At 55.2% G+C, this 60,948-nt stretch overlaps 4 protein-coding genes and 1 long non-coding RNA gene across 9 annotated transcripts; all 5 read right to left on the bottom strand.

Moving 5' to 3' along the window:
• Window positions 1-15,137: 15,137 nt before the first annotated feature.
• On the bottom strand, window positions 15,138-21,407 carry LOC311200336. Of its 2 annotated transcripts, XR_014617820.1 has the most exons (5): window positions 21,207-21,407; window positions 20,422-20,751; window positions 17,763-17,813; window positions 16,219-16,478; window positions 15,138-16,044 (listed from the first exon to the last, which is right to left on the bottom strand). It is a non-coding gene; the product is annotated as an uncharacterized lncRNA (long non-coding RNA). The 2 variants fall into 2 exon arrangements; XR_014617821.1 differs by having other exon boundaries at window positions 15,138-16,478.
• A 3,947-nt stretch (window positions 21,408-25,354) lies between these two features.
• On the bottom strand, window positions 25,355-28,687 carry FBLIM1 (filamin binding LIM protein 1). Its single transcript, XM_084274790.1, has 8 exons — window positions 28,556-28,687; window positions 27,576-27,787; window positions 27,107-27,240; window positions 26,899-27,010; window positions 26,643-26,812; window positions 26,335-26,513; window positions 26,103-26,220; window positions 25,355-25,865 (listed from the first exon to the last, which is right to left on the bottom strand). The coding sequence occupies exons 1-8, from the start codon at window positions 28,579-28,581 to the stop codon at window positions 25,752-25,754; spliced, it is 1,065 nt and encodes a 354-aa protein (XP_084130916.1). The 5' UTR covers window positions 28,582-28,687; the 3' UTR covers window positions 25,355-25,751.
• Window positions 28,688-30,716: 2,029 nt separating this feature from the next.
• TMEM82 (transmembrane protein 82) lies at window positions 30,717-33,009 on the bottom strand (the record flags this gene model as incomplete). Its single annotated transcript, XM_084274522.1, has 6 exons — window positions 30,717-31,116; window positions 31,223-31,410; window positions 31,652-32,060; window positions 32,227-32,401; window positions 32,673-32,745; window positions 32,832-33,009. The coding sequence occupies 6 exons, from the start codon at window positions 33,007-33,009 to the stop codon at window positions 31,054-31,056; spliced, it is 1,086 nt and encodes a 361-aa protein (XP_084130648.1). The 3' UTR covers window positions 30,717-31,053.
• A 274-nt stretch (window positions 33,010-33,283) lies between these two features.
• On the bottom strand, window positions 33,284-35,499 carry SLC25A34 (solute carrier family 25 member 34). Of its 2 annotated transcripts, XM_084274666.1 has the most exons (5): window positions 35,005-35,499; window positions 34,353-34,418; window positions 33,855-34,007; window positions 33,612-33,746; window positions 33,284-33,516 (listed from the first exon to the last, which is right to left on the bottom strand). In XM_084274666.1, exons 1-5 carry the CDS (start codon window positions 35,491-35,493, stop codon window positions 33,334-33,336), a joined length of 1,026 nt encoding a protein of 341 aa, XP_084130792.1. In that variant the 5' UTR covers window positions 35,494-35,499; the 3' UTR covers window positions 33,284-33,333. The 2 variants fall into 2 exon arrangements, with proteins under 2 accessions (XP_084130792.1, XP_084130793.1); XM_084274667.1 differs by lacking the exon at window positions 33,612-33,746.
• A 1,083-nt stretch (window positions 35,500-36,582) lies between these two features.
• PLEKHM2 (pleckstrin homology and RUN domain containing M2) lies at window positions 36,583-60,651 on the bottom strand. Of its 3 annotated transcripts, XM_084274625.1 has the most exons (20): window positions 60,588-60,651; window positions 50,048-50,154; window positions 49,811-49,920; window positions 49,249-49,348; window positions 48,691-48,778; window positions 48,071-48,257; window positions 46,292-46,351; window positions 43,427-43,664; window positions 41,516-42,298; window positions 41,211-41,280; window positions 41,032-41,122; window positions 40,657-40,721; window positions 40,248-40,336; window positions 39,662-39,794; window positions 39,384-39,574; window positions 39,063-39,128; window positions 38,593-38,752; window positions 38,193-38,372; window positions 37,992-38,108; window positions 36,583-37,647 (listed from the first exon to the last, which is right to left on the bottom strand). In XM_084274625.1, the coding sequence occupies exons 1-20, from the start codon at window positions 60,645-60,647 to the stop codon at window positions 37,510-37,512; spliced, it is 3,033 nt and encodes a 1,010-aa protein (XP_084130751.1). In that variant the 5' UTR covers window positions 60,648-60,651; the 3' UTR covers window positions 36,583-37,509. The 3 variants fall into 3 exon arrangements, 2 of the variants coding, with proteins under 2 accessions (XP_084130751.1, XP_084130752.1); XM_084274626.1 differs by lacking the exon at window positions 46,292-46,351; XR_014617822.1 differs by lacking the exons at window positions 36,583-37,647; window positions 37,992-38,108 and having other exon boundaries at window positions 38,333-38,372; window positions 38,593-38,691.
• Window positions 60,652-60,948: the final 297 nt, after the last annotated feature.

The following is a 60,948-nucleotide window of genomic DNA, read 5'->3' on the forward strand; positions in this document are numbered from 1 at the left end:
GTTATTAAGGAACTTTTCCCCAGTCGTCACCTCCGTACAATTAAGGAGAAGCACGCAAGCATCCGTTGCAGGGCTTATTGGCACAGAAGTGATTTCAAAAAATAAATAATAAAATCCAAGCAGCTTTGTGAGCAGAAATAATGAAGACTCATTCCTTATGGATGCACGTCTTGAGGTTGAATTCTCTGGCGTCCAATAACTGCTGGTTCCCACTGCAGCTTTTCCCACGGTCAGGAACACCTCTCTCCCATGTGGATTCTTTAATGTCTAATAAGGGTTGTACTCTCGCTGCAGCTTTTCTCTCCATGGGGCCGCTAATCAGGTCTCTCTCCTCTATTAAAACCGCTTGTTTTCACAAAACTCAAAGGAGCGTCGCATCTCTGAGGCTGCAAGTACCCCCCTTCGCCCTGAAGTATCGCTGAAACTGGCTAAAGGGTTCACAATTGATTAGGGAAGATACGTGGCAAGACCCCATTCCTCTGGCTCTGCAGGCAGATGAAAATAAACATGGGTCTTTGGAGCAGCCTGAAGAGGTCACAAAAATGGGTAGAAACTCTGCATGTTCAGCTGTGTCGTATCAAGTATGATGTGCTGTGATTCCTTCTCCTCCAACCCACGCAGATGCACAGGATCACGTTACTACACGCTAGACACAAGGCTGCTGAATTCCCTCTCCAGGGCAGTTGTTTGGGGTGGGTTTTTTTTTTTCTTCCAGCTTGAAGAATAATCTGCAGATTTGCTTCAGAAATACCAGGGGTGATAGGCTATGTTTAAATGCTTTCTGCAGAGGAACTGCTCAAGCTTTTGTGTGACTGACTTGAGGATTTGTTTGGATTTTAAGAGCGCGACGCTTCGCAACTCAGGGGGAATCTTGTGATTAATCAAGTTTTTCGTTCTTACACAAAAGGGTAATTCCCCCCCTCTCAGTTCTGCTTCTCCAAGCCCTGCTTTGCATGTATTCGGTAGCAGATGGAGGAAAATGCAGAGTCATAACATTATGGTCTCCCTGCCATGCTGCAGAGTACTTTAAATATTTATCATCTGAAGGCTTTTTAAGTCTTGGTGCTCACTGGTTCACGCTTCTCCAGTCAAACACAAACTTTATAACCTCCAAGGTTTTAAATGTTTTTCAGAAAACGGTATTTAAGAAGGAAATAAGGTCTATCTGTCTCCTAGACCACCCCAAGTGACCTCACCGCTTTTCCTCTTGGAACCACAACTCGTGTGGAGGAGCGACCGACCGGCTTCAATTCAGCCAACAGGTTTGACAACTTGAAATTCACTCTGTATCCGAGGACTCCCAGCCATACTCAAGTTCACAACCCCAAAAGCTTACCTACTCCTAACAAGGGTACGAACTTGAAACCAGGCAGGTTAAAAAAACCTCTCCCATCGCCCTGAAAACAAAAGTCAAGTTCCCAGCCAATCCAGCCTCCTCCAGAAACCCTCTGTGTAAACCGGAGCCGCACCAGCCACTCACCCAAACACAGGCATCCAAATGCTTTTTAAGCATTTGTGACTCACCATCACCTTGGAGAAAGTGCTTGTTCCCTGCGACTAAACCAACTGGGTGCGAGCCCGGCGTCAGCACAGGGCAACTCGTATCCCCTGCTGACAGCACAGGTCAGAGCCAGCACACACCGAGGTGCCCCGTCTGCACCCGCTCCAGGCGCTTTCTCTGTAGCTGAGATGCATGAAACTTCTCACAGCTCAACTCCTTAGCCAGCCAGATTTTAACAGCTTGGCTTCTGACACAACTCAAAGCCAAGGTTTTGCAAAGCTGAGCTGAGAGAGGCTGGCTTGAATTTCATCGCAACCACGGATGAGGTTTCTTTGCCTTAGGAGCTGACTTAAAGGCCTCACCATACCCAAGAACTCAGCAGACCTTCATCTCAAGGTGTATGGGTGCTACCAGATAGATCTACAGGGTTTGAGGGTCAGCCAGATACACCTTCCTATCAGCCACAGAACTGAGCACATCACCATAGCCACCAGAAGAGCTCCTCCTTAGTTTTAGGCTATTTCAGTCACCAGCATCACCTTTAAACACTTGCTCTCAAAAAATCACTCCGACACGAGGTAAGCAAGAACGTGAGCTGCCGGCACAACCAAAGGGCTGTAACCTCTGAATGGATACAGAGGAAAAGCTGCTTCCTGAGCTCAGCTGCTGCCAAAACCCAGCGTATCTCATCGCACCCACAAGCAGCGTATCATCCACAACATCAGCATTGAAACCGGTTTTGTTTTTCAGCTGTCGCAAAGCTCCTCTGCTGCTGCTACTTCAGAGTTAAGAACAAGACCAAAGGTTTATTTAGACATTGATTACAACGAGGTTACTGTGCAGACCGGAGCATTTAGCTGGCTGGGCAAGAGCAGCGTCTCACAGGGAACAAGCAGATCCCCTGAAATTAAATCAGATGTTGATTACATATACAAGGGAGATACTTATCCATCCTGAGCTTTTATTCTCCTCACAGTTGGGATGCTAATGAGGCCGGAAGACTTCTTCCACCCACCCCCCCTTCCAAAGATGACTTACTTGAAACATACAACTTGGCAATTTATTTCTTCTTATTTTGCCCTATTAACTATTACAGGTCAGCCACAGCTGCCACAGAGAGCCTAAAGAGGGAACGTTTAAATAAGCCTCTATGTGCTTTTTGGCAGCCGTCGCTATTAATGAGGACAGGAGGTATTCACACCAGCGGCAGGAGCAGATGGACCACAGCTCGGTGCTTTGTGCCGTGCGGAAGCAGCGAGCATCTCACCAAAGACACATACATGGCAGTTGGGGAAAGCTGTGACAGGGACATTCAGTTACTCTCAGTGAATCCCACAGGCAGAAACACAACCAGCTCAGTTTTGTACCTAGAGGAGAACTGAAGGTGATTCACCACTTGATAAAATACTAAATTAAAACCACTATTACAAGCTGGCAGTATTTTTTTTAATTGATCTCAAAGACCATTTCAAACCCAGCCTTGACCATGACAAGAACTTGGTTTGAACCAGCTCTGATTTCCCACTCAAAGACCTACAAGCTCTTCCGTGAGCATAAAGGGATATCACAGAATCATAGGGGTTGGAAGGGACCTCCAGAGATTGAGTCCAACCCAAATATCCCAGAGGAACACACACAAGCACATCCTGTCTTTCTGTAGAAGCCACCAGTATCCAGCAGACGGTGGGACAGGTGACCTACTCACATTCCTTCCAGAGATGGTTGGATTTATCCAGCTTTTCAGGGTTGAGGTGACAGCACATTCGGGGCATTCTGATGGGAGGTGGAAGCTCATGTTCAGACCTAAGCACACTTTCAATTTTAAGTTGAGAAGCTTAGTTAAAAAGGGGAAGTGAAAGGAAGCCAAAAAAGCTGCTTTTTGTTCTTAAAAGATGTCTTTAAACAGAAACTGGCCACTGAGACAGACTGCTGCTCTTCTCCCATGATTAGTTTCAGTGGAAAACCAATGTTCCTTTCACATCCAGATCCTGCTGGATTCTCACCCAAGTCCTCATGAACGTTGAGACCAGCCACAAATACAGAGCCAGCTCCACGCAACGCTCCAGGAGACCCTTCCAAAGAAATCCATCCTGAGAAAAGATGCTGTTTCAACCCAACTCACAGCCTTCAGTCTGTCCCGTTAACAGCTCAGGTTGCAGCAGTCCCTGGAATACATCCTGGTGTATTTATGAAAAGTCTCAACAATGTTTATTCTTTCAGGAATGGACGTTGCCTTCACACTGTGGGATTGTAGGATCGCACGGGACGATTACACAGCGTTGGGAGGTTAAACACCAACTGGGGAAATGCAAAAACCAAAGCAGCTACTGTGTTTTATTCACTGTATGGGAGTTGTCACCACATCTTCATATCTCAGAGCAGAACAGCGTTGGAGATGTTCTTCCAGACTCGAGGAGACTGTAGCTGCCGTTACTCACCAGCAGGCAGAAGGATGAAGCCTCCTGCATTACCCCAGCGTGTGCAATCACCAGGTGGGAACCACAACCGACTTCTTAGCTCAAGCAAAGAAAGATAAAGCAGCTTTTGTCTGATTTCCATTAACCATTCCAGTAGTCTTCAGAACACCACAGAGACTCCTGCGAAGGGAAGGCGTGAGGCTGCTCGTACACTGTGAATTTTCATCTTCAGGCTCATATTCCTCCCACGAGGTTTCTAAATCGGCAAGCCGAAGATGCAGCTCAACTCAAAATCTTATTATGGAGAGTAATCATATTTTCCAGTTTATTCCTCAGTTCATTGTTTAGGAATGCTTGCCCTTGCAGTCTTTGGTCTCAGGGCGTTCTCAGACCTCAGCAAGTTCACTGAACTTAATGAAAAACACAAGGAAAACATCTCACAGGCGCTTGGTTTTGGTAGCTACCAAAGCTACGGTGTACCCACCCCGCTGGCAGCTTAACAGCTTCAACCCTTGTTGCCAGCAGTTCTCCAAAAAAAGCCATCTAAAACCAGCCAAGAGGGCTGACCCTTGGTTTTACCCCTTCCCAAGTATCTTCAGAGGTCCTTGTTTTGGTATCTGTTATTTGTTGGGTGTATCTTGACACGCAGAAGGTGGCATGTCTTCCTCTTCACAAGCTGACAACACCGTGAAACCACCGCAACAGCAAGACAGCCAGAGTTGCAACACACCAGCTCATGAAAACAAATCTCCTGAGGAGCCCCAGGTTCATCCTGACTCACTGACTCATCCAAAATCTGCAACCTGCCCTCTCCTCACTCGGGTATTTACTTCCCTTTTTATGAAAAGCCAGCTAGTGCCTTCTTGGCGAAGGCAAGGGCCTAATTTTGGACACACCTTAAGACAGCAATAAGGTCATTTGCCAAAGACCTTGGCCTGACTTTCTGTCCCATGAAAAGCACGAAGAAAAAAAAAATCCAAAACCAGTCAAACAAAGCTGTCCCAAGAATAACCCCAAGTCTTTCCTTGCCCATGTTCTAATATCATGAATGGATCAATTACCTGCACAAGCCTTGCAAGGACTGGGAAGTTCTCCACACTCCAGTCTGCTTTCTTGCAATCTGTGATAAAGGGCACTAGGATTACTCTAAATTCCTTGGGTACAATGACAAAGGGCAAGAAATATCAAAAGGCAGTGCCACTGTGGAGCGGCTCAGCGATAACAGAAGCTGCTCTCATCAAACCACAAATAAACACGGCTCAGGACCTCTGAAGAAACAATGCCAGCAAGGCTCAGCAGACGACAGAAGTTTGTAACCAAGTGACATCAACTTATCTAACGCGACTCAGCGTATAAAAACACTTAACAGAAGCTCAGCCCACATCGACAAGACTCTTTGCAGCTTTTCATTAAGTTTCTTTGAAATAATTACATAGGCATCTCCTCAGCCAGTGTGGCGTCACCGAGCTGCCACCTCAAGTGCATGCAAAGAGCAGAGCGGGGAGCAGCCAGAGGACTCCAGCCTCTCAACGTGCTGAGAAGCCGTCTCCAGCCTGACTCAGTCTTGGGGGAAGAAGCCAGACACCGCCGGGCAACACCCCCGGCACACGGCAGAGGTGATGCCTGTGCCGCTCTATGGTGCTCGGTGAATCTACGCCAGGATCAGAAGTATTAAAGGAGCTTCTCTAGCGGAAAATAAAGATGGGAATCACTGCCAGAACCAGCCCCACCATCTCCCCAATTAGCCACCCAACTGATGAACACACACCCAAGTGCAAGGCTGACTTTCGCTGGGAACAGACGGAGACTCGAGGAGGCAGGACCTGCCTTGTGTCTTCCACACCTCTCCTTCCCTTCTGATTCTGGGCAATTAATTTAATCCCCTTGCCCTAATCCCCCAACCAAATGTCCTCTCATGATCTTCCTGGGGTTTATATTCTGCAAAACCCAAGATTACCTCACTGGAGATACTTGTAAAACACGACACAAACAAGTCCCAAGACATTGCTTCAGCAAAGCACAGGCATAAATTTTCCCTTCCCCCTCCCTTCCACAGCTCTGAACCAAAGCTGGTACCTCATCAGGAAAGAAAACACAACTAATTTATTCTCTAGCCTTATTTTCCAAAACCAAAATTACACCTGGCTGGAGATCTCCACACACACAAAGCTGACTTAGTGTAGGCATCCACGTGCCTGCACTCGAAGTGGTACCCAAGAAACATTACTCCATCCCAAGCAATAAAACCCTGGGAACATATTTGAGAGTTTTACTAGAAAAACGGGAGCACCATTCCTTCCGACTCCAGCCTGTTCCCAGGGATAGGCACTGCAAGGCCTGCCGGCATCAGACGTGGGAAAAAGGCACCAGAGAAGGGTGCTGCCCCAGCAGCCATCACCCTAAATAGGTACAACAGATTTTCTTCTCCATGTTCCAAGCCAACACACCAGCAGCAACCTTAACCACTCCACCTCGCACACCATCTGTAGAAGAACTGACCAAACTCCTTCAACTCCACTTTCACAGCGCTGTCTGAACCAGAAAGCAGGGAGATTTCAAGCTCTGGGGTTGAATTCACACTCCCAGCCACCAAGAGAAAACCATTTCTTGCAAGCTGACCAAATGTTTTCCTGAAGTTCTTGAAAACCAACATGAAGCTGAGGGGTTTTTCTGCTGAGCAGCTCCTGGGAGCAGTTGTGTTTAACATGCAAACTGCTTCTCCAGAAGGGATCCTACACATCTCCTCAGAAATCAGGAACAAGGTGAGACCAGAAAAGCCTATTTCCCAAGAGAAACATCAGGAGTTGTTTCTCTTCTCTGAGACTGCTCTCATGTGCAATTTATCTAATCTAAAAGAGCGTATTTGTGTCCTGAAACCCAGGGCTTCTCCCAGCCTTGGCTGCCTCTCCCACTATCTCAATTCCCCCACAGAATAGGAGAAGGCACAGCAAAGTCACACAGCTGGTAATTAAGCAGCTTTTCCACCTCTTGCCCTTTAAAAGACCAATAAATGGACAGAGTCGTGTTCTTTCAGGTAACTGGAAGAAAACACAGGGTTTTAAAAAGAAGAGAGAAAGGCCAGAACTTGTGCTGGGGACGACTGTTACTATATTTAGTCGCCCTGTTCTGCAAGCTGCCGAGCATCTGTTTCAATGATGGTGAATGACTTTTTTCCCTGCTAGTTAAGACAGCATTAATTAGGTGAACCCAACTGATTGCTACCACCACTTCCCTGAGCGCCCAGCTCTCATCTCCTGTATCCTAACACAGATTCACTGCTTATTCCATCCTAACAGGGAACCTCCAACCCAGACATGGAATGTTGTAGGATTTGGGAATGCCTGAATGACTGACTTGAAAGAAAACAAACCAGAAAGCCTGTAATAATTACAACTTGTTAAAACACACAGGGGGAAAATATTCTTTTGCTATCACCTTTGATATCAAGATAATAGATTTTTAAAAGGGTTTTTAAGGAGATAACACACACACAAAAAAATCACACTGCTCACATAAGCCAGTCCTTCTTCAGGCCAGCATCAATATTCTCTCATTTGAGAATTCACAAGCAGAGAGTGTTACTTCAATTCACCCTAAACAACATGTATTAAGAGGGTTTGGGGGGGGAAAAAATCACAGTATCCACAAAAAAAAGACCCCTCTTTTCCTCTTAATTCCTCCCTGAAAATAACTGAGGGACTGCAAACCCAAGCTCGGTTCCCACAGTAACTGATTAACTGAAGGGGAAGGCGGGGAAGCAGGAAACCCCTCACATGGAACAGGGCTGCTGGGGGTTGAGTTTTAGGAGCCTTCCTTGAATATTTTTGCTTCTGTCGAAATAAAATGGTTGTGTTTCTCAAACTTGCCCCCCCTGCCCCCCTCCCCAGCATCAACCGTGCAACAGTAGGACTGCTCATCTATAGGCTTTAATATGGAAATGGCAGTATTTCCTAAGCAAAGTGGGAAAACAAACGCTCCCGTGGGATGAGGAGAGGCTTTAGGGGTAACTATATTCCCCAGCACTCGGAGCTGGGATTTTTTAAGCCTTTTTTCTTCCAAATTCTTCCTCCCACCCGCCGCGGCTCAGGCTCTCCACATGCTCTTCACCCTATTCTCAGGCTGGGGGGATGGGTGGGAACTGGGTTTCGCCCAGCCCAGCTCCATCCGAGAGAAGGGAAAATAAAAGATAAAAACCCCAAACCCCAAGACTTTCTCTCCAAACTCAACCCTCCTTTGAGATTTCCAGCCTCCCACATCCCAGCTCCTGGCTCAGGCAGCCACGTTCCCTATGGATATACCCACTACCACCACCCACCCCCCCCCCCCTTCGTGCAATCCTTGTGTAACGTGTCCCTTCCCCCAGGCGAGGACCAGCATACAAAGGAAGCCTTGCTCCATTGTCCACCTACAACACCTATACACCGAGCCCAAAACCCAGCTCCCGGACAGAAAAACCCCCTTCGCTCCTTTCAAAGCCACAAATATTGAGGTTTTTACACCCCCAAAAAAAGGGCTGGGGGGGGGGGGGGGGTGGGGGTGGGATGGGGGGGCGGGCAGCGTGTCCCTCTTTAGGACCTGCACCCACAGCCAAATGTTTTGAGGCGGATTTTAAACCGTGTTTACTCGTGCGAGATCAGCCTCACCCAAACACACCGATTCCGGTTAAAAACCAGGTCTGAAAATCATCGAGAAATTACAGAAATGAAAGGGGAAAGGGGGAGGAAAGGGGGGGGGGAAGGGGGAGGAAAGGCAGGGGGGGTGCGTTGCCTGGCTGCAAATCTCCTTCCCAAACCTCCGACTGCAACTCGCCAAGGTAAAAACCAACCCAAAAAAGGTTAATTAACGATTCAGCGCCTGCCATTTTTTCCCATCCATCTCCAAGCAACAGTACCATAGCAACTTTTTCCCTGCTTTAATACATCTTACAGGAGGAGGAGGAGGAGGACTGGACAAAATCAAACCCAGGAATGTCAGATTTCCACTCCTGAGTGCCCATTCCTTCAGCTAGCTATGCCTGGAATTAAACAACCGACCCCGGAGTGGGGGGTCTCTCCCCCTCCCCCCCAAAAAATCCCTGCTGTTGTACAACGACAAACCGCCTCCCAACCGAGAGCCAGCAGCCCGGGCACGGCGGCTCTTGGCTCCGAGGGAGAAAATAAAGGGTAAAGTTCAATTAAAATCAAGCCGAGCTGTGAGTGCTGGGGGTACTGTGACACTGGGGGGGGGGGGGGGGGGGGGGTTCTGCGGTTGCCTCCGCAACCCAGGCAGGGAGGATGGAGGAGAACCTCCCACACACACACACACACACCCCGGGGGTGTTCCTCCCAGCACCCCCGGGGTGACCCCCACCACAACCGGGGCCACGCCGCCATTTTAGACACCGGTTGGTACCACCCGCGCTCGCCGGGGCTGTTCTGCCGCCGGGGCCGGGGGGGCTGCGAGTCCTGTGTGTCGTCCCCCCCCCCCCCCAGACCATCTCTGCAGCGGGCGGCGAGCAGGAGCCGGGGCAGAGGCGGCGGGGCCCTTCCTCCCCTCCCCACACACACACCCCGTGTCACCGCATCTATTTTTCCCATGGTGACTCATTATTAAGGACGCTCCGTCATTTTTCCAACGCGAGAAGATTAAAGGAAGCTTTAAAATCCTTTTTCTTTTCCTTGTTTTCTTCTTTTTTTGGGAGGGGGGAGGAGGATGAAATCCATCTGAGCATACACCTCGTGCTCCTTATCTTCTTTTCCCCCCCCACTTAAAAATAAACCCTTCCAGCGTGGGGTGCGCAGGGTATCAACTTCATTTCCCGAGGAAAGAGGCGGTGGGGAACCAGCAGCCGCCTCCTCTCCTCCCCCGAGCACGAAAAGACGAAGGGAGGAGGGAAGGGAAAAAAAAAATACAACCATGCAAACAGCTACTACTTCCTCATGAGCAGCATCAGTCTGTGCAAGCCCCAAAAAACCAAAAATTAATTAGAGGAGGGGAGGGAAAAATACCCCAAGCAAAGCCACGGTGTAAGGAGGAGTCCAGAGCGCTTCCCGCGTGGAGGGATCCGGTGTTTTCTTGGCGGATTCGGGAGATTCTTTCTTTTTTTTCCCCCCCCCCGAGAGTCACGTTTCTGCAGCGGCGGGAGCTTCGGTTCCCACCGTGCGCTGCACTGAGCGGCGCGGGCACGGCCGCAGCATCCTGCGGGCCCGGGGGAAGCTCCAGGCGGAGAAAAGACGGTGTTTAAAGAAAAAGGGAAAAAAATTAAAAAGGAGGGGAAAATAATAATAGCAACAAACACCTCCAAACGTTGAATAATTAAAAAAAAAAGCCGTGGAGAAGCAAGATAGCCAGGGTTAAGGCTGCCTCCGGACACACCGCGCAGCCCCTCGGCGTGAAATCCACTCGGGTGCGTGTGAGAAGCCGGGAGCCGCTCCGAACGTCCGCCGTGCCGGTCGTTATTACCGTTGCGCGCTGCCCTCCGCCCGGGCCGGCCTCCCCGCAGGTCCGTGCACGCCGCCTGCTCTCCGCGGACGGTCCTCGCCATGGCGCGGGGGTTCTTCGCAGCCGTTGTGTTGTTTTCCTCCTCCTCCTCCTCCTCCTCCTCCTGCCGTGCGCAGGCCGCGGGAGCCGCCGTCCCGCCGCGGTCCTTCCCTCCTTGATTTTATTTATTTTAGTCGGCTGGGCTTGTTTTTCTTCTCCTCATTCTCCTCAAACACAGGGAAAAGGGAAGGGGGGAGCCGTTGGAAGGGCCTCCCCGGGGGAAGGGTGGGGAGACGGACACCCGAAGGCGCGGGAAGAACCGGCGGAGACCACCCCCCCCTACACACACACACACCCGTCCCTGTCCCTCTCCCCCACTCACCGCTTGAAGTGCTCGATGATCTTCTCCTCACGCACGTTCTCCGGCAAGTTGCCCACCCAGAGGTGCCTGGTTTCCCGGACCATGCTGCGCGGCGCGGGGCGAACCCGCCGCCCCTGCTCCGGCTCCCGGCCGCCGCCGCCGCCTCCCCCCGCGCAGCGCTGCCGGCCGCCGCTCGCCGCCCGCCGCCTCCTCCTCCGCCTCCTCCTCCTCGCCGCCCTCCGCCTCTTCCGCCGCGGGGCCCTGCCGCCCTCAGCGCCGCCGGCTGCCTCCCCCCGCGGCGGCGGCGGCGGACGACACCATCCCCTCCGGGGGGGCCCCCTGACTGGCGGGCCGGCAGGCGGGCGGCGGGCTCCCTCTCCGCCGCGGGTTTTCTTCCTCCGTGTCTCCCCCCGCCGCGGCCCTCGCTCGCTCGCTCCCGCTTCCTCCTCCTCCTCCTCCGTCAGCGGCAGCGCGGCGTTCCCCCCCCCCACCCCCCCGCCCGCCGCCGCCGCCGCCTCCTCCTCCTCCTCCTCCTTCCCCCCCTCCGCGCTCCCGCTCCTCTGGCGGCTCCGCTCGCTCTTTCCCCCCCCCCTCCCCTCCCCTCCCTCCCCTTCCCCGCGCCTCTCGCAGCGCCACACGGGGGCCCCCGCGCAAGCGTACTGCGCCCCGGGGCGCGCGCCGCGGACCCGCCGGCGGAGGCGGAGCGTGGGCGCGCGCCGCCCCGCTCCCGTGCGGGGGAACGGCGGGAACTGCGCCTGCGCGGCGGCGCGCGGGGCGCCACACGCGAGGGGAGCAGCGGTGCGGGAACACGGGGGGAGCGGTGCCGAAATGGGGAGGGGGGGCAGTACTCAAAACAGGGGGCAGCGCCGAAATACAGGGGAGTACTGCTCAAATACGGGGGGGGGCAGCGCTCAAATACAAGGGGGGGTTAGAGCAACAATAGGCAGAACAAAAATACACGGGGGGCACCGCAAAGACCCTTCCCCCGTGGGGCTTTTCCAGAGCTCCTTAATTAAAACGGGGCGATGAAAACATTCCTTGCGACTATCGAGACGCTACAAGTCGCACCCCGGCCCTGCGATAAGGAGTGAAACCGTTTCCCAACGCAGAGGGGTCCGGTTCTCCACCCAAACCTGCCTCTGCACGGCTACACACAGCGCCCTCGACACCCCACAAGGGAAACACCCGATCGATGACCACCGCGAGACACAGTCTCGGGACCAAACCACACACGCACCCAGGGCCACCAGTACTTTTTATTTTCAAGCCCTTCGCTGCTGGCACAGAGACCGGCATCCTCAGCCGACACCTCCCGGCCGCACTGCCCTATTGATTACAGCCAGTTGGTTTGTCAGAGCGAGCGGCGCTCGACGTCGCTGCCTTCGCCACCCAACTCCACCTCGAACAACTGGTCAAAGTCATCCAGCTATCGGTGGCTTAACAAACATGCAAATCTCTTGAGTCAATCAGACCTGTGACGCACATCGACCGGCGCGGACCCGGCTCTTATCCCCAACTCCCTATCGCTGGCCGGGTGGTGGAAGCCCAGCCCTTGGCAGCCACGTGCCTCAGCTTCCCTCAGTGACGACGCTGCTCCGCCAAACGGAGATCTAGTGATTAATAGAAGCCAAACACTGCCACAGATCTCCACAGGCAAAACATCTACTATTAAACAGGTGTGATGGAGCCACGTGCAGACGAGGGAACGCAATGCCAGCACACCCCACCAGTGTTTTGCTTTTCACGTGCTTTTTCACAATGAAAATAGGTTCAGCTTTCTGCTTCACCCAGTCAGAAACCCAAAGAGCAGTCGCTACATGCCCGTACCTCAGCGGGCTCGACAGACAACTATCTCAGAAAGGAAGAAACCCAAACTTCACTTTTTGATGCCAAAATCTCCCCTCTCTGATCAAGTGTGCCCACCGTGACAGCATCTCACCCCCTTCTCCCCCCTCCCAGGGACATGAGACAACCACAGCAGCGCCCAAGTCCTGCAAAGAAACCCCTGCACCGGTAAGGGCTGGGCCAGGAGGGACATCCACAGATCGGGGGCTGCCACAGACAAAGCCAGGGACTGGTGACAGAAAGGAGGGTTGAAAGGAAAGCTTGAAGGGCTCCGCTGACACAAAAACCAGCTGGAAAAGGAGGACAAAGCCCGGTGACGCACAACAAAACTCCGCATCATCCTGATATTTTTAATACGCTTGGGGAGGGGGGGGGGGAGAAAACTGTTCCCAGTTGCAACACACAACTGCACTCGGGCAATGCCGCTGTAACCGGATCCCTCCAACTCAAAGATTTTAAAGAACACAGAGCCAGGCTAGAGAGCAGAGCGAGAATAACCTTCCTCTGAGCAGGCCAAAGAGGCCTCAAAGGACCCTGCTCACACAGCCACAGGCATCCCTGTCACCACCAGCCCACTGTCCTGCTGCCAGCAACACCACCGTGAGCACCCAGGGGTGAAACACAGAGACACATCCCTGCGGGCTACATCCATCCCAGAGGAGGGAGTGAACAGCAGAGGAAGAGGAGGCTTCAGCTGCTCCCCATCGCCCCACGGCCCTCAGCTTTAAGGACAGGCAAGGGCAGGGTCCGGTGCACCGCAAGGCGCAGCTGGAATTACTCATGTCGGCACAGTGGGTGTATCCCAGAATCCAGCTATCTCCGGGCATCTCGGCCAACCCCACAGTTAAAACATTTGGATGTTTCTTATCGGCACTCAGAGAGGCTTAAAATGCCAGGTCATGTATTAATGAGGGAGCAGGTTATAAACCCATCTCAGCTTGAACACCAAGTTCAGGTCAAGAAAAGCAAAGCAAGAACAGGACAGATCAAAAGAGAGCCATTAAAGGCGTGAGAAAACGGTGCTGCCATATAAGGAGCTAATAAAATTAGTGGCTCGTGAGTTCAGAGGGAAAAAAAAACACCCAAAAAAAAGGCAGGAGAATCAGAAAACATCCTCGGGGTCCTCACAAAGAGCCAGAGATGGCCTTGCTTGGAGGAAGAAATGTCAATAACTAGAAGTGAGCAGACACGGCTCAAAGAGGCACGCTGGTGCGTTTTTAACGCGGCAGAGTGGAGGAGCTCGCTGCCACGTGTCGCCGGGACCGCTCGCCAAGCACTGAAAAACAAAGATAAGATACCGAACAAGGGCAGTACCAGAGTTGTGTTTGTTGAGACTGTGGTTTCCTATACGGGGTTCTGGCTCTGCAATAGCTCCGTGTTTTCCCCTGGCAGCAGCACAGCTGCCGGTGGGAAGGGAGGCAGGACACCTCTCCCCATTGCTGGGGACATCAGCCTTACCCAGACGAGCGCCCTCTGACATCACCAGTAACACTCAGAGCGGTTCTTTGTTCCAGCCACCATCTTGCCATCAGAAAACATTTACGGGCTTTCCCTGCTCATTGATGATATTTATTAAAACGACAGCATGGCAGCTGAGTATCAAATTGCCAGCCAGGCTTTTATCTCATTTTTAAGCCAGCCTGAATTACTGGTCTAATTTTATTGCTTACCCATTACGTTTTATGCAATGGGTAATTTCCCCCAAGAAGGAATCGGTGCTGTTTGATATTTGGGCTCGTTTGTTGCCTGGACAGAGGATATTGGCTTAGAGGCTTGATAACGCTTTGAACACGAAGCCCGGTTCTGGATCCTAAGGAACACAAAGCATGGGATTTGTATTAATTTGATTTCAGTTCTTTCTGAGGGTCAGCACTCCAAATCTTCATGATGGCATGACTCTTATCTGGAATGTTTCCATTCTGGTTTTCAAACTGGGTGTTTAAGGATGTCTTTCCAAATGTTTTTCTTCACTAAACTCGGGGGTGTTCTTAACCATGCAGTACCAGGGGTGGGAGGTGCTGCAAAAATACCACCCCTGTAGCTGATGGGTGAGCACCAGTTACCTTTTGCAGCACAGTAAACAGAGCTGGGAGCTCCTGGAATCTGGCTGACACTGAACCCATTTGTATGTATCTAAAAGAAGGCTTCTGTTTTCAAAATACTTTGCTACATAAAAACCAGGCATTTCTTCTGAGCCATTACCAGCCACACAACCTAAACACCATGTGCCATCACAGGATGGCCAAGGAGATTACTCTCGGTCACAGTGCAGTTGATGTGTTACAATTAATATCTGTTTTGGGGAAGAATTTAAAGTTTCACAGTGCCAGCTTTCTGCTGTGCTTCCCCTTGCTCCCCAACTTGTGTGTGACCACGTTCCAAAGGGCTGTACCTGCTCACCTCATCAGGGTCCTTCCCAAACATGGGGCGGTTCATCAGCTAAACAAAGAGGACTTTGGTCTCCCACGCTGCAACATATTACATTTTAGGGGAAAAAAAAAAACCAAGACAACAAAACCAAAGAGAGCCAGGCCCACACAATTCGATACCCAAACATGACAACTGTGAGGGATATACATCCCTGTATCCTGTAATTGCCATTTAAAACATCCACTTGCTCCACAACCTCTACCTAAAGGCCATGTGTGATGATGCCCAGGAAATAAAAATTAGATTAAAAATAAATAAATAATAATTAAAAAAAAATCACAGAAATGACACTGGAAATGTTACAGGACAAAGGCTCAATGCAAACCCTGCAGTCCAAACCTGTGATTTAAAGGCTGCTCTTCCCCACATCAAAGAGATCTGCACACCCAGCACAAAATAAATACCGAGCCAGCTGCCATCAGGGCTTTTGTTTCACCAAAGGCCATTTTGATACCAAAGCAACTCGACAGTGTTTTAACCAGAGCAGACTGAACACACATTTGCAACTTTATCACTCTTTCACTTCGGAGAGAGGCACCAAAGAAAAACAGTTGTGCATCAAGACATGCCACACTCAAACTCTCCAGCAATACAGCACAGGGGAAGAGTCTCTGGGTGAGTATTGGCCTTCATTTTACTTCCACAGATCTCACAATGCAGCTTTTTAACTCTTCAGGGTAACAGGGAAGCTTGAAAGGCTGTGGTTTTCCCTCAGATGGAGGAGGAGCAAAAGTTTCTATCACTCGCTTGCTTTTTGGCACTGGAAATTCAGGTTTTGTTTAGCTTGGAAACCCCAGGGATGTAGTTCTAGTAACTCTTCAGTCCAAAGCAGAGGGTGGTAAAAGTTCAGCGCCCACATGGTAATTCTCACTCGTGTGCCCTAAAGTGCCAAAGGGAAGTAACTCCGAGTTCCACGGGGCGTGCCAACCTGAAGAACATGGAAACATCCCAAGCAGGCCTTGGTCTGCTGCTCCTCCACACCAACCACGGCCTCTGATGAGCGTGAGGCGCATCTCCAAACCAAGGCATCCCTGATGAGAGTGCAAAATTAACATCCCTGTCCACACTGGTTTATTTCAGGTACAGAGAATGCTTTAGGCACAGGAGCCACTGACAGATTTCACATACACCACACACCAACTTTTGCCCAGCTCTCCACCGCAGGGAGCACGGAATGAAACCTGGCCCGGACAACTCCTACTTACCTTCCGCTAAATTTTGGCCAGAAAAGCATGAAATCATAGCTGTGCTACAAATCAGCAGCCAGACTGCCTCACTGGAATTTCTCATAAGGTGTTGCTCCAGCTTAGCAGGGTAGGGCCTCTCCGCTGGTCAGCCAGAGGGAAATCATGTAACACCGATGCCAATATTCTCGTTAAGAGAGGCTAACGAGAAGGCGCCGACACCTAGTGCTCCTTGCACACTCCTGATCAGCGGTACTCTGCGCCTTGAAGTCACGTGTGACCTAGGAGAGAGCAGCACCAGGTGCTTTTTATTGCCTTTGCAACACAACAAAAGGAATTGCACCCAATAAGGAAGCGTTTTCCTCCTTCCCGGTAAGCGAGCGTGACTTTGAGGGATCAAGTCATAAACCAGCAGCATCTCGTGGGAGCAAGTTCAAAGGGAAAAAAAAAAAATATATATATAGTTCAAGGGGACCCTGATCTTCACCGACACAATTTAGGCCATTGTAACACTCCTTGCAACGTTAGCCCTTCACCTGAGTAAAGGAAGGAGTAATATCCTACCAGGCATAGGTCTGTTTGCTTGTAGGGAAAGGGGCCCCACAGTTGTACTCCCTGGAGGCAACCGTCCTCCCCACCCCTTCTGGGTGTTTTTTGTTTGGTTTTTGTTTTCAACGTGCCACACATCAGCACAATGCTGACGACTGCATTGTATGTTTTCTGCCTGTGCAGCACTTCAGGAGCACACAACTCTGGAAGGTTTTTTGAAAAGGGAAAGGGGGAGGGAGTTATCCTCTGCTGTATCGTTTTAATTGAGCGTTCCGCTCTTCTACACGACCACAGGGAAGGGGGGGGGGGGGGGGGAAATAAGTCACAAAGGTTTAAAAACTACCATTTTTAGCACCCAAAAGGGTCAAACTGTGTGTTCTCACAAGATACAGCCAGGATAAAAGCTACCCCAGGCAAGAGAAAAATAGAAATCACAGGGGTGACCCCAAAAGACAGCTCATCCGTCCTTGCTCGGGGTTGTTACAGCCTCACACCTGCCGATGCAGAGACACCAGCACTGAGAAAGGGAAACGGAGGGAAGGGTATGAAAAGCCAGCCCATCAGTTTCCTCCACCTGCCAGCAACAGCTTGAGGGAGCCTCACTGGCACCAGCGACCTGAGCCCATTACCAGCCTTTGCAAATAAAGCTCCTGGTACCTCACATGCACATGCATTGTGCAGACAGCACTGGCAGACAGAGCTTCCTTTAAAAATAAGGATGACTAATCCCAGCAGTTTTTTCTTTATGGGTTTGTTTTGGGTTTGGGTAAAAAAGGCCACAAGGCAGAGCTTTTTCCAGCCTTAGCTTTTGTGAAATTCTAAGCAGTGGGAAGGGGAAACCCTGGGACCTACTCGTGCTATCCAGACAGGAGTAACCACAGCAACGTTGTGGGTTTCTGCGGCCCGTGTACAACACACATTTACACCACCAGAGCACTGCGCCTTACACTGCTCAGCAAGGCTGGATCTGACTGCCCAGGCAGCTTCCAGAGCCCTGGGTGTTTTACAATACTTACACAGAAGGCATCTGCTGCGGAGAGGGGTTACACAAACAATCCTGCATTTCCCTGGGAAGGAAGAAAAAAATAAAAGGGAAAAATAAACAGGTGGAAGACAGCTTTCACCCACATAGCAACATCCCCCTGGTGAGACGTGGGGTAGGGCAGGGATGAGCTGGGAAAAAGGGGTTCTGTAATCAAAGCTGAGCGTCTGCATGAGCTCAGTGGGCCCAGGTCCCCAAGCAAGGTCACTCTGGCTTGCAGCAGACACAGCAGCCTGCTTTAATGCAAAGCTGCAGTCAAAGCCACAGCGCAGCCGGCACTAAAGGAGGTCACCTGGGGACTAGGGAAAGGTAAATGAATTTAAAACAACACAAAAAAAAAACCACCCCAAAATCGAACAAAAAGATAACCTATAAGCAGATCTCTACTGACAAGCTTACTCTGGCAAGCTGCGGGGTCGTCTGCACCGAGCAGGCAGAGAACCAGCAGCCCAGTTCCCAGGACGCAGCAAAACACTCTGCATCCACAGAGAGCACTGAACAGATCTAGGTTACCGCTTCTAGGCAGCCCCACTTACCAGCCTCCCGCCGCTCCACACACCATCCCCCCCCCCCGCCAGCTTTGCATCCCTAAACCCCACAAAATCGGCCATTTATTTATTTTTAAGCACTCAGCAACGGAGATTTGCCACCAACCTGATTTTTGGTGGTGGCACCGTTAAAATACTTACCCACCTCACAGCCAAGGGCTGTGAAATCTTAAAATTTGTGAGTGTTTGCAAATGATTTTGAAAGCCTTCCAAGGAAGGTGCTGTAGAATTGTAAATCCTTCCCATTATTAATAAAATGAAGCTATTGTTCCAGCTCTAATCAAGACTTGTCTCCAGCTGGGCAATTTTAAAACGCAATTCAAAACACACACAGACACACACACAAAAGGAAAATCATGAGGAAGCTTCAACCCACAGGCTACCAAGGGAAAAAAAAAAGTAGATAAAAAAAATCACTGAAAGACCAAGCTGTTCTTTAAGGGGAAGGGGGAAAGAAAATCATTAAAAAAAACCCCACCAACCCTGCTATTTAAAATTAATTCCAAGCAGGAGCATGTCGGGGCAGGGGGGGGGGGATGCCTCCTTCCCACCGCCTGGGAAAGGTCACTTCTGCCATCGGTACCCTCGCTACGCCAGATCAAGGCTGCGGCGGTGCGTGAGAGCGAGCAACCCCATCGCTGCGAGCCCAGCCTCATCCATCTCCATCAGGAGACATCTCTGCTTTTAATTTATTTAGCAAAGGGGAAGGGAAAAAAAATATTAATAATAATAAAAAAAAGAAACACAACCCCAAAAACCCAAACAACAAACCATAAAAAAACAAAACAAAACAAAACACCCCCTTGCAACAACCTCCCAGCACCCTTTTCAAGGATGGGGAAATCTAGCAAGTGGGAGAGGCTGCCAGCCAGCGAGGGAGGGCAGGGAGAGGTGGTGCATCCTCCTCCTCCTCCTCCTCCCCACCCCGGGCGATAGCGGCCACGCCTGCCCGGCGCTGCGGCAAACGCTCCGCAGTGGGTGCTCCCTCCCCCGTAGAAACTTCTGGAATAAGCAGCCAAGCTGGGGAGAGGAGTGAAACCTTTATAACCCGCAGAGGATGGGGGAAAAAAAAAAATCTCTAAATTAAAAAAAAAAAATCAAGCGGCAGCAAGCAGGAGAGCAGATAATAAAAAGAAGAGGATGGAACAAGAATGTGGGGTGCGAGGTGGGAGTATGAAAAGCCAAGCCAGCCCAGGAGCGGCTCTGGCAGCCCCGGCTCGGCGGGGTTTTGCAGCCTGCTTGGCTTGAAACAAAACGCCCCAGCACAAAAGCACCAAAATTTAGAAAAAAAAATTAAAAATATGGTGGTGTTCGGAGCGCTAGATGGTGGGATAAAGGAGCTGATCCCTCCCTCCGGATCTGCAGCAGAGCTGTGCCATCTCAGCTGAACTCATACGTCCTTTTTGTTGCAATGAATTAATTGTCTGATCCGGACTATTCGATTGCTTTTGCATCTTCAGTTACCGGGGTTTAGCTTTGTGTGCTCCTCTCCTTTTTGTTTCTCTTCTACTGTTGTTTTTCTAGGTGTATTTCCCCCCCCCCCCCTTTGAATTTAAAAAAAGACATCCTCCCCAAATCTCCCAAGGAAAATCTACATCTCTGTGGAGCAAATAAAACATTCAGGCACAAACTTCCACCGTGGACTGTAAAAAACCAAGAGAGGGGTTGCTTTTTGGTTCTGTTTTGGGGGGTTTTTTTAAGTTTTTTCTCCTTTTAGGATATACTGTAGTAGAAAGCCAATGGAGGAAAACAAAGGTAATATATAACATCAAACATATATACGGGCCAGAATTACAGTAATTATATCATCAAATCACAGGGATTCAGGTGTGGGGGGTTATTTTATATTCTGTAATCAGTCCCAGGAAAAAGGGGATAGATATATATAGATAACTACGTAGTAAATATATATTTCTAAGCATGTAGAAGTAAAAGACCATCTGCATGGCCCCGAAACTGTAATTCCGGGGGGAGGAATAGTACAATTTCAGGCATGTGGGTTTTAACAAAGGGACACGTTAGAACACAGCCTGTAACGTGGGACAGAAAAAAAAGGCAACATAAAAAAAAAAGCGTACGTGGTACCTTGGCTGCAGCCTCCAACAACGAGCGTTTGGATGTTACGGGGTTTTAGTTTTGGGGTTGGTTTGGGTTTTTTTTTACGGTATTACGTCTGATCACACCAAGGATATGCTTTTAATTAACCGAACGGCAGGCAGGTTGTCTTGGGGACCAAGGCGAACGATGACGGCTTCTTCCCCGCACCACTCCGGCTCTGAAGATAAATCAATCCTCGGGTGTTTTGTGCTGGCTTTTGTTTGTTTGGTTTGGTTTTTTTTTTTAAATAAAAAAAAAAAAAGCCCGTTTGGGTATTTTCCATGCCGTGCGAAGAACAGGAGGCGGTGGCTTCAAACCCTGGCGAAGGAGAAAAGCAGTGGATGAGAATTACGCATAAAACTACACACCTTGGGGCGCGCGTGGTGATAAGAGGCAATCTGGGCCAAAAATCTTCGCGCTATAAGGAAAAAAAACCCAACCCAACAAAAAAACGCGAAAAACCCCGATACGGGTCGGTGCCGGCCGGCTGCGCCGTGAGGGGAAGGAAAGGGCGATGGCGGCGGGAGTGCGGGCTGAGGCAGGGATGGCGCCTGGGCGGGGAGGGGAGGTGGGGGGGGCGCTGAGGCAGCGGAGGGGAGGCCGAGGCCTCCGCCACCCCCGCGGCCGAGTGGAAATGCGCATTTCTGGGCATTTTCACATCCTTTTGCTAAAACGGCGGGAAGAAAGGGGAAGGGGGAGGGAAGAGAAGGGGGGGGGGGAAGGTCAGGTTTCACCCGCAGCGCTTTCGCTGCCTGCCTGGAGAGGATACGCACATCAGGAGGAGCCCCTCCACCGTGCTCCTGGCACGGTAGAAGCCCACGCTCGCCGCCCCGGCCCCCACAGCCGCGTATCGTCCATCCTTCCTTCGCTGCCCGCCCGGCGCCATTTTGTCGCTTCAGCGCCGGTGGCCGTGGCCCCGCTGGGCGGCCATTTTGTGAAGCGAAAGGTGGGAGGCGGCTCCTGCAGCACCGCGGGTGAGGCGGCGCTGTGGAGCCTGAGGCGGCGGCGCCGGGTGTGAGGGGCAGGCGCTGGCCGCTGCCTCCTGCTGCCCTTTGTCAGGCGAACGCGCTCCCTTTTCTGGCTTTTTTTCTCTTTTCCTCTTAGCGAAACGGGGTGGCCTTAAAACGCCTCAGTCGCCTCAGCAAGATTCAACTTCCGTCAAAAGAATTCGAGAAAGGAAATTGAAGTGCATTCCTCCGGCGGGGCTCTGAGGGAAAGTTTAGCAGCCCAGAAAATTAAGGAATATATATATATATATGTAATTTTTTTAGAAGCTATTCACCTCCCACCGCCTCCCTCCAGCTTGGGGTTTTTCCCACCGAGGTCAATAAACCACCTTCACAAATGGGATAACCTCTGAGAGAAGCATCTTTTTTTATTTAATAAAGTTCCCTCACCTATGGGCCATAATGGACACTCAAGCCAAATAAAGGTACAAGCTGTTTGAAGCCAGGTCTAGGTGAAAATTGGTATTTTTGGGGGAAATAGGGCTGCAGGATGCTGCAATCGCTGCTGATACGATGAAGGAAAGCCGGGCTATAAAATGCCAAAGCTCCACTTGCAGGCGTGTGCCATGCATCTATTTTCAGAAATAGGGTGGGATGGGGATTTTTTTTGCCTTTTTTTCTTTTTTTTTTTTTTTTATAAACAACCCAGCATATCTCATGCAGCCTGGTAACACGCTTGCGTAACCAGCTGCATCGATTTCGCCTTGTGTTACTGTGCTTTAAAAATAAACCGTTGTTTATTCAGTGTTGCAGGGGAAATCAGGAAAATAAAAAAATAAATAAATTTTAAAAAATAATCCTGCATTATTTCTTTTATACATCCTGCCGGCACTGCATAATGAAGCTGGAGAAATTCAGGGGTTGGGCTGCTCCCAGAGTAAACCCTGCTGGTCCCCCCAATTTCATAGAGCCAGAAGGATCACACTGCCTTTCATTTAAGAAATTTTAGGGTTTTAGGCTGTATAGAGGATGGGAAAGCACAGAAAAGAAGTCTCAATGCTCTTTGTGAGGAGGGATGATGCTTGCAGCAAACCAGCTGGGACATGGTTGCAATTAACCTGGGTCAACCAAAGGAATAACCCAGTTTTCCTCCAGCTCTTTCCGCCCTGTTTGGAAAGAAACCAAAACGAAAACATCAGCAGCACTAGGCACCCAACCCTCCTCCCAGCGCTTCTCCAGCCAACAAAGACCCAGCGTCTGCTTCGGCCTCAGTTTCCCCTCCCACAGCATTTCCTATGCCAGGACTCCAGCTCATCTCACTGTCGACAGAGGGGATGCTGCAGAAAAGGCCCCTTTCCAGCACCTTTCCCTTTACGTGCTCGCTTTCCTCGTACCACAACAAAAAAACCTTCAGCTGCAAACAAAAACCAGTACAAAGGCCTTATTTGTTATGAAGCAATGCTTTGACCACCGGCTTAAAAAATACTACGTGCCTGGCAGCTACTCCTTTAATTTAAAAGCTTTGAGTTGCAAGGAGGAGAACCTTTGGGGTGGTTTGTTGGTTGGTTTTTGGTTGTTGGGTTGTTTTTTTTAATGGCATCCACCGTTGTATTTCTGGGAGCTGGTAGCGGGGTACGGGATCTGATACCTTTGCTGGGAAAGCCCGGGGAAATTTTATCCTGGGGCCGCACCCAGCCTGAAGTGAAGAAATATTTGCATTTGCTTCTCCTTGGAGGGCAGCCAGGTCCCTCCCCGCTCTCCTTGGCCTTGCCAAGAGGGATTGCAAGAAAAGGCAGGCTTATTGCAGCAGCCGAGGGAAGGGCAGGGCTCAAGCTAGTGCGATTCCGGAGGCGTTCGATCCTCTTTGCCTCTTTTCCACTGCCCCTGGAAGGAGACAAGTGAGGTCTCCAGTGGGTTTTATTACCTGGATGGGCTCTGCAAAGGTTTGGGGAGGGGGCTGTCAGAGCAGGGTGGGAGCTGCACATTGCTCTGGGTGTGATTTCTCTTGGGTTTGTTCTTGCTACCAAACCTGGGTGCTTGTGAAAGTACTTGCAACGAGGGGTAAGGAGCCTAAGGATGGACTGAGCTGTCGCAGCCAACATGCATTTGATCCGTGGCAGCATGGGACCTGGCTCCCTGGGAAGTCTCCACACAGCTCAGCCGGCGCTAGAAATTCCTCGAGCTCTTCCTGGGGGGAAAAGACAGGGCTGTGCTTTTTAGGCACACCTCAGCTCAACGCTTCTCCCCTTACCCGAGAAGAGACTCCACGGTCATCCATCCCTGTCCCTCGTCATCCTGCACTCCTGGGAGGATATGCCAAATCTGACCACTTCCACATCCCTTCGCTGTGCTGCCAGACTTTCTGGCTGCACCTTGCTCTTCTCCGCACCCTCCAGCACCTTGTCCTTGGCTTTGTGTGGATAGAAACCTTTCTATGCCCACCTCTGGCCAAAACAACTGCCTGCAGTACCAGTGCTAACAGCCCATCCCAGCTCACTGGGGGGCAAACACCCCTGACCCCTTCCCACCATGAGCTCTGTGGAGGTTGAACACAGCTTGCAGAGCACCCCTTGCAGGGGGTTTAATCCAGTGTATGATGAAGCAGCACATCCAAAACACCACTCAGCATCGTCCTGAAAGGCCTTGCTTGGAAAAATACCTCCATTGAAAAAAAAAACCCACAACCCAAGCAACCTTTTGCTCTCTGGGGCTTCCCCTTGGGCACTGCCATGCCTGCCCACATCTTTTTGCTCTTATAGCATCATTTCAGTGCCTGGTTTTTCCTGGGGGGGGGGGGAGAAACTTCAGAAAGTGAGAGCTGACTTGGAGCACAGGGCTTCCCCGAGTGTGAGACCACGGGGTCCCCACCCAGCCAGACCCAAAGCCACTGACCTACATGATGTGGGGTGAGGAAGGAAGAAAAGACCGTGGCTTTACATTAACATCTATTTCCAAATTAGCATATAGCCAGTTCTGACCTAATTGATGTGCCGTAGACACGTAGCTGAGTAATAGGCTTTGCAGATGGGGAGAGTCGGCAGGAAATAGTTGTGGGGTTGGTGTTGATTAATCACCCAGACTCCAGCGCGTACGTTAACTGTGCATTAACCCTTTCATTCATAAATACAGCACGTGCTGGAGGGACATCGTACAGTGTGACTTAGGCTGCAGGTCGGGCTGCTTAGAGTTGGGTTTTTTTTTCTAGCAGCTCCCTTTAAACACCCTCTCAGATGCTGTTTTGTTATTTTCTGCTCTCAGTTCTGCTCTTTTTTTGGTTAAAAAAAAAAAGAGAACCCCCCAAAAAAGCAACCCCCTTTCTTTCTCCGGCTGGTTTGCGACGCCCTCGCAAACGAAACCGCTAAGCGCCGGTGACATCGGCTGCGCAGATGTTGGGCTGAATTTCTGCTGGGTTTGGGGCTCGGGCTGAGAGAAGATCAAAAAGCTGCTGACGGCGGAGGGGTATTATCTTGGATAACAGGAAAAAGGCGGGCTGGGGCGGGGGGGGAAGGGGTCTTTCCCTGCTTCCCGGCGCTGCCTGATGCACAAGGGATGGGTTTTAGCTGGCATTTTTCTTCTTGCTGGAGGAATTTGTGCTCCGGGTGCCCTCTGCCGGGGATGCAGCCCAGGCAGCGCGGGCTGCCACCAAACACCACTCCCCCCCACCCAAAACCCCACAGCACCCCGCTAAATCCCACATCTGCCCTCAGAAAACAACTCTTCACTCTCACCAGGGCGACAACACCATCTCCCCCCTCACTGCACCCCCAAAGCCATCCGCCTTGCTGTCCTCTTGCTGCACCCATGACGTCTCAAAAGTGGCTCTTCCTACCCCCTGCCTTTATTTTTAAACCTGGATTTTATGGCTTTGGGAAGCAGGGTGGATGAAAGAAATGTTTGGGTTTGGGTTGTTGGGTTGTTTTTTTTTTTTTTTAAACTCGGGGTTTTATTTAACTACAAGTAACTAAATCAGTGCCTGCTCTCTGCGGCGACACAGAGAGAAATGTTTAAGTGAAACCCCAAAGGAAGATCAAGAAGAGAAAAAAAATAAAATAAAATCCACCCAAAGAAACCAAACCAGGAAAAAAAAAAAAAAAAGAGTTTAAAAAAAGAAATAAGTGAACAAAACCTCAGTTCTTCCCCCACCCCTGCCCTGCCAGGGCTTTTTGTGTTCGTCACGGGCGCAGAGCCATGCTGGGACGCTACATCCACACTTCTCTGCCTGGCCAGCCCGGCAGCACGGGGTCCTGGGTACGTTTTGGTGATGAAAACTCCAGTTCTAGCAGTTGTTTGGGGGTGCAGCGGGTACCCGGGACCGGCCACGCTTCCTTTTTGGTGTCTGGTGCTGGAAGACGGATGTAGAGCTGCAGGGATTTAGCAGGATGACTCGTTCCGCTGTCGGACGTGGCAGGACTTGCAGAGGAGGTGGTCACCCAGGGGGTAGCACCCGTTCTCTGTTGGCTCCGGTGACAGGGGTGTCCTGCAGCTCTGGGGACAAGGGAGGAAAGGAAGGCCAAGTTTTGGGGTGTGCCATCCCACCTTCCCTGCGAAACCCACCAGCACTTAGGAAAAAAACCCAACAAAACTACATCAGAAGCCTGAGAAGGTGAAGCTCTCCTGGCCAAACCCCTCACCCTTTTCACCTGTTTTAAAGAGCTCTGCAAAGGGTCCATGCCAAACCCCTTGGCTTTTGGGGGGCATCCCCCAGCTCTTTTGGGGCTGTACCTCGCAGCGGTAGCAGCTCTCATGGAAAGTCCGTCCCAAGCACTCGATCTTGTAGGTGTCCTTGTCCTCGCGGGGGATGATGGGGTGCTCACACGCGCTGCAAATCGCCGCGTATTTCCTGATGGGAGCGAAACAGCAACGGCGTGAAGCCCATGGGGTGATGGCAACGAGATGAAGCCCCCCCCCGCTCCCCCCATCACTCAGCGTGGGGGATGATCCCCCATTTCCACACCTGTAGAAGTCAGTCACGCAGTACACCTCGTCCTGCTCGTCCACGGCGAAGCTCTCGGTGCCGATGGCCCGGCCGCAGGCGGTGCAGGAGAAGCAGCCGGGGTGGTAACCCTTCCCCAGGGCACGGACGATGCGCTCCGTGATCAGCCCCTGGCACTTGGCGCACTTCTCCAGCGTGGCCTGGGGTTTTGGGGGGGATAAACACACCGTGAGATGCCAGCTCCCCCCTCCACCTCACCTCTGGGAAGGGACTGCAGCCCCTGCCACCTTCCCCAAGGGTGCTGATCATCCCTGGGGCAGGAGGGGTACCTGGTAGCAGGTATCACACATGGGGCGTCCGTCTTTTTGGTAGAAGCGCTGGCCGGCCAGGAGCTGGTGGCACGTGCGGCAGGTGAAGCAGTCAGCGTGGTACTGCTTCCTCATCGCCTCCACCGTCGGATCCCGGGGCCCCAAGGCTTTGTGGCAGAAGGCACAGATGTCTGTGGGAAGAAGGGTCCAGTGTTGTGTGCCTCAGTTTCCCCAACCAGGGAGGAGCCTGCCCTGTGCAGATGAGTGTCCCTCTTACCTCTGGAGCTGTCCCTCTCCGGGTACCCATTTGCATCCCGCCACTGCGGCGTGCCTGCTTGCTCCTGGCAAAATTTGGGTGGCCTCAATTCGGCAGGAAAGGCGGAAGGGGCCTGGTGAGTGGGGGAAGGTGGCGGCAGGTCATGTTTACACCCTTGCAGGTGGGGAAACGTTGAGGTGCTGGGGGCACCACAGCCCACGATCCTCACCTGGAAGGCGGCGGGTGCTGCAAGGTCCAGCTGCTGCAGTGCCGGGCCCAGGGCCTCTGCGGACAAGGGCTGGGGGGCTTCGGAGAGGACGAGCACTGGTGGGGACGAAGGCTCTGGGGCTGCTGGGTGGATTTCTGCAGCAAAAGCCAGACATGGGGGGCTTGGGGGGGGCAATAACAGCTGATAACACCCCAACAGCTTTGCGGCAACAGTGCTCACCGACCTGCCCGGCCCCAAAAGCAAACGCTGTCCCGTGGAGGGGACAAACAGCACTGATAAGCGCCCAGCAACAGAGAGCAAACACAGCCCTCCCCCGCAGCCGGATCCACGCCGGGAGGGGTGCAGGGATTTGGGGAATAACCCCCCTCAAAAGAACTCCCAGCCCCTCCCTCCTGCACACACATCTTTTAGCAAAGCAGTACCCTCAGCACCATCGTCATCCTCCCAGCCCCACACCGACACCCCTCACCTCCGTTGGGCAATGCAGGGTGCTGTGGTGGTGGGGCTGGGGGGTGATGGGTGCCTGGGATCTCATCACCGTCCGACCGTGTCTCCCTCTGGGTTTTCTCCTTGGTGGCCGCCTCCCTCCGCGGTGGCACCAGGGTGATGAAGACGGACGAAGCGATCCTCTTCTCTGCTTTCCCAGGCAGCATCGCTGAAGGCACGGAAGAGGGGCCGGACCTGGGGGTGGTTTGGGGGGAAAGTAAGATAAAAAGGAGCAAAAAACCCCAGCCCCTGTGGGCACACTGGCAGCTCCTGCAGCCTTGCTGGCCTTCGGCCTCAACCCGCCTCCCTCCTCGCCCTCCCGGAAAGGGAGAAGGAACAAGCGTCCCACGTCACAGCAATAAACAGTCTCGTGCCTGGGAGGACACAGGGTAAAGGGTCCTAGTGAAGCAGCAGCCCACATCACCCAATTTCACGCTCCCGTGGCCAGCCCTGCCCTCTGGGAGCTTTTCAACTCCTTTTATTTCCTCTTCTTGCCCCCACCTGGGATTAAACTCCCCATGGGCAGCGGGAAAATCCCACTTTCCTTCTTAAAAAAACAGGGGTCCTATAGGATCTGGTTTTATAGACCCTTTATTGGGGGTGTTTGTAGGTCCCCATTTCCCCACTATCACTCCCAGCTTGGGGCATTCCCCTCCCCCGCTTTATTTTTTACAGATGGGGAAACTGAGGCACAAACTGCCACATCCCCACCACCGAAATGGCCCCCCGAGCATCGCCCAGCAGCGCAGGCAGGATGTGCCTGACCCCGATAAACCCCGCTCGGGAAGGAAAAGGGCTGTTTGTTCAGCTTCCCAACGGGAAAAGCAGCCGGGGCGAAGCTTCCCCTTCCCAACCAGAACAGTCTGGGGTTGGGGGTGGTTATGAGACCCCAAGGCTTTAATTGGGATGCTGCACTGGTCAAGCAGGATTTACCCCAGACTTAATCAGCAGCTTGAAGAATACCTGTGTGATGAGTTGCCCGGTCTCATACCCCTGCGCAGGGTGGCTCTGCTCCCCCAAAATCCCACTCAGGGGTGTCAGCGCATCCTTTCAGGGTGGGGGGGGTGTCCTGTTCCCCTGTGGCACGGGAAAAGCTTCGGGATGGGCACACCGGTGACTTCAGCCTCTGACTCAAGCAGGGGAAGGGATTAACAAGGAAAAAACCCTGAGCAGCTTCACTCCCTCCCTCCCTCCTTCCTTCCCTCCCTCCTTCCTTCCTTCCCTCCCTCCCTCCCCGCCGGCGAAACCCCAAAACGGGCTCCGGCGCTGCCAACCTTTGCCCGGCCACTCAAATCCTCGCCCGCGGGACCCGCCGGTTTCTCCTCCTCCCAGGCCCAAGCTGCAGAAAATTGTGGGGGGTGGGGGAAAGATAATAATAATAAAAAAACAACTGGAAAAGGAGAAAACCCACCAAAAAAAAACCACCCCTCTCGGGGTTAATGGGAACCATGTGCTCCTCGCATTCCTCTTTGTGCCGGGGCTGATGGGATCCCGGCGGCCCCATCCAGGCACCCCCCTGGTTCTCCCCCCCTGAGCCAAGGGGCTGTCGGGGTGGTTGAGGCTGGAGGGGTGCACTGATGGGGTTCCCCCCGCCCCCCCCATCATCTTTTTCTCTGTGTGTGTGTGTCCCCCATGTAGCTCCATCCTGGTTTGGGGCAGCCAAGGCCACACTGGGAAGGGCCTCCCCCTGTTTTCCCCCCGTGTCACCCCAGAACCTCCTGGGATGGGTGCCCAGGGGGAACTGATGGAGATGGAGCCACTTATGGGGCACCCCCAGACCCCCCAAAACTGGGTTGGGACATGGCCCTCCTGCAGCTGTCCCCTAACTCTGTCCCCAGCCCTGGGGACCTCTTGAAGACCGCTTTGGGGATGCCCAGGAGAAGGGACAGGGTGGGGAGACACAGCCCTCACTGCCCCCTTGTCCCTTCCCCAGAGCTGTCCCCTTGTCCCTTGCCGGGGATGGCCCTGCAGGCCTCCCCCCCCCCAACCCCTTTCCCCAGCCTGGGGGTGCCCCGGGCCCTGAGCAGCGGTGGCCCCACCGTGTCCCCCCCAACCTGGGAGCCCCCTGTGCCACGGGGGTGTCCCCAATCCCACACCTGGAGTGTCCCCCATCCTCTACCTGGGGGCGGCTCTTGGTCCCCTTGCCCTGTCCCAGGACAGCCCTGCGGTCCTTCCCTGGGGTGCGCTGTGTCCCATCTTGGGGTGACCCCAGCCCCGTGCCCGGGCTGTTCCCTACTTGGGGGGGGTCCCCCCTACACCCTACCTGAAGGCTCTTACTTTGGGAAGGTTCCCTACCCGGGGGGGGGCCGCCAGCCGGGGGATGTCCCTGCAGCCCCCCAGCCCCTCGGGGGGTGTCCCTGTCCCTTACCTGGGGAGCCGGTGCGGGTCCCTCCGTGCGCTCCGCGGGCGCGCCCTGCCCGGCGCGGCGGGGGCAGCGGGGAGGCAGAGCCGGCCGGCATCACCGCCCCTTCCTCCCTCCTCCTCCTCCCTTCCTCCTCCCCCCTGCCTGCCCCACAGCCCCGAGCGGGAGGGGGGGTGAGGCGTGCACCCTGGGGTGCCCCACAAGTCCGTAGGGTGACCTATGGGACACGAGGTACCCCATGAAGCCCCTAAGGGTGCCCCATGCACCCTGGGGTGCACTGTCGTTGCCCCCCACTCCCCCCCGCCCCCGAAAGGCCCGTGCACCACCCCAGGATACCCCATGTCCTCAGGGTGCCCATACATCACCTGTGCACCTCGGGGTGCTCCTGTGTGCTCTGGGATGACCCCGTGGTCCCCTACAGAGCCCCCATGTCCCCTCCAAGCCCCAGTATGCCCCATATAGCCCCAGAACACCCCACAGACCCCCACACCCTCTCCTGCTTTTCCCCCTGGGCCCGGGGGGGGCTCTTGCACAGGGAAATCATCCACCCCCGGGACCTCCCTCCCTCCCCAAATCCTGCACCCCAGCAGTGCAGGGCCTGGTGCCCCATGGCATGGCCCGGCCGGCTGCAGCCAGGTGGGGAAACTGAGGCACGGTGCATCCCTCACCCGGAGGGTCACCCTCTCTGTGCCTCAGTTTTCCTTCCACCCCTCCTCCAAAATGCTGCACCCAGCCATCCCCAAGCTTGTCTCTGCTCGCCGATTTTGCTGGAAAAACATTTATTTGCCAAGATTTATAACCCCCCTGAGGCCCCTGTGCAGCGACAGCGCAGCCCTGCAGCCACCAAGGACCCAGACACTCATCAGCACCCCACTCAGCCACAGCCTTGCGGGGTTCCCCCAAAATCCAGGGGCTGTGTGGGCCTCCCCCTGACCTCCCCCATGCCATGGGATGGGGGTCGAGCACCTTCCAGAAGCCCTTTTTGCTTCGTCCCTGTGGGGGATCTGCAGCAGGGAGGAATGGGGGGGTGTGCCCACATTTTGGGGTGCTGGGCAAAGCCACCCTGAGTTCCCAATGTCCAGTTACACCCCACGGCTCATCAGGATGTCTCCTCTGATCTTGATCCCAACCGCCTATCCCGCTGAGACTGCTGGGCGAAATCCTAGGGGAGATGGAAGAAGAGAAGCAGAAAGGCCCCTCACCGTGGCCTCAGGGCTGCTGCCAGCCCCGTGTCCTGGTGTCCAGGCAGGGAGGTGACCCCATCTCACCTGTCGCCGGCACACCTCCAGCATGACCCCGGCACGGAGCAGACACCAGAGCTCTCCCAGCAGCGAGATGAGGATGTGGAAGATGTCGGTCCAACGGCCCACGGTGAGGAGGAGGATGAAGAGGCCGCCCATCCGCACCAGCACGGTCTGGTACACCGGCTGCCTGCTGGAGCTCTGCCGTGGCTCATCTGTGGGGACGTGGTGTCAGGGGGACCACCTCAGTGGGGGCCCATCCCCTCCTCGGCCTCATGACTGGGGACACTGTGCATTTTGGGGATGCCACAGTGCAGCTTCACATATCCCCTCAGGATGCCCTGTTATTCACCAGTGTCCCCATACAGCTCCTGGCTGCCCCATACTGGGACACCCCTACCCCCCAAAACCCCCAGTTAACCCCTAACTGGGGGGGGGGTTCAGTCCCCTTCTGACCTTGCATGTAGATGACCAGCAGCGTGTAGCAGATGGTGAGCGGCGTCCAGAAGCGAACGGCCTCGGCGGTGGAGAGGAAATCCCGGTTGATGAGCGCCACGGCAGCCAGATCGGCGACGGCGAAGGTGACAGCCAGGGCCCTGCGCAGCAGCTGGGGGATGCCGTGACCGGCGGCCAGCAGCAGGATGCAGACGCCGCAGTACCGCTCCCGGCTGTGCAGCTCGTACAGGGTGCAGACGTGACGAGCCAGACGCCGGGCGTAGGTGGCCAGCAGCCCCGCCAGCCCCGCCGCCAGCCCCAGGTTGCAGGTCCCGTGGGGAGCCCCTTCCAGCAAGAAGCTGAGGCCGCAGGACACCCCGCAGCCCAGCGAGTACTGGCACAGCAGGTAGAGCTGGCTGCTGTGGGTGCCCTGCGAGAGCGGGACGGCACTGTCAGCCACAAAACAGCCTGGGCACACGCAGCTGCAAAGCGATGCGTGGGCTCCTCCATGCTGCAGCCCCTCTACCTCCCCCATTTCATGGCTCCCTCTACACCACACCCTCCCCCGTGCCTCAGTTTCCCCTGCCCCAGCTCACCTTGCCAAGAGAGAGGATGGTGGAGACGGCACGAAGGGAGAACTCCAGTGCCACCAGCGCGGCCACGCGGGAGCCCACCAGGGCCAGCACACCCGTCAGCACCACCACATGCAGCGGCTCCAGCACCCACCACTGCACCCGGATCGCCTCCTTCTCTGCCTGTCTCTCCGGGTTGCTGGGGACAATGGGAGGGGGGTGGGGAGGATGCTGAGCCAGGCAGGATGTCCCCTTCCTCCTCCACCACTCCAAAACGGGACAACAGCCCCGGGGACTCCCCGCTGTGCTTTGCAGCAGGAAGAGGAGGAGGGTGCAGCCCTGCTCAGGCCACCACCAGCACCTGTGGGTGCTGAGAGCTGCCCTCCCCAACAGCTGATCCCAAAAGCAGCTCCCAAAAACGACACCACCACCACCACCCCCCCCAGGGCGGAAGAAGGGCTGGTGCTTACTTCAGGCACTGGATGTAGAGATAAACCTTCAGGAGGCTGCAGAGCACCGAGACGGCGCAGGCACCCACCAGCCCTGCAGGGAAAAGGCAGCAGCTGGTCACCCACATCCCCCGGGATGTTCCCAAACCCTCCCCACCGCCACCCCTGGGGGGCTCTCACCTTGCAAGAGCGCATCCAGCAGTGCCCAGCCCCACGCCAGCCCGGGCCACGCCGGCAGCCAGGACCCCAGCGAGAACATTTTCAGCAGTGAGGAGCCACGGTGCAGCCAGGCCCCAGCTCCAAGGTCCGTGGGGCGGAGGCTGGGACCGGCCCCCCCCACCCCGGGCTGGTAAATCATTGCTGGGGTAAACGAGGGCAACTGGAGCCCCGTTCTGAGCAGCTGAGCTCCAGCTGCCCCGTGGTGGGGGAAATTAGGGTGGTGAGGGGGCTGCAGTGCTGTGATGTGCGTGGCAGAGCTCGGGGACTACCAGCATCTTTAACACCCCTGCCCCGGCGTCGCCGTTCTCCTCTCCACCCCGATGCATCGCGGCATTTCAGGTCCTGGCTTTACAGGGCACGACCCCCCCATCTCTTTTTGCACCACCCCAAAGACCCTGAAACGACTCCAAAAAAAATAGAAAAACCCCTTTATTAATGGCTGCAGCGGGGCCGGGAGCCCGTCCTACGGCCCCGGGGGCTCCTGGTGCTGCACCATCTTCCTGAGCTCATCCCAAAAGAAGAGGCTGAGGACGGTGTGGGGGCCAAGGCGGAGGTAGACGGCGCCGATGCCCTTGTACAAGCCCAGCAGCCCCTCTTTGCTGGAGATTTGCAGGATGCAATCCAAAAAACCCCGGTAGAGCTTGCCCTGGGGGAGAGAGGAGCCGGCTGCGCACCCCTGCCAGCTGCGGTCCCGGGATAAGCTGCGTAGCCCCCTCCCCATCCTCTGCCCCGTGGCCTTACTGTGCCATCAGCGTCCACTGGCTGGTTGTAGAGACGGGTGCTGACCACGTCGAAAGGCGTCATCGTCACCGCCACGGCCACGCCGCTCACCATGCCCCCTGCCAGCACCGCGGCCCAGCTGCCCTCCCCGAACCACTGCGGGAAGCGCCGGCTGTCAGCTCTCCCCCCCCCAAAAAAACCCCCAGACCCCATGGAGGAAAACGGGGAGCTGGAGGCAGTCGGATCCAACACGCTCCCACTCACCTGGCGCTCGCAGACCCAGTCCTTGGCGGAGGCGAAGGTGGCGAGCTGCGCGGCCGAGCCCACTGCCACGCGCGGCACGGCGCCCGTCACCCCCCGCCACAGCCCCGCCACCCCGTGCTGCTGGTAGATGCTCTTGAACGCACCAGAGATGCTCTGGGGGAGAGAGGAAATTGGGGGGGGGGGAAACAGGAACAAGTGCATCCCACCACCCTGGCATATCCATTGGTGGCACAAAGCCACCAACAGCTGGGTGACACCGGTCCGGAGGGGTGTTTGGATTTGGTGTCACGGCGCCACGTCCCCGCCACCCCCCTCCCTGTCCTTGTGCTGTTATTTATAGTGTCGACACCGGGCTGAGCTGCCAAACAGCCGCTTGAAATACCCAGTGGCCGCAATAGCGTCGTCCCCGCTGGGGCTGCATGGCTGAAGTGCCTCCAAATCGTGGGTGGGTGTCCTCTTACCCCATGTCCCCCCTCCCCAGACCCTGTCCCCGCTCACCTCGTGGTTGTGCTGGTGACCCACAGCCACGGCTGCCAGCGTCTGGGCCTGGAGGTGAGTCTTGACCTGAGTTGGGGGGGACACAGTGATGAACCCCCCTGCCCCAGCCCCTCCCAGGACAGGCTGTGGTTCTCCCCAAATCCCTTCTTAGCAGCTTTTGGGGTGCTTTAAGCCCCTCTGGCAGATGTGGGGTGCCAGGTGTGTTGCTAAGCAGCACCTCCAGACTTTGGACCTCACTTTGCCCCCCCTTCCCCGCCCCGGGGCAAAGTACCCCTGCAGACACTCACTGCAGCCCCCCCCTCCTTGAGCTCTGCACCCCCAAAAATAAGTGGAGCCCCACAAAACCGGGGGGAGGGGGGAATATGGGAATCCCCCAATTTCCCTATGAGGAGGTTATCCCCTTGGTTTTTGGGGGGAGGTGGGGAATTGGGTGAGGAAGGGGCAGGTACAAGGCATTTTGGGGGTGCAGAGCAAAACGGGGTGGGGGGGGGGGAGAACGGATGCACCATGCCAGCATTTTTAGGATGCAGACAAGCTCTGGGCTGGCCAAATCTTTCCGGGGGCAGGGGGTGTCCCCATAAATCTTCCTCCCTTCCTCCCCCTCCCACTCCCCCTCCCCAATGCAGGGGCTTCTGGTCAGAGCAGCACTCACCAGGTACGCGGGGCTGCCCACGAAGGCTCCCACCGCCCCGGCAACGGCCCCGGCGGCCACGGTACCCCCGGGATACCCGGTCCAACCGGCATCTTCGGCGTGGGAGTAGCAATAAAACCGGACGCCGTTCATCAACCCTTGGTAGAGGAGACCGGCGGCCAGCCCCTTCTGCAGCCCCCGCACCCCGTCAGCCCGGCACACGGCCCCCACCGCCCGCAGCACCCCTCGGTAGGGCCGGGGGTAGGTGCCGGGGGGCTGCAACTCGCCCTGAAGCTGTAACCGGGTCTTGACCACCTCCAGCGGGTTGGTGAGGACGCAGGCCAAGCAACCGGCCGCCGCTCCCAGCACCAGGTCGATGGCCGGCGGTACCCCCCCGGCTGGGGAACCCCGGGCGACGCGGGGGCCGGTTTGGGGGGGGTAAGGGAATTCATGTAGGGAAGCCGGGGGGTGCCCAGGGAAGGGTGCGAGGGCCCCGGCCCCCGCCGCCATGCAGCACCTGCCCGCAGGGATGGCCCCAGGCTCCACCTTCCTCGTTCCCCCCCCTCCCCGTCCTCCTCCTCCTCCTCCTCCCCCCCCCCGCCTTGCAGGGAAAAAAAGGGAGGGAGCGAGCACCGCCTCCTCCTGCGAACCAACTCCCCCTCCCCCTAATCCGAAGCCGCCCCTCAGTTTGGGGAGGGGATGCGGGGCAGAGGTGAGGCCCGGGGTGCGCGGCCCCCGCCTCCCGCCGCCGGCACCGACGCGCTCCCGGCAGCCGAATCCCGGCCGGGCGCCCCGGGCTCACGTGACGCGCTGGTGACCGGCGGAAGCGGGGAGGGAAAAGGGCCCTTTTCACCCCAACCCCCCCCCCCCCCCAAGGCGGGGCCGTTCCGCGGCCAGATGGGGGGCCGTGAGGACTGGCCAACTCGTTACGCTTGTGGCTGCAGTTTGGGAGCCCCCCCCCGCCTTCTGGGGGTGACTCCTGGCTGGCTTCGCCCCAAAACGCTTTCAAATTGGGAGCTTCCCGGCCCAAAAAGCTGCAAGGTGGGGGGGTCGCTGTCGTGTCCCTTCCCCCCCCACCTCAAGGATTCCTGTTTCTAGGGCAGCGTTACCACAGCTGAGCCGCTCTGGGGACTGGGTGGGGGGACACCCCCAAAGTCCTTCCCTGCCCCTGGCTGCCCCAGCACCCGCATATCCCCCCTAATTCCCCCCTTTAAACCCAAAAGAGGGTTAACAGGGAAGGTGGGGGGTGCTGGGGGCTGGCCCAGGGGCTGTTTATTTCTTGTCTAGACAGGGAGTAGCTCCCGGCTGCGGGATAAAGGGGGACGCAGCAGACAGATAATTCAGCCCTGAACGTGTCCCGCTGCAGGGCGAACGCTGCTGGGGTTCAGCAAGGACCTGAGGGGCTGCACGTCCTCCCCAAACATCTCCCTACCCCACAGCAGCACCACAGGCTCCATCTGCCCCAGGAAGCTGGGGGTGGGGGGCAAATCCAAGTTATCAATGAATATTTATTTGGGGAGGGGGAGAGGAAGCTGGGCTATGTACATGTACATTCAGTCACAGAGGTTTTCTCCCCAAAAAAGGCCCCGTGAACGTATATTACAGGCGAAGGGCTCCCAGTTGTTGGTGGTGTTATTTAAAAGCTGGGGTTGTGCCCCCCAGGACTCGCTGTAGAGGGCAAGCAGGGAGATGTCCTCACAGGCCTGGGATGCTGCGAGCCAAGAGGATGGTGACACGTTTGGTGGCAGCCTTGGGACAACATCCCCTCAAGAACATCAGACTCAGCCTCTTCTTTTCCCCGGCACCCAGGGCCAGTGTCCAAACCTCAAGCTGGTTTTCCAAGAGCTAAAACCACGTCAGGGTAATTCAAGGCTGAATTCTTGGCCCTGGTCCTTCTTCCTTACCCCCCCCTCAGGTCTCAGCGACAGGCTGGGGCGTGGTGGTGCGATGCCCAGAGATCCCAGGAGAGAGCCCCTGGAGCTGGGAGATGCCAGAGGAGGAGGCAGCAAAGCGGTGCCGGGCTCGGTGATTGTATTAGCAAGGAGCAAACATGCAGAGTAGCGATTTAGTGTTCCCATCTCACCACCTCCACGGCCCTACTCTGTTCTAAAATGAACAGCTCGGTCCTGCTCCCCACCACGCCAGGGGGGACACGCTCAGCCCCAGCCCACCCTGCTCCCACCCTCTCCCCTCGTTACTACGGGTTATTACTCCGTGAAAGGCGGATGATTCTGCCCTGTGACAGCTGGATGAGGAGGGTGCAGGGTGGCTGCCCGGCTGTACAAGGGAGGCAGCCGACTTCAGCTTCACCTCCAGCATGGTGAAGTGTCCAGTTACTCCCCAAAACCGCGCTGGATGTCTGCAGCAGGGACGGCGTGTGGGGTCCCCGCCTTGCAGGCACGTTCTGGGTGGGGAGTGAGCGATGGCAGGAGAGCTGGAGGTGCCAGTTGGCTGCAGTGCAGCCAGATAACAGGCCCTGCTCTCCGAAAACGGGCCCCTGTCAGCTGTCCTTCCCTCCAGCCAAGGTTAACACCACGGGTCCCGCTCCGCTCGCCCGCGGCAGAGGCTGTCGCTACGCTGCCAGGCGCTTTCGATGAGGCTCTGAGCGTCTTCGCATTTCTTCTTGACAGCAGCGTCCAGAATGGCCTTGTGCAGGAGATCGACCTGAACAGACACGTGTGAGGCCGTCAGGAGGGGAACACACACCAGCTGCTTCTCCCCATCACCTCAGGAACTGATGGGAAAATCGCTTCTGTCATTGACAGAGGGGATGGAGGGTGACAGGGCTGACCCCAGTTCCTCCCCACTCCCCTTTGCCAGCCCTCAATGCTCATGGCCAGGGGGCTTGGGCTCTGAATCTCCCATCCTAGGGTTACATGGCCACAGAGCTCTGTGGCTCTCCTGCCTTTCATAGGAAAGCTGGCATCACCCACACCTTCCTCAGAAGATGCCGGCCACGTTTGCTCCTCCGTGCTGGGTAAGTGTGCGACGCAGCCTGGCACGCTCACCTGGTAGATGTTCCTCCACGCAGTGTTCAGTGCTGAGAGGAACCTCTCCAGTTCTGTAGTGCAACTAAAATAGAGGACCCAGGGGGGCAGGAACTGCTTGCGGTCCTGAGCAAACTCCTAAATAAGAAGAGAGAGGCTGGGTGTTACCACCGTGGTCCTTCCCCAGCCCTGAGCTGGCTGGCCCTGAGGCACCATGCTCACCAGGATGCAGTACTCCTTCCCAGCCTCCGTGGAGATGGCGGTGATGTCCGTCAGCTCCGTGGTGCCCAGCGATCGGAAGAAGCTTGTCTGGCAGTCCTCGTGGCACGTGAACGCCTTCTCGTCCGTCAGCACGAGGCAGCAGGGGACGCAAGGCGTAGGGGCAACGCCCTGGGGGATCACCTGCACGGGGTGGGGAAGAGGGGGGGTTAAAATCTGGCACGAAGGAGCCCCCATCTCCGTGGGGCAGCACTTCTGGCTTGGGAGAAACCTGCCTGTTCCATCCCTGCCAGACATCCCTGCTCCCAACGGCAGCATTGTGCTGGCTGGGCTGTTCCCTGAAGGTGTTCCCGGTGAAGGAGGGGGTCCATGACCCACGTTTGGGGGCCTGTTCCCAGCTCACCCCTTTGGAGACAGCCTGGCAGAAGTACTGCATCCAGTCTGCCATGTCCTCCTCGTTCTCGGCGCTCAGCTCCAGGGAGGGTCGGTCTGTCAGGATCACCTGGAAGGAGTGGGGCCGGTCGGTGGTGTTGGAGCGCCGGCATCCCCCACACTGCTCACCGCTGGGAGAGAGGGGGGAGGATGGACATCAGCAGGACAGACAGGCCGGCACTGGCCTGACAGCAGCCTCTGCCCACCCTCCCCGTGCCCCATGTCACCCCGTTTCCTGGGCGCCCCGTTTCCTGTGGCTCTCCAAGGGCAGCCCCTGTCTCTGTGCATCATGGTGGAGCCAAGTTGAGCCCTCCAGAGGCCAAAGTGAGCGGCACCCACACCCAGCCAGGACCAAGCAGGGTGTCCCGTGGCACGGACAGACCGTGTCCTGCCCCGAAACACCTCCCCAAACACCCCACAGAGCCCCAGATCCCTGCTTACCCCATGTTGATGGAGAGCAGAGGGGTGACGTCCGTGCGGTCTGGGTACTGGTACAAGATCCCATTGCTGCCGTTGGGGAAGATGAGAGAGATGGTAACTGGAGTCAGCTCAGCTCCAGCAACCACAGGAACACGCTCTACCTTCGGTCCCACAGCCACTCCTGTCCTGCCCTCCACCCACACAGCCTAAAGCTGGTGGCTTTGGCCTCTCAGGTGACAAGACAGGTCCTATTCACCTCCCAACAAGTTCCTGGGCAGCAAACTGGTCCCAGAGCCACCTCCAGCAAGCCCTGGCTCAACCCAGTCCTGTCCCACAGCCCACCTGAGCACTATGAAGCAGGTCTTCCACTGCTCCTTGCCCAGGTAGGAGGTCCCTGCCTTGTAGTGCAGGATGCCGTCCTTGGTGACCGTGTTTTCGGTGGAGGTGTAGCTGTTGTTGGTGGGACCCAGCGCCTCATCCATGGGGTCCTCCCAGTGAACAAGGCCATAGAAACGCACGACCACGTCACAGGCCTGCAAGCATCAGGCAGAGAAGTCAATGGGAGGGAGTCTCCTGTGAGCTACACCACGTGTAGCGATGGCTGCGGTATCCAAACTCACCTCACACTTGGACTCCTGAGCCACAAACTTTGCAAGTGCCAGTTTCTCCATGGTGGCATCCATGAGGATACTGGGGTACGGTGGCTCCCGGCACCCTTTGATCATGGCTGACTTCAAGGAGACCAAGAAGAACCTGAGGAGGAGATGGGAAAATCTCTGGTGAGGCCAGGGCAAACAGCCCCTCTTCTCCTTCAGGTGCTCTGATGCTGAAGGGGCTTCCAGACCAAAGGGTCTTGAATTCAACCTTCAGACCAAAGTCTGAACTCCAAGAAGGAGATGGGAGAGACCAGGAGATGATCACTCATCCCAACCCAGGCTCTAAAGAGGTCACCATCTTGAGCCAACACCACGCAAGACCCAGGGCCAAGACCTCACCCCTACTTCTCCCAAGCGACACAAAGGACGCGCAGCCTGTGTCACCCAACACCTGCAGCACTGAGCCAGTGGCATCAAACCAAACCCCCTCTGGTCACAGGAGACTGTGGTGAGGGGCTGTCACTGGTCTCTCCTGCATTTCCCAAAGCACTCCTTGAGTCCCAGGCCCCAGGAGGAAAGCGCTGTGGGTTGCCACCCGGTCCCCGCTTACTCGGTGAGAGCCACGTCCGCGGTGTCGAGCAGGAACTGCTTCCTCCGGTTGGTGCACACCAGAGTCACCGTCTGCTGATCCAGCCCAACCTGCACCACACAGGAGCGGTTTAGGGAAGGGAAAGAGGGGTGGTGGAGCAGGATTGAACCTGGCTTCTGGCCCAGGGAGAGCTGGTTGCTCAGCAGTGGCTCTGCTACCCATGGTACGAGCAAGCTGGGCACCCCACAGAGGGGGGAATGACTTCTGATTCTCCCAGCCTCAGAGACTCTTTAGTAACGCTCTGCACCAACACAGAGGCCCACAGAACACCCCCCATGATGCTCCTGACATCCCTGTGACCAGAGAGGTGAGGAGTGACCCCCCCCAACTCGCCTCCTGCTCCCCCTGAAGAGGGTTTGGCTGTGCTCACCGAAATGTAGTCCAGCTCATTATAGGAAACGGCCTCCTCCACCATGTACGGCTTCTCCGCTGCCCCTGGCACCGACACAAAGAGCCACGTGAAGGGGGGAAAGGAGCCCAATCCGGGCTGCAATGCAGCAGCAGCGACAGCCCTGCAAACCACACTGTCCCCCAGGCAGCACGGAGCCACGGGACATGTGTCCCAGGGCTCCTCCGGGGACAAGTCACCCTGAGCTCATTAATGAGACCGCCACCGCTGCAGGGGACATGGGGGAGCCAGCCAGGAGCTGGCAGGGAAGGCAGCGAGCTGTAGTGCCCTAGTTTACAGCCAAGCCCCAAGCATCCCTCCCTGCAGCTGAGCACAGAGGCTGTCGGCACAGGATACCTTTCCTGATCAGGTACACGTAGCAGTCTGTCAGCAGGACATAGATCAGCTGCAGGTTCCCCTCCATGTGCCCCGTGCTCATTCGGATCATCTGTGTGGAGAGAGAAGAGCTCTCAGCCCACGGCTGATGCAGGCACAGAGCTGGTGCTCCGTGGGAGATCCAACTGCAACCACCTTACCCGGAACAACTGCTCCTCGTTCTCCCGAAAGACGTGGATCATCAGCAGGAGGAGATGGTTGTTATCCACCCTGGGGAGACAGACAGGAGAGGGTGGATGTAGCCAGGGGATGGGGTGGATCTAGGAATCCCCTTCCTTGCTGAATTTACCCATCAGTTGGGCACCCCCCAGGAACTTCTCCTCCTGGAGAAGATGACCATCCTGGAGATGGTCTCTGCTCTGCTTCCAGAAACCCAGGGCAAAGGGAAAAGCACCAGCTGGAGCTCAGGATTGTTTGGAAGATGCTCTCCCTGCTGAGCTCTCACCTGAACTCAGAGGGATGGGTCAGCTCTGAAGGGCTGCCCTGCCCTTCCTCCACACCAGAGTCCTCGGCGCTGCTCAGGGAAGGGCTGGGCCGCTCCTTCTTGGGCTCATGGAGAGCCTGGGGCTTGGTGGTTTCTGTCTGGACAGTTTGGGGTTCACCACTTGTCCCTCCAGATTCTACTGCCCCAACTGCTTCTCCCTCTCTGCTTTCTTCTTCTTCTTCAGGAGCCTCAGGGCCACCAGAAACATGTGGCGGTTGGCCAGGCCCTGGAGTGTCATGGTGGCCACCACCTGGTGCAGCAGCGTTTGGACTCTCGACGGTAAAGCGGTAGAAGTCCATGGGGGCTGAAATCCCCTCGCTGAAGTCGCCAGAGGACGATCCATCTGGGGTGTCCCCTGGCGTGCCAGTCCGAAAGGACCGCCCGGGGGGCTCCAGGGGGGCGTTCCAGCCCCCGGGATCCAGCTGCCCGTTGAGTCTGTCCATCACCTTGCTCAGGGGCTGCCCCACGCTCTCCATGGACGTGTCCTTCATCTCGGGGATGCGCAGAGCCAGCTGGCTGAGGGTGGAGCGCTGGCGACCCTCCTCCTCCTGCCCACCCGGGCTCGGCTCTCCCCCCGTGGCCGCGGGGCCATCGTCTCCCTGGGAGTCCTCTCTGTCACTCAGCCCGTTGATGCCGCTGTCCCCGCTGGCCTGCTGGGTCTCGGGCGCTAGGGGTGCAGGGTTGCTCACTGGCTCTTCACTCTTTGCTTTCTTCTTCTTGCCTGTTTTCTTCTTCTTGGCCAACCTGCAGTGAGAAAGACCAACAGACGTCACTCCTCTGCGTCCACTTCGATCTCTGGGGGGCGGAGAGGCATCCCACCCCTTCCCAACAACCTTCCTTGGAAACTTCCCCTGCTGCAGAGAGATCCTGAGCTCAAGAACATCACTCAATGTGATGCCACAGGGCCCCCATCTCCGTGCCACCCATCACATGAAAAGCAGGGCATGGACACTGTTTCCTTCCTCTCCAAAAAACCCCAGAGGCATCAGCTGCTAATGCAGCACCCTGGGCTTCCTTTGGCTGCAAAGGGGGGGTCACAAATGGATGTGGAGAAATCCCTGTCTGAGAGAGTGCAAGGGGCTGGGAAGGTAGAAGGTTTCAAGGGGACATGGGACTGCTGTGTCCCCGCCTGCCAGAAGAGGGAGATGCAGGCTGGAGCCCACGGGGACATCAGCTGCGGGAGCCTTTGGGCTTCCTGTGGCACCCAAAACTGCTGCCAGGTCACAATGGACTGGGACCTGAGCATGGTGCTCCCCTTCCCTTGTGTCTGCAGGACTGATGGGTGTGATGTAAGCCAGCTCCTCCACTCCTCCCAGGAAAAACAGGGTGCAAGAGGGAAGCACGGGCCTGCTGGGCTGGTTTTGGGGTTCCCCTGTCCTTGGGTGTGAGCAGACAGAGCCTGGAGCTCTTTGTCTGGGTGAAGGGCTCTGAGGAACCCCCGGGGATCTCCTCTGCCAGGAGTCAAACACAGGCCAGCAGCTCTGCAGAGGCATCTCCTTCAACAGGTTTAGCCACAGCTACAAATGAGAGGAGGGATGGGAGGGAAGGTGAGAGGCCCAGAGCTGCTGCTAAGCTGCCACCAGCCAGAGAGCTTCAAAGAGCAGCCCAGGGCTTCCCCTGAGCTCCCTGCTACACACCATCTGGTGAAGGCGTTTATGTCAAGCCAGCCTGTAGCTCCACAGGCCCAAGGGACCAGCTCTGGTGACACCTACAGAGCACCAGTCAGGATCTGGAGGTCTCAAGCCCCTTTCTCATGACCGTATGGAGGCTGCACCACAAACACTGGCTCCTGGGATAGACAGGGTGTCTCATCATCAAGCTCTGGTGACAGACAGATGACACTCGGGGGGTGTTTCCAGACTCTGTCCCTACCTGATGACCTCCAGCTCCGTGCAGCTCTCAGACTGGTCTGTTCCTTCAGGGGTGGCTTCTGTCTTCTCCTGGGAAGCTGTGTGCACCGGTGTGGTGTCGGTGGAGGACGGCGCGTCAGCCTTCTCCTCGTTGAAGGGGTTGTAACGCTGGGTCGGGCTCTTCACAGAGGCCTTGCTGCTGCCATTTGCCTCTGAAGCAGTGGAAGGTGGGCAGCTGAGTGTGTCTGTGAGGTCTCCATCTGCAAAGACAAGGAGGGAAGAGCGGGATTAACGTCATCTTGGGCAGCTGGATCCAGTCAAATCAAGTGAAGCTGCTCTCTGGGGGCTCGGGGCACTACGTGGTCACCAGGCTGCTCCAGTGACACCATCCTGGGCACTGGCAGAGCTGTTGGACCAGCTCAGCTTCAGGCATCACCACAGGTGAGGAGGGACAGAGAGGCCAGTGCACAACCCAGCATCGTTCTGCGATTTGCACCCACTGGGAAATAACAGCTCAGTCACCCAGGAGCCAGCAGCTGGGTTAGGAAGTAGAGGGAGGATCCTTGGGAAGGAATCTGAGGGGTCTGGGGGCTGTGGTGTTCCTTAAGGAGATGTCAGCGAGCTAACAAGGCTGCTGCCCCACACTGCTGCCTCTCCCTTGCCATGGGGCCTCAGGAAGGTGCTGCTCAGGTAGAAGGGAGCCAGCCCATGGAGCAGCAGTGACCCTCATGGAGCTGGCTGCTCGCACCAGACACACACAGAGGGGCTGGAAGCGTGGCAGAGGAGGGGGGACAGTCACTGGGGGTCTGAGGGCAGCACACACAGGTCATGGCTCAGCCTGTGTTAGTCTTCAGAGGGAAAAGGAGCAGAGGAGAGGGGCTACAGGAGTCATGCTCAGTTATCCACCACAAAGCCATGGTTAAAGGAGGGTTACCCACACCCTTCTCTGCTCCAGCACCCTTCGCTCCCAAAGCCTCTTGCTAGGCAGGGAGGGAAACCACCTGCCCCAGCAGACTGATTGGGGGGTGCTGGGTTTGAAACCCCTCATCAAGAAGCCTACTTAAGGCAGTTTGTGCCTGCTGATCTCAAAACGCTGCGTGGCTCCTGCTGAAACTCCTGCCCTGGCTTTTAACATCTACACTAGAGGGAAAATAAAGCCCTGAAAAGCTCCCAGCCCCTGCCACCAAAACAAATGTCACTTCTTTTGCCTAAGCTCTCCCCTGGTTCTGTTGAGACCAAATGATCTTTGTCCCAAATACAAAGTTTTACCCCACAACCTGTTAGCAGGGAACTGCCCCAGCTTTCCTAACCTCTTGCTGTGTGTATGAATGGTGAGGAAAAGGGACACAGCAGGAAGCTACCCTGGCAGGGAGGGATGATGAAAGCTTTGCCACAGCCCAGGGTTTTGCTCAGCATGCAGGAACCCAGCCTGGAGCAGGGGTGGATCCCATTGGAACCACACGTGCCTCTGAGAAGCAGAGGGGTTAGTGTCCCCCCCAGCACCCCTCAGCTTCTCCCAGCCTGCACCCAACGCCCATGGTTAAGCTCCTCCCTAGGTTTTGGGTTTGGAAACGTGGTTTGTACCCTTCAGGTGTGTGCTCAAGCTCCAGGGACACTTTAAACCCTCTCTGAGCATCTCTGTGAGTGGGGTAAGGAAGAAGATGGGAGGGAGCGTGTTAAGAGCCCGAGAGCCACCCACATGGAGTCCAGGCAGGTTTCCCCAAGTACTGAGGTGGTCCTGGCCAAGGCAATTCGCATCCAAGGCCCCATCCAGCTTTCAGCTGCCAAGGACAGGGCGTGGGGGTGTTTCCTCTGGGGGTAAAGCCAGGGGTCTCCTCCTCCTGTGATGTGCAAAGGGCACGGAGACTGTTTGGGGAGGAAGGAGAACCTGATCTCTCCAGTGGGTGTGTGCTCTTCACTGTGAAGGTCAGACAGAGCTGACACATTGGGTTTAGAAGTGGAAAGAGGGGAAAGGGGAAAGGGGAAAGGGGAAAGGGGAAAGGGGAAAGGGGAAAGGGGAAAGGGGAAAGGGGAAAGGGGAAAGGGGAAAGGGGAAAGGGGAAAGGGGAAAGGGGAAAGGGGAAAGGGGAAAGGGGAAAGGGGAAAGGGGAAAGGGGAAAGGGGAAAGGGGAAAGGGGAAAGGGGAAAGGGGAAAGGGGAAAGGGGAAAGGGGAAAGGGGAAAGGGGAAAGGGGAAAGGGGAAAGGGGCAGCACAGTGACCCAAACTGAGCACAGGGAAGTGCTGGGTGTTGCAGCTTCAAGAGGAATGTTTTGGTAGAGCTGAGCAGGGTCCAAAGAAGACAAAGGCTCCCAGGTAAATCCCTGCAAAAGGCCCCAGATGAGAGAAAGCAGCATGGATCCAGCTGCTTTCCAGGGCTTTCAGGAAATCAGAGAAGGTGGATCAGCTTTTCCAATCAGCATCCTGTGTGCTTTACCCCCAAGAGGAAAATCTGTGGTGTGAGGTCAGCTGCCACGGCCACGCTCCTTCCAGAGCCACTGATCCCTGCTGCCAGCTGGACTTCACAGGCTCCTTTGTGCCTCCAGCAGCCCCAGAACCACTCTCCAACCTCCAGCCTCACACCTGCTATGCTGAGCGCTGGGGCAGACGCATCTAGGAGACACTGAGGCAGGAAAACATCCCTCTGCTCTGGGATGTACAGCCAGGTGAGTGTGCAGGAGCCAGGGAAAGCTCTGCACGTGGTCTCACAGGAGATGAGACACACAACCTCCCACCCTGGGGGGATCTTTCCCTGCTCCTTTCTACCCAATTCCATCAAGATGTGGTGGTTGCTTGTTAAGGAAACGAATGGAGGAGCATGCAGCAAGCTTCAGGTGGCAGCAATGCGGAGAGAAAAAGAAGATGTTGTAACAGATGAGTATGTCCCACCTTCCCAGTCTCTGCTGGGCATGGTCTGCATTGCTGGAAAGACATCTCCAAAATCATAATCTACAAAAACGAGGGATAAAACTCAGGATTAGAAACACAAGTAGTGGGCTGGGAAGGGGGACAGGGGAAGAGTGTGAAGGGGATTTGGGGAGGGAGGTGGGAGAGAAACAAAACAATCTTCCACTGGTATCTGAAATGCATGAGAAGAGAGTTAGGGGATATGGATGTAAATGGGAACCAGCCATGCTAACAGCTGTTCCTGCTGGGTATGTGTGTGGGGTGGGAGCCACCACGGGGCCAGGGGAGGATGAAGGCTCTGTTCTCCAAGCTGCTGGAAAGCTAAACCAGAAGAATGTCTGCTACCTAATGAGGGATCCCCTCTGTGAACCAATTCAATTGCTCTGTGCCTCAGTTTCCCCACTTCACACTTACCTCCCACAGATACTCTGCTGTTTGACTCATTAATGTTTGCAAAGCCAGGGGTCTGATTAAAGGGAAAAACTTGTCCTCTGATCCTAAAATCCCCAGCTTCACCTACACTCCCAAGGTGACGAGAGGCTCCTGTTGAAACGATGAGCAGTGAGACAGTTACTGAAGTTCAGTCCCTCCAGGCCGGAGAGGCAGCGGCAGCGCCGGCTCTCCGAGGCTCCCCCACCGTCACCATCCCCGTCCTGCAGCTTGGGGTGGCATCTGCACACCACCAACAACCCCCTCTCCACGTGTGGAAACTGAGGCACAGATCACAACTGCTGCTGGCACACACAGAATAGCTTGTGACAATGCCAAACCCCCATGTCTAGTTCTAAAACCCTCCTGGATCTCTTACTCCAAACCCCTCTTCTCTGGAGCATTTCAGTTTCCATCCACCAAATGGGCTGCAGGACGCAGCCAAACCCAAGTGCCACCCTTTGCCTGGTTAACAGGGACAGGCTGGAGATGTGCTGGCACCAAAGTGGGTCCTGCTGAGGGAGGAACAGGAATACAAGCCCAGGGGTGCAGCACGCTCATGCCAAACCTCTGGGGACAGAGAAGCTTCTTGTGCCTTTTATTGCTATGCTCCTTGTGCCTCTGGCATCAGCACAGCCCTGAAAACAAATCCCTTCACGCTTGCAGCACGTGTTTTGGATTAGGAAGAGCAGCAGCAGAGCTGCTCCTTCATGTGAACACATTTCATGAGGCAGAGAAGCTCCTGCTCCAGCCTGAAGCAGGTTAAGGGGCAGGCACAAGGTCTTCTGGGTTCATCAGGAACAATATCCTGCCCACTCTGCTCAAGTTAAGATGCATAAAGAGGATAAAACAGCAGTTCCAAGACCACTGGCTGCCTTTCTCTCTGGCTGCAGACATGGAGAAAAGCCACTGGAAACTCCCCACCACCTCCAGTGTAGCTGGGTCTCTGGACTGCACAAAAAGCAGTCTAAAAAGATCCTCTGCAGCCCTGCACACCTCACTGAACTGGAAGCTGCATTCAGATATGGGCATGGATCTCACTCCACGGGGATTTCACTGGTTCTTGCTGAAACAACCTCCCCCCAGATGGAAACGTGGCCTCAGGTGACCAGCAGGGAAAGTCTTTCCCCCCTGGTCTGAGTCAAAGGGGTGTCCACAGCTTAAACCCCAGCACCTCCCAAGGCAAGAGAGGAGAGACTCACAGCCTATCTGCTGCTTCTTGCTTTGGTCTCTTCCAGCCCATCATTTCCCACCTCATTTGGCATCAGAACCAGTCCAGCAGCTCAGCCAAAGTGGGGTGTGGGAGTGCACAGCCCTGACCAGACCACTGACCTTCGCTGGACGGAGCGATGGCGCTGTCGTCCCACTCCAGGTTAGTAGAGGTGACAGAGTTGAAGGAGTTGAGGGACAGGCTGTCAGAGCCATGCACAGAGCTGGGCAGGCGGTCCTCAAAGTCCAGCAGGTACTGGGGTTTGTAGTAATCTGGCATGTATGGGGCCAGGTCCAGGTAAGGAGCGTCCTGCAGAGACCAGGGCGTGGGGTGAGTCGGGCTCTGCACAGTTATTAGTGTGGTGAAAACCACAGTGCTGTCCTGGAACAGCCATTCCTGTCACCTTTCAGAGGAAACCCAACAGCTCCACCAAGGGTTGGCTCTGTGTTCACCTCAAGGGACACCAGTACTGCATCCCCATCCACCGCCCTGCAGCTGCCTTCCCCACACCCACCTCGCTCCTCTTCCCAGGAGTGCAGAGGGATAACTGAGCGACAGGAATAAATCCCACGGCTGGATCTCCAAAGATCCCAGCCTAAAGCCTTTCCTAAGAGTGGCACCTTCATGATTTCAGCTGTAGGCCAACCAGACTACGAGTAAACCTTGGGCCAAGCAGCCCTGTGCCACCCAGGGCCACCCTGCTCCACACCCCCCTCTCCCAGAGCCAAGATAAGACACTCACCAGGTCCAAGTCAAAGCGGATGAACTCCAGCCCAGACACCAGCGTTAAGAACAAGGTCAGATGATCGTGACTGCAAACCAGAGCGTTCCTGCAGCATGGATGAAACAGAAGAGCTTTAGAGATGTGGGAAAGAGAAGACATAGCTACAAGCATGCTTCTGTTTTCTTGGTGGTGTGTTTACAAACAGCCTCTAAGAGCAACGTCAGACACACATGGCTCAGGACAGGCAAAATATCCCATGTGAGCTATCCCAAAACAAGCTACAGCCAGATTCCCAGGCATCCACTGGAGCTGGGTCCCTGGACAAGAGCTCAGAAGCTCCTTGGAAAACATAATGTAAAGAGTACATCTGGAACTGGGAGTGAGATGCTTGGAGGCTCTTACACAGGACAGTGCATCTGCATCTGGGACCTTTAAACCAATCATGCAAAGCCTGCAAGAAAAGGTCAGATGCTGATGGACCTGTTTGTTCCCCACTGGCAAATTAGAGCTTGCTTCTGGCAAGAAGGGATGCCAACCAGTGCCCAAACAAGAACTGGAACAAGCTGGGATACTCACTTGACGTAGTACTTGTGCAGCAGGCTTAGGTTCTCCTGGAACAGCCTCAAATAGCTCTCCAAGGAGTTTTCATTGAGGGCCAGGTACAGCCATGCCCGGCCTGAAAAGAAAGCAGCAGAGAGATTTATCCATGGGGAAACATCTGGGAAGCAAAGCAAGGCTGGAAATCACCATGAATGAGTTCAACCACCTCAGATGGTTCATTCACATTCGTGTCATTTCAGGGTAACAACAGCTACAGCCAGACATTCTGGGGCAAGAGAGGTGATGCCTCCCATCTGCCAGGAACACTTCCAGGAGCAGATCGCTCTGGTGTCACAGCAGCAGAAGCTGGACTACGTCTCTGCCCCCACACCTGATCCCCAGGCACGATGCAGTTATTTCTAGAGCCATCGTGCCATTAGGGCTGGATTCCCAGGGAGCTGCCTGCTGGCTCCCTCGGTCTGCCTGGAGCTCCAACCCTCAAACAACGGGGCCAGCACAACCAGCCTGGGCCTCCTGCCACACGTCCCCAAAGGGAGACTGGCCCTGCAGAGCTGGGGCAGTGCCTGGGAATACTCACTGCGCCCCAAGTTGGTGGCCACGTGCTGAAGCACTTCGATCTGCTTGACGGCTTCCCGGCGCGTGAAGTGAACGACCAGCACCCAGTAGCCCGAGGAGAGATCTTGCAGGCTGTTAAGATGAGGAAGGTCAGAGGGAAGGTTAAAGAAGAGCTTTGTTATCTCCACCCCAATTACTAGATGGCTGCCCACCTAGCAGAGCCCAGCGAGAAGCAGCCCAGCAGCTGCTTGGCGCTTACCCGTAGAGCAGAGCATGGTCCAGGTGTTCGCAGAGCCGCTGCAGCACCTTGTCATGGTTTCTGATGGCTGGTGTCTCGTCCTCACAGGCAGCAAAGTAGCTCTGCAGCTGCAAAAAAAAGAGAGCCATGGCTCAAACACCCTTTCTGCCACCTGGGCAGATGTGGATGCCAACACACAGCCAGCATGAAGTCATTTTTTTAGTCACCCAGCTTGCTAAACCCCAATGCAGGTTACTTAGAGATGGGTTTACCCTAAAGGCAGTAAGGAGAACCTCACCCACTGAGGCTCATCCCCAGTTCAGAGACATGCCAGCACCATGGCCATGGCTGCACAACCCACCACCCTTGTGCAGAGCAGACAGGCTGAGCTGTACAGCTGCCTCCTTTGCAGCAGGAACCCGGTGGCTCCTCTGCAGGGGCGCAGGCATCGCAAAGCTGTTCAGAGCAGAAATAAATCAAGAGCTCTGGGCTCTGTTTTTAGCTCTGCCACGGACAAACTCCCTCCTCAAAGTCTCAGCGTCGTGCCATGGGAAACCCTAGCTGGGGAGAGGGGTTGATTCCAAGTCTAAAAAGATGCTCCAAGTCCAGGAACTTCATTCTTGCAGCTAAATCCGTGCAAGATCTCAGCATGGTTTCAGCATCCTGGGAAGGGACAGAGCTCGAGTGACCAACCTGACGCTGGGTGTTGATGCCAGGCAGCTGAGACCTGCCCCAGCTTTTCAAACACAGGCTGGGACAGCAGCAGGGACTTGGAGGGTGCAGATATGGTCACAGGGACAGGGAAAGGCAGCTCAATTAATCCCGAGTCATTTGCTTCCACTGGGGAGAGGCTACAGCAACGCCTGGTCAACCCACTTGTGGTGGAAGTCGGTCTGCTGACAGCAGCCCTGGGAGGCTCCACACAGTGTATGTTGCTTTTCTGCTTCCACAAAACCTGCTAGAAATCCTAGAAATCCCCTTACACCCAAACCCTGCATCCCCCCTGAGCTCACCCACCAGCCTCCTCCAGCCCCTGAAGCTTACAGAACTATCTAGGTCCCTGTCCTGTGCATACCCAGCACCCAGGTAGGGAGATGACTCGCCTGGGATGTAACCTCAGCTGCCTATGCCCTGTTTCTTGGCTCTGGATGGTGAGCAGGGTTCACCTGAGCCATGACAACACGTCACCCATATGTACATCATTTTGGTGACCCAATATATCTTTACCAAACCTCACCAGTTCGACTGTAGAGTTAAAATACCCCAAAACTTGATGTTCTTGTGCTTGTCGAGCCCGACCTGTCCTTAGAAACTGGTTTCTCCTCCTGAATTATTACTCAAGCCAGAGAAACTCCTTTAGAAAACTTACCCAGTCTCAATGTAAAAGTTACCAAGAGGGCACCTCACAGACCCTGGGGAACTGTTCCCAACAATGTTCAGAAAGACAGGACTATATCTCACTCCAGCACTCTCCTGGCTTGGAGACCTTGGCTGTCTCTGGAGCTCTTAGGTAAGAGGGGAGAGCCAGGCGTGTCCCTGCACGGAGCAGGTCCCAGCCCTTACGTGGGAAAGAACTGCTGAGCCCTGAAGAATCACAGCCAAACTCCCTCATCCCATCACATGGGGCAGCTCAGCCAGTCCCTGTCCTGTCTACTCCAGAAGGTAAATCCCCTGGGGAAGGAAATATGCAATACTGCTCTGTTTGCAGAGCCACCCACGGGTGCTGTGGCGATGCACGGACCTTTCACAACACCCAGGTGAGACCCAAAGTGTTTCAGCTCAGCAGCTCTTACCTGGGGTTTTTTTGGAAGGAAGCTATCCCAGATGATTTCCACTATTAATAGGCAGCCCAGACACAAGCAGGGAGCAGAATGCCCTCAAATCCCATTACTCAAGAACTATTTCATCAAGATTCAAAGGCAAAAGTTTCCTGGCTTGCCCCAACCAGGCTGTTGCCTCTGCGGAGAGCTGGGGCATCCTCAGAGGAGGGTTCCTGTCCCGGGTGTTTCTGCAGGCTCTGTGCTCCCCTGAGGAAATGTAGCTGGGGGAAACCCCCAAAATAAGCAGGCCCTGCATTAGCTTTCTGCTAAACCCAAGGAGATACTCAGCCAGCTCCACACACACAGCTCAGGGAGGTCATCCCAGAGGGAACTTGGAGCCCGTCTGTGTCCCTGACTGGAGGAATTCCCCATGACAGAGAGACCCCAAGCCTGGTCAGTGAGACAGATGAGCAAATAGAAGCATTTCCTCTTTTTTCTTTCCTTCCTTCTCCAAAAATAACTTGTGTCTTTGTTACAGTCCTTCGTGCAGCCAGCTCACAGCTCCCAACCCCCTTGGCTGCTGCACGGACCAACCTGCTCCCACCATCAGAGGATGCCACCACGCTAACTGGTCATCTCAACTTCAAGAAGCACCAGTGAATCCCTGAACAACCCATTTTTGTTCCCCAGAAAAGCCAAATATCCCCTCTGTGAAGGGGCCCAGGTTTTGAAGGGCTCCTTCTGTGCTGTATTAAGGCTTGGTGTTACTTTTAGCTGCTCTGCAGGGAGCACGAAGCCTCTGGCTCAGCCCAAACCACTGAGCCCTTCATCACATCCTCTTCCTCAGGATGCTGCTGGAAAACCCAGCCCTGTAGTGATGTTCAGAGCAAACCAACCCCAAAAGGCTGAAGCCTGCCCCTCTGTGACACCAGGAGCCAGAGGATGAGCTGACGAGGCTGTGCTTTGCTCAGTCACGGGGTCACACCAGCCCCAGGCACGTGGGACCCTGCGAGCTGCAAACACACGCTCAGCAGTTTCGGGTGTGGATTCAGGAGCTCCCAGTCGAGCTGTCATCACAGGGAAGCACACCAAGGGCTCATCCCTTCCCACTAGCACAGAGATGTGCCACCACCAGACGGTTGGTGCTACGTCAAGGACAGCCCTGTTTCCAGCATCCCCCCCCCAAAACCACCACCACCAGCTCACAGTCCCCAGCAGAGGACACAAACGGCCCAAGAGTGAGATCGGTCAGGTGAAGCCCTGCCCAGCTGCCACGTGTCCGTGGAGGAAACAAGATAGAACAAGCCTGAAGATCTCTGGGGTGAGGGTGGCAGGAGGCTGGGACTTGCAGAAGCTGATGGGGAGGTGTTTTCAGCTTGGGAAGAAGGGTGAAGACACACACAGAAGAACCTCTCCCAGTTGGTGAACACAATCCAGTTGTATCGCTTCTTAAAAGGCTCCTCAGCCTGCTCCAAGATCCACCTAGTTAAAAATCTGTCGGAATTACAACCACGAGCATCCCAGGGCAGTGGCAGTGACCAGGGATGATCCCAGCACCCAACCCTGGCTGTGCAGCACAGGCACTGTCCTGAACATTTCTGCTGAGTGCTTCCTTCCCTCCTGCAAATCGCTGTAAGACACGGACGACCCATTTGAAACCAACCTCTCCCTAATCCCAGCGTGGCAGACAGACCTGTCTGGGAGGTGGTGACCAAGCTTTATGAAGCATCCTCAAAGCAGCTCCCTGACCTACCTGGGCGGTGAGACGGGCTGGAGACTGGGAAAATCAGGAAGGAATAAGGGTAAAAAGAATTCACCAAGAGCTACTTGGGTCACCTCTCCAGAACTGGAAGCTTGAAGGCTGGCTGGGATGGATGACTCCTGTGGGGTACGGTGAACGCCTCGAGCTCTGACCCAGGACTATTTATAGACATTCCTGTGGCCAAAATAAGTGTGGTCGGCACGCAGAAGGCAGCCCTGCCACTCACCCAGACCACGCTGCAGCCCCGACTGGGCCAGAGAGCTGATGTTGTGACAGCCTGGGACAGAACCTGCTTCACTGAACTGGCTACAAAAGCCTGAACACTCACAGCTGAGGGGTTAAACACACTTGAGAAGAAAGCAGAGGGAACAGAGAGCTGGTTTACACAGTCTTTGTGCTCCCCACACCCTCACCTTATCCCCACCAAGGATTTAACCCCCTGTTTGTCAATGGTTGGGGGCTGAGTTGCTGTTTATCAATCAGGAGCTGGTATTTTTTGCAGGCTACACCACACCCCGTGCTGGCATGCACACCAGAGGATATCCCTTGCACAATTTTATAGCCTGCTAATTGCACCATGGCCAGTGAGTGTGAAGCTCTCCAGGCTCATCTGCAAAGCTCCTGTGTTGTGAGAGCCACCAAAAAAACCAACCAGGCAGCCACACTGCCAAGTCCAGTCTCCAAATCCAATCATTCCTGTGGATGTCCTTTGAAAGCTCTCCAGTATTTCTCCAACCTGATTGAAATATATAAATACAGTCTCCTGACCTGACCCCAGCTGGCCCCACCGAGTCCTCACCGTAAATCTGGCCCGCAGATGTTTCAACTAGCAGCTTTCCAACACCAAATTCATTTCCCTGTTGTGCTTTTAGTATTTCCCTGGCAGGACAGACATGATGAAAGGAAAGCAAACAGCCCAGTCAGGGCACCCTTTGTGTTCCCTCAGCTCCCTGACCACAGCAGCACAGTAAAGGCGAGAGGAGCTCCGAATCCCGCCCCCTCACCCACAGCACACAGCCTGCAGAGGGGTTTTCCTCAGCTGCAGGAATTCAAGACAAAAGCAACACCCCAGAGCAGCAAGTGGACAGCCAGGACCTAACAGGAGCTGCAGCAGCCCCTTCTTCCACCTCAATTCCTGTCTTCTCACCGTTTTCACCAGCAGCTGGGAAGACACCTTCTCCAAGCTATCAAGTAGGTGTTTTACCTGGAGGACATTGTTTCATGAGCCATCCAGGCAGGCAGCTGAAGATGCAAACCCTTTGCTGGACACAAAACCCTTCCCAAGTATTGTCCCAGCACCTCCTCTCCCACCAGGCTGCACAGCTGGATAAGGACAGTGGCATGTTACCTACGGGGCTGCACAGCCAGAATAACCCTCTGCAGCAACAACAAACCCAAACAGGGTTTTCTGTGGGCACAGCTTGCAAAGCTGTCCAACAATGTGATTAAAAAAATGCTGATTAAGAAGCTGGTTTAGGGTCTTTGGCACTCATCTGGGGCTGCCCCCAGCGCTGAGCACCCTCAGGAGCAAGCCTGATGCTCCCATGAGCACCAGAAAAAGGTGTCAGGAGACTGACCTTGTCTGGCACATGGGGATAACAGCTCAATCCAAGGGAAGGGGCAATGGGAAGGGACAGGACAGACACATAAGAAGATAAAGAAGCAACTCTCATACTTGCTCAGGGAAGTACAGACATTCACTGGCAAATGGATGAACAGGAGGTTGAACTTCTTTGCCTGAGAAACTCTGATTCTTCCCTACCACCCATAAAAGCCAGCTGAATTGCAAGGCAGGGGCATCACTGTACACTTGTATAACACAAAGCCCTGAAACTTCAGCTCTAGCAGGACTTTCTGAAGGTTGCATACCTGATCTGACACTTCTCACAACAAGCTTCCAAACCAGCAGCAGCCTCAGCACCCAGCTTCCCATCCTGGACTCAGTAAACCTCGCCTGGATGAAATGCATCAGCACGCTCGGAGCATCCACGTGTTAGAGGCACCACAAGTGATGCTGGAGCAGCCTGGAGAGAAGCAGAACGTGCTTTGTGATGTGTAGAGACAGGAGCCTGGAACAGGCAAAGCTGAAACCCACAGCAAAGATGCTCCATGGCTGGAAACACAGAGCTTGGAATCATTCCCAAGGTTGTCACCTCCTGGGACACATAACGCTTGTCAGTTCCCACAGTCCCAAAGGCTTTTCCAGAGCTTTCCTTCGTTATTCCTGAGTGGCAAACCTCACAGCAGGCTGGACCCATGAGTGGCTCAACCAGGGACAGGTTTTTTTCCAGGGGTGACACTTGCAAGTCAGAGGGAACATCCTATTTGCACCGTGGCAGCGAGCAGAGCGCAGGGAGCAGGGGATGGGCATGGAGCTGGCTGCTCGTGGAGCAGAGTCCTCGTGCTCACTGAAGGCAGGTGGGCAGGTCACACGCTCAGCACAACATCAAAACAAGATGTCATGGGAAGGAAAAGAACAAGCCTGGATGGTAAAGAGATGAAAACAAGTGAGCACAGGGTGCTTGTGCCCTGTGAGTCTTGGGAACAGCGATGCTCCCACACTGCTGCTCCTTGCTTGCTCGCCGGCTCTGAATCTCTCCCAGCAGACCAAGCCCTCTGGCCCGTGGTTGTTTCGGTTGCTCCTCCTGGAGCAGGATATCAGAAGTGGGGAAAGCTGAAACGGCTCAACAGCCACTGAACTTGCGCAACCAGGGGCTCGGAGAGGCTCAGAGGCAGGGCTTCAGCTCCCTGCACAGGACCCACCGCCAAAATTCAGCCTCTTAAACCAACTGCTCTCCCAGAAAAACGCTTTGTGGTACTGGCAGGACAACAAACGGGATTATTTCCTCCCCAAAAGGCTATCACAGCCTTGTCCAACAGCTGGTTTTGAGAAACACCTCCTCTGAGTATGAAGAAATCACTTCAGGTATCTGCAGAATCCAATCCCCTTGGAACTACAGAAGACTAACCTCCTGTCATCACCAGGCCCGTGTCAGGATGCTGCACTAGGAGTTTCTGGAGAGAGAAACCTTGAAATACTCAAGTAATCCAAGAAACACACGGCTGTGCTCTCAGCAGAACCACAGCAAGCAGCTTGGTTCACTCATCAAGCCTCAGAAGGCCACTGAAACACAACGTGTCAGAGCCATGAGTGTTCACAGGCTTCTTAAAGCACCTGAACAACCCTCGTGTCTTCATGGGTGACTTCAGAGCTCTGTGAGGCTGTGGCCACAGCTTCTGCTGGGGGCTTCTGGCAGACTGGCCAACCTGGCACACATCCCAAAGGGGCACGCCAGGCCTGTGCCAAGGAGAGTGGGCTGCATGTACCCATGCTGGTCCCTGCTGCGTGCTCCCCACAGCAACAGCAGATGTGGCCTGGAGTCAACATGAACGAGAGGAAATACCCTGGCAGAGATAAAACCCCTTTGTGGTCTTCGAGCCAGCGAGGTGCCCCTCAACGGGAAGCACAAAGCAAGTCACTGCCCAGCTATTTTCACATCTCTGGAGTCACTACCTCTGTGTCATGGTGGCTGGGCTAATTAAATCCACCCAGCTAGAGATAAGCACCTTCCCGATGTGATTCCAGGAGGGATGCTCCTCTCCAGCACTACCTGCTCCTCTCCAGGACATGGGCACTAAGCCATCTCCAAACCCAGCCTCCCCTGCCGTGCAGGAGAAGGAGACACGCCGCAAGGCAGAGCTCAGGGAGCCCAGGGAACTCCAGAGACAACTCAGTGGTACAGGGCTGAATATCTGGTCTGGAGACAAGCAGAAAAGACACGGCATTAATTCCCTGTGGGGGAAAGTGGGAACCTTCCCAAAGTCATGCATAACCAGAGCAGAGCCAGAGCTTTTGGCAAGAACTCCTGCAACATCAGCAAAAAAAACGTCACTCCACCTGATTGACATGCACCCAGGATCAGCTGCTCCAGAGTTCGTGGGAATGAGTGTCCTTCAAAGCCACTAGAAGACTGGGAAAAAAAAAAGAAGGGAGCCCCAAAACCTTGGATTCTGAGCTCTGTTCTGATTCTAAGCTTAGCTCCTGGAATTCACAACAAGGAGCACTGCGCTCTCACCACCTCATCACAGGCAGGACAGCAAGAAATCCTTCCTTAACTCACTGCAACATCCAGAAGGGCATGGAAACCCAACAGGAGCACACAAACCCACGATGCTACCACAACCAGGTCACTTGTGACAGCTTCTAGCTACCAGGAGACGGTTGGCCAAGGATGGGTATGAAGCTGCTGGCATTTCTAGCGTGCTTATTACAGCAGAAAACCAACTGGGAGGTACCAGGAAGCAGCTCTCATCCCACTGCTGCCACACACAGCACTGTCTGCTAGAAGGAGCGCTGGAGCGAACCAGGATCTCCATCTCACGGCTGAAAGGATGCACACACTGAGCCACACCACACCCAGCTCCAGCCTTTGGCCTCAATAAAGCCCTAATTATTAGGGAAAAAGAAGGGCCAGGCACCCATTTGCACAGCAGTTTGTGCTGAAGCAGCCCCCCCAGCAGACAGCTGGATGGGGAAGAGGAAACGGTCACGAGACAGGAGTGAGGAGCTCTGTGGCATCGCACTGGCCACATAACAAGAGCTGAAATAACTTCTACCTCCCAGGCAGGACACGGTGAAGATGGGAAATCAACACCACCCTTGGAGGTGTGCTGGAACTCAAGGGACCTGGGGGACAGCAGGATGGCCACGAGCAGCAATGTGCCCTCGTGGCTAAGAAGGCTGATGGCATCCTGGGATGGATTAGAAGGGGGGTGGTTAGAAGGTCAAGAGAGGTCCTGCTCCCCCTCTGCTCTGCCCTGGTGAGACTGCACCTGGAGTACTGGGTCCAATTCCGGGCCCCTCAGTTCCAGAGGGACGTAGAACTCCTCAGAAAAGCCCAGCGCAGGGACACCAAGGTGATGGAGTGGAACCCCCAATCTCCAGGACATGGGTGAGGTACAGGGATGGTCCAGATCTGGAGTATTTTTACTGCTGCTGCTACTCAGAGCCTTACATCATAACCAGGCACCTCAGCCTTCAGTGGTGGGTTGTGCCAGCTTGCCCAGTCCCAAGGTGGGGTTTAGTCCTGGCTGCCTTCTAAAACAACATCTGATTTGCAGTCCATGGACTGCTGAGCATCCACAAACTCCTCTTTGGGTCCATAAAGCTGAGAAGAGAAAACCTCTCTCATCATCTGGGAGCTTGGAGAGGCATGACCACCACTGCAAACACCTCCAAAACCTCCTCTCCACAACTCAAACCTGCAACGATGGCGAAAGTAAGGAGAGAGCAACCTACACAGCTAGGAAGCTGTGGCAATCAGGGGCAAGGCACTTGGAAAGCTGCTCTGTGCCCCATGACACAATCCCGGTGACAGGGAGTTACTCAAGACAGACCCAGAGGTAGGGAGAGGAAGATGAAGGAGATTTTATAGCATTTCCAACAGGAGCCTCCAAGGATTTTCTGAACGCACATACAGTATGTCCAGTGAATCCTGTGTGAGAAGAAGTGTATCCTTATACACACAGGGAAACTGAGGCAGCCAGGGCAGTGCTGCAGTTCACTGTAACACAGCTTGGAGCAGGCTGAATGTCCTCTTATTTCCAGGTAGATGAAAGATTCTCCTTAATTTTTAAGAGGATGGAAAGGTGAGAGACCAGAGGATGGGGTCACCAGTGGAAGGAAAGAGAAAGGCTGGGAGAGGTTTGCATGTCCGTTCTACGTCCCACAGGAGTGGGGCTCCAGCCCCATGGGAACATCCCACCTACGTCCCACAGGTGATGTCAGGCCACCCCTTCCTCAACAGCACCAAGAACTCTCTTGTGATGGTCTCTGCAAAACAAGGTTTCACAGATACATCCACCTCAGGTCACACTGCAGAGGACAGGAAAACTCCCATTCCATAAGGCAGCGGAAAAAAACAACAACTGGAGGAATGCCAATGGGTCCAGAAAGCCTCCTTACCCCCAAAAACTTGGGCTGAAAGCTGAAACAAGACTCTCTATCTCCCCAAACAGAGTTCATGTTCCTTCTCCACAACGGCTGGAGCTCACACATGCAGCAGGCAGGACATGTGGCCCAACTCAAAACCTCCAGCACATCCTAACAACTCACTCCTGTCACCACCCCAACCAGAGTCCAGTGTCCCAGTCGCCCCTGTGCCAGCACACAGACACTCCCCACCAAAGGGACAGGCTCTAAGAATCGCTCACACCAGCAGCAGATGCCAAGGGGCCAGAAGTGAGAGGCAAGCAGAAGGATGAGGAGAAAGATGCAGGATGTGTCTTCAGACCAGGGCACAGCCAACCTACAGCATATGCCTGGCTGGAGGGAGGACCTCTCAAAGAAGGGTTTAGTCCTGGACTCAGCTAGATACCCCTCATGTAGAGCCCCAGGAAAAGGGACTCCCCCCAAGATCCAGGATCACATCAGGATCTGGGATCCCCTCCCAGGATCTGGGATTACCCCCTGCTTCAGATAAGGGGGAAACCCAGTACACCCCAGTATACCCTGATCAGTAGAGCTCCTGGGGTGACCCTGGCAGTGTCACTTTGACAGGGTGGGCCAGGGGGCCAGACCCCTCACCCCTGGAGTGTCCCTGTGGGGTCCCATGGCACCAGCAGAAGGATGTCTCCACCTTCGCATCCCTGGCACAGGGTGTCCCTTGGGTCATCCCCAAACCAGCACAGAAGACAGGCCGCTGTCCCTGGCCTCTGGCAGAGGGGATGCCAGGTGTGCCTCACCCACTGCCCCCCCAGTTCCTGTCCCAAAGAATTCCCCAGTGTCCCCACCGTGGGTGCTGGGGGTCCTGAGGGACTGACCCCGCCTCACGCCTCAGCAGCCCGGGGATTCCCGGGGGGTGTCCGCCAGCCCCGCACCTCAGGCAGAGGCAGCTCCCCGGGGACACCCCAAGGCCGAGGGGGGAGCGCCCAGGGCTGTCCCCGTCCCCACAGCCCCTTCAGAGACGGGCGGGAGCCTCCAAGGCCCCGGGAGCCTTCGGGGCCCCCTCAGCCCCACGCCGGGGCCCTCGCAACCCACCTTCTTGACGGAGAGGGAGATGTTCTCCAGGATTCGGTCCTTCACCTCCGCCGGCTCCATGGCGCCTCCGCCCGCCGCCGCCGCCGCCGCTGCCGCCGCCCGTCGCCGCGCTCGCCCGGCGGAGGCCGAACGCCGGCCCGCCCGCCGGGCCCGCTCGCCGCCCCGCCGTTCCCCGCCGGCCGGCTCCGTCCTGCCGGCTGCCCAGGCCCGGCCCCGGCTCCGGCCCGCCGGCTGCCGGCCTCCGCTGCCGCTCAGCGCTCCATGGCCGCACCGGGGGCCCCCCGCGGCGGGCGCGGAGGCGAACGGGGCCCCGCGGAGAGGAGGGAGCGGAGCCGCACTCGTGACGGGCAGCGAGCTCCGC

The sequence above is a fragment of the Gallinula chloropus genome (assembly GCF_964237585.1).
Source record: "Gallinula chloropus genome assembly, chromosome: 23".
NCBI classification, from domain to species: Eukaryota; Metazoa; Chordata; class Aves; order Gruiformes; family Rallidae; genus Gallinula; species Gallinula chloropus.

Bases quoted from the DNA above. Each gene is read 5' to 3' on its own strand.
- PLEKHM2 (XM_084274625.1), bottom strand. From the start codon at position 60,647: ATGGAGCCGGCGGAGGTGAAGGACCGAATCCTGGAGAACATCTCCCTC. The intron at 50,155-60,587 runs GTGGGTTGCGAG...TTTTTTTTGCAG, and splicing joins TCTCCCTCTCCGTCAAGAAG to CTGCAGAGCTACTTTGCTGC. The intron at 48,779-49,248 runs GTGAGTATCCCA...TCCATGCTGCAG, and splicing joins CTGCACAAGTACTACGTCAA to GAACGCTCTGGTTTGCAGTC.
- FBLIM1 (XM_084274790.1), bottom strand. From the start codon at position 28,581: ATGAGACCGGGCAACTCATCACACAG. The intron at 26,813-26,898 runs GTAAGAGGGACA...TTCTTCCCACAG, and splicing joins GGAGAGGGACAGCTCCAGAG to ACATCTGTGCCTTCTGCCAC. The intron at 26,221-26,334 runs GTGTGGAAATGG...CGCTCCCATCAG, and splicing joins TGCGTGACTGACTTCTACAG to GAAATACGCGGCGATTTGCA.
- SLC25A34 (XM_084274666.1), bottom strand. From the start codon at position 35,493: ATGGCGGCGGGGGCCGGGGCCCTCGCACCCTTCCCTGGGCACCCCCCG. The intron at 34,008-34,352 runs GTGAGCGGGGAC...TCTCTCCCCCAG, and splicing joins GTCACCAGCACAACCACGAG to AGCATCTCTGGTGCGTTCAA. The intron at 33,747-33,854 runs GTGAGTGGGAGC...CGCTTCCCGCAG, and splicing joins ACTGGGTCTGCGAGCGCCAG to TGGTTCGGGGAGGGCAGCTG.